This window comes from Callorhinchus milii, unplaced genomic scaffold (genome assembly GCF_018977255.1).
Source record: "Callorhinchus milii isolate IMCB2004 unplaced genomic scaffold, IMCB_Cmil_1.0 Scaffold2, whole genome shotgun sequence".
In the NCBI taxonomy this organism is placed as follows: domain Eukaryota; kingdom Metazoa; phylum Chordata; class Chondrichthyes; order Chimaeriformes; family Callorhinchidae; genus Callorhinchus; species Callorhinchus milii.
In genome coordinates, this window is record NW_024704743.1 from 7,339,175 (window position 1) to 7,411,263 (window position 72,089).

The 72,089-nt window shown below is 43.4% G+C and overlaps 2 protein-coding genes and 1 non-coding gene across 3 annotated transcripts; 2 read left to right on the forward strand and 1 right to left on the reverse strand.

Moving 5' to 3' along the window:
* Positions 1-9,689: 9,689 nt before the first annotated feature.
* Positions 9,690-23,613, reverse strand: map3k8 (mitogen-activated protein kinase kinase kinase 8). Its single transcript, XM_042332559.1, has 7 exons — positions 23,111-23,613; positions 22,362-22,532; positions 20,014-20,275; positions 19,811-19,917; positions 16,240-16,392; positions 14,024-14,270; positions 9,690-11,823 (listed from the first exon to the last, which is right to left on the reverse strand). The coding sequence occupies exons 1-7, from the start codon at positions 23,456-23,458 to the stop codon at positions 11,696-11,698; spliced, it is 1,416 nt and encodes a 471-aa protein (XP_042188493.1). The 5' UTR covers positions 23,459-23,613; the 3' UTR covers positions 9,690-11,695.
* A 5,551-nt stretch (positions 23,614-29,164) lies between these two features.
* Positions 29,165-54,193, forward strand: LOC103186419 (mitochondrial poly(A) polymerase). The gene is made up of 9 exons (XM_042332596.1): positions 29,165-29,327; positions 30,998-31,173; positions 34,439-34,672; positions 35,105-35,329; positions 46,638-46,849; positions 48,296-48,522; positions 49,871-49,963; positions 50,051-50,124; positions 53,279-54,193. Exons 1-9 carry the CDS (start codon positions 29,165-29,167, stop codon positions 53,600-53,602), a joined length of 1,728 nt encoding a protein of 575 aa, XP_042188530.1. The 3' UTR covers positions 53,603-54,193.
* Positions 46,281-46,352, forward strand: trnae-uuc. Its single transcript has one exon. It is a non-coding gene; the product is annotated as a tRNA-Glu (tRNA).
* Positions 54,194-72,089: the final 17,896 nt, after the last annotated feature.

Here is a 72,089-nt window from a genome sequence, read left to right on the forward strand (position 1 = left end):
CAATCATAGATGTACTTGCATGGATATTTATAAATATTAATAATGTTTACATTTGACGTAGCTCTTTGTTTGTCAGGAGGGGGTCGCAAAGCGCTTCACAGGATTTGTGAAAATGAGTATTGGGCATTTGTGGAGGGTCTGCCAGTCAGGACATCAGGAAGAACTCCCTTCTCTTTCCGAGCAGTGCCATACGATCTTCAATATCTACCTGAACAGACAGATGAGATCTTCGGTTAACATATCATCTGACGGACAGCATCTCCAACAATGAAGCAACAACAAATTACATTTATATAGCACCTTTCACACCCCTAATACTGCACTAGAGTGTCAGCATAGAATATATGGGTTCCGAGTCCTGACATCTGCCTTGAACCTACAATCTTCTGATTCAGAGGCAAAATTGCTGCCAGCTAAGCCATGCTGACACACAAATATACAGGCACGCACACTCATATAGTTACACACACACGCTGGCTCATGTTTATAAACACTAACTCACACTGCTGTACACATGCATATTCAATTATACAGAGATATAGAATTGATACACAGACACTCACATTCATACACAGAATGAAACATTTATATATACAAACTTACATTGATATACACGCACAATCATGAACATGCTTATTACACACAAGTATTTACACACAGATTCTCAAACACTTATATACACACACATATGCATACACGCTTTATACATAGTTTCATGCATACTTGTTCGTGTACTTACATTACATACCAAGAGATACATATGTACAGAAATTCATACACTTATACACACAAAAAATCTAATGATTTACAATTATTTACAACCGAGCCACCAAACTGGAAAAACAAACTATTCCATGAATGAAAACATTAGTCAGGATAACTGGACATTTATCTTATTGCAGCAACTCCACAAGAGACTATCTGGTCGTATATTCTTCTCTGCTCTGCTTCTAGCCTGTCTCAGTGACCATTTGGAGGCTATCAAAAACAACACAATTCTCACATTAGAACAATAATAATACTTGTATTTGATATAGTGCCTTATTACGTCTTTGGGAAGACATCTCAAAGCACTTGACAGGATTTTATTGTAAAGTGCATTTTGTAGATAAACACGGCAGTCAATTTGCGCATAGCAATGTCCCATAAACAGTCATGAAGTGAATGACCAAATTTATTTGGGCGTTTGTTGGTCAGGATACCAGGATACCAGGATAAGAATCCCTTCTCTTTTCAAACAGAATCATGGGATCTTTAACATCCACTTGTTTTGTCCAAAAAACAGCACCTCTGATAATGCAACGCTCCCTCTGCATTTGAGTATCAGCCTAGACTGTCAGCCTAGAATGAGGCAACATTCTCTGAAATATTATGGATTTAAAACAGAGACAATGAAATCTTGAGGGGGAAGGAGGCAGAAATAAAAAGTCCAGTTTGGGCTCAATATTCCACATGCAACTGGTGGTGAATGTGATGAATTATGAATTTTTGCTTGATGTGCTCTGGGGCAAAGAAGAAATATAGAGAATTTTTACGTTAACTTTCCCCTTCTGTTTTTCAAGCCTCTCCAACTCCTCTGTCGCAAGAGTCAGCACTGAACGTATTGCTCCATGTACAGCAGCTCGTATGCTATCTTGATCACTTAACCATTAGATACTAATGCAGCATTATGCTCTGCCTCACGTGTTAGATCAACCTTTGCTTCCCTTTTCCTGTAATCCACGGTGCAGAGCAGAACTGATCTTTTGAAACCCGACATGAATGATCTGAGTTAAAAGTCATTTGGATGAGACAATATTCTTTGCGTCATCGGTTACGTTCTATTTTTCTACCCAAACAACACTTTCAGTCCCAATGACAGTTTACACCAAAAACCCAAATCTTTTTGCAACCAGTCAGAGGCACGGAAGATAATTGAAAGGTTTGACACACTTCCACTGGTTAATTTAACAAACCCAGGACAGAGGGATAGGATCACAAGACCACAAGTTTAGCTTGAATGAAGAAGACTCTTCATCTCTCCATTCAGAACCCCATCCTTACTGAAATACGTTCGATCCTAACAGGTTTAGGTAACCTGAACTATAGTAATAAGTTTAATGTTGGCAAAAAACAAAAAATATGAATTGCTGCACTCACCTACAAAATAGGCCTCATTTCAAATCCAGTCACTTTTTCATTAGAATTATGCAATGCAGTACTGTTAGTGGAGTTTCCCCTTTATAAGACATCATCGCTCATCGCAACATTGCTAGGAAATATTTTGATATTATTCAGCAATTTTGGAGCAGAGAAAGAGAGAAGCGTACAGCACTGTGAAATCTTTGTCAGTTCAGCTGCGATTGATCATATTGAGGGGAAGGGAATTTCCATTTTTCTCCCTCTTTCCTCCCTTTCTTTCTTGCCACATAATGAACAGGTCTTCAATGGGAGAAAATAAAATTAATGGTATCTGTGCACGTTTGGTTTAAGTGTTAGCACAAAATAAGTTATCTTTATGTGGGCTTTTTCATCTAAGTTTATCTTTCAAATCTGCTTATCATTTAAGTTTTGTTATTATTCTGAATTTTTTTCCTTTTATTGTTCAGAATGTGTTATTACAGTCATGTCTGTAATATTCCTTGCACTGGGCAGGTATAGACTTTTTTAAAACATAAGGCTCAGTTGGTAGCACTCTAACCTATGAGAGTGTGTTCAACAAGCACTTTGGGCCTTTGAACTCACAGTGTTGCCTGCGCCACCCCGCGCAGGTCATCTCCTCCAACCTTCACTGCGAGGAGATGCTGGATTTCCTTGAATCCAAAATCAAGGGAATCCGCTCCGCGGTCACTGCCCCTCCAACTTCCACCCACACCCCACCCCTTCCCTCCCACACTCCGACTCCTACCCATCCTCCCCTACACACCTTCGAATCCATTTCCCCACCCTCTGTCACCAACCTCATCCGGTCCCTGAAATCCACCACCTGCTCCCTGGACCCCATCCCCAGTCCACTCCTTATCTCCCAGCTCCACCTCCTTGCCCCACTTCTCACAGACATCATCAACCTGTCCCTCTCCTCTGCTCTGTTCCCATTCCCCTAAAAATTGCCATCATCACTCCCACACTGAAAAAACCCTCCCTTGATGCGTCACAGCTATCAAGCTACCGGCCCATCTCCAACCTCCCCTTCCTGTCCAAGGTTCTTGAAAAAGTTGTTACCTCCCAGCTGCGCTCTTTCCTCTCCACCCATTCATTATTTGAACCCCTTCAGTCGGGTTTCCGTGCTGCCCATAGCACAGAAACCGCCCTGGTCAAGGTCACTCATGACATCCTGACCATCTGCGACCAGGGCTCCCTCTGCCTCCTCATCCTCCTCGACCTATTGGCCGAATTCGATACGTTCGACCACTCTATCCTCCTCCACCACTTGTCCTCCCACCTCAACCTTCAAGGCCCTGTCCTTGAGTGATTTAAGTCCTACCTCTCCCACCATCTTCAGTTTGTTTCCACAAACGGCTGTTCCTCCAGCCCCCACACTGTCTCGTGTAGTGTCCCTCAGGGCTCTGTCCTCGGTCCCCTCCTCTTCAACTTCGATATGCTCCCCCTTGGTGACATCATCCGCAGACATCGGGTTAACGTCCACATGTATGCGGATGACACCCAACTCTACCTTTCCTCCTCTACCCTCAACTCCACGACCACCGATGTCCTGACAGCTGCCTGTCTGACATCGAGTCCTGGATGAGAGACAACTTTCTTCAGCTCAACGTGCACAAAACTGAGGCCCTCCTGATTGGCTCACGTCAGCGCCTCCGCACCTCAGGCACTGACAGCATCAGCATCCAAGGCTGCACTCTCCACCTCTCACAGCCAGTCAGGAACCTCGGCGTTCTGTTCGACCCTGAGCTGTCCTTTCTTCCCCACATCCGCGCCACAACTGGCACCTCCTTCCACCACCTCCGTAACATCGCCAGACTACGGCACTACCTCACCCCTCACGCTGCTGAAACACTGGTCCACACCTTTATCACCTCAAGGCTGGACTATGGGAACTCTCTCCTCGCCGGCCTTCCCGGCACCTCCCTCCACGAGCTGCAGGTCATTCAGAACTCTACAGCTCGTGTACTGTCCCGCACCAGGCTTCGCGACCACATCACTCCCACCCTCGCTCGCCTCCACTGGCTTCCCATCCCCCAGAGGATCGAATTCAAAATCCTCATCCTCACCTACAAGGCCATTCACGGCCTCGCTCCCTCCTACCTCTCCGACCTACTATCCCGCTACTTACCTGCCCGTATCCTCCGTTCCTCTGACTCCGGTCTGCTCCACATCCCCCGCCCCAACCGCCCTACCATCGGTGGCCGGGCCTTCAGCCTCTCAGCCCCGAGGCTCTGGAACTCCATCCCCCAGTGCCTTCGCCTTGCCTCCTCCCTTTCCTCCTTCAAGGCCGGTCTCAAGACCTTTCTCTTCGACCATGGCTTCAGCTCCCCTCTCGACTCTCTGCCCTCTCCTCGCTCCCTCCCTTCCCTCACTTCCCTCACCTCACCCTGACCATTTCCCCCCTGCTCGGGTCCCGAACCAACTGTCCAGCGCCTTGGGACGTCCTCCCCACGTGAAAGGCGCTCTATAAATGAAATCTTGTTGTTGTTGTTGTTGCCTGACACTCCAGTGCAGTGCTGGGAACACACTGCATTGTTGTGGCCTTTTTCAGGTGGATGTTAAAGATCTCATGGCACTATTCGAAAAGCGAAAGGAGTTTCTCTCAGTGTCCTGGCCAACAATCCCTCAGATAAAACTGGTCATTCGCTCAATAGTGGGACATTGATGATCCAGGTCATTAATACACACAAGGAACAGTAAAGACCTCTGAGGCATTCTGTTTAGTATCTCTCCCCATTTTGACCTTGCTTCCCAAACAAAGATGCTCTGTTTCCTTCCCTTAAGTCAATTCCAAATCTAAGTCTGTATCTTGTCCTTGAAAGGAGACTTTCATGTGGTACTTTGTTGAATGCCTTTTGGAAGTCTCGATATACTACATCATATGGCTTCCCACAGTCAAATTGGGTTGCCACTTCCTCAGAAAAGTCTATGAGATTGGTCAAACAGGATCTACCTTTCTGAACCCATGTCCACTCTCAATTATTAGATTATTTTAAATAGGTAATCTTCCACTTCCTTTCTGATGATTGACTCCATAATGTTTCCTATTAATGAAGAAAGGATAATGGGACTATAATTACCAGATTTAATTTTGTCACCCTTCTTCTCTCTATGAGAGCAACACCTGCTTGCTTTCAATCCATTTGAACTACCACCATCCTAATTGATTCCCTCATAATGTCTGTCAGTGCTGCACAAATCTCCTGACTTGACTTCCTTAATACCCTTAAGCATATGTTAGTTTAGATCGTATCCATGTTTATATTAAAGACCTCAAACAATGTTATAACAGCAATATCAGTGTCTTGGAGCACTTAACAGTATATTGCTGTAATATTGCCTGAATATCTGAACAACCAGTTTATTACATTGTACAGTACAATGCGATGACATTACGAGATGTTAACTTTCTACAACTCAGCAAGATGTGGCATTTTGATACCTGCTGCTAAATTCTCAAACATCAGCAGAATATAGATCACAAACGTACAGATGGGTCTCAACAAATGAGACACAGTTAGTTATGGGAAGACATTACTAAGCGTCAGCATTACCTGCAGATTTCTATAACTTCTAGTCTTCAAGCTTCTAGTCTTGTAGGAAATTGTTGGGGAGATTCCATAAATAAATTTGATATACTGTAGCACTTATGATGTCAAAACAACCAACCACTTTACAGTAATTATTGTTAAGCGTAGTGACTGTATATTTTGTAGGGAAACAGGGCAGCCAATTTTTGCACAGCATTGCCCCACAAACAACGAGGAGGTGAATGACCTATTTATTATTGTTGGCCGGGACACAGGTAGAAACTAACTTCTCTGTTCAAATAGTCGCATGCGTTCTTTAGAGTTCACTTTAATAAGCAGATGGGACTTGATTTAATACTAATCCCACATTTGATATAGCACTTTATCACATCTTTAAAATATCTCAACCATCTCCACAGGATTTTTATTGGAAAGTATTGTGGCTGTGTATTTAAATCATGAAGTGAATGACTAATTTAATCTGGAAGATTTTTTACCAAAGCACCGGGAGAAAGCCTCCTCTCATTTTGAACAGTGCAACGGAAACTTTAATGTCCACCTGAACAGGCAGATGGGATCGTGGTTTAACATCTCAAAAGTCTCATCTTGAGGAACGGCACCTTCGACAATGCCATGCTCCTTCGACACTGCACTTGAATCACTGCGCTGTCTACACTGCGAGCTCAGAGTCACTGACATGGGCTTAACACACAATTGACCAAAAGGCAAAATTGCTAGCGACTGAGGCAAGCTGACACAGAATCAATCTTTATCTCCAAATCTGACTAATCTCTGATCTCCTTTGCAGATGGTCAACTATCCCAAGATCTTGTTCTCCACCACACATCATCACCACCACACACACCCTCAAGGACCCTCGATCCTCACCTCAAATACTAAAAGGAAAGAGGTCTTGGACTTTTTTGTTTAAAAGATAGACAGCTTCTCCTTGGCTACATCCTCTTCCTCCCCCATGTGCCCCCACATTTTCTGATATGGATCCTACCATTGCCCCCACCTTATACTCCTTTGCCTTGTTTCTCCCTGCTTCTTCTCAAACATCATCACCCATATGAAGTCCACTATCTGCTGCCTCAATCCCTTCCCCAACTCCTCTCCTCTGCTCCTTGCTGGCAGATACAGCTAACATGTCCCTCTCTTCAGGCACTGCTTCCTCCTCCTGAATACCGCTCTCATCACGCCTTTCCTCAAAGAAAACCACTCTTGATTCTTCTAAGTGTGCAAACTACCGGTCCATTTCAAACTTACCCTTCATTTCTGAAGTTCAGAATGTATTGTTGCCAGCCATCTTCACTCACACCTCCTCCATTTCCTATTTTAGACCTTCTGGTCCAGTTTGCATCACCCACAGCAGAGACAGCGCTCATCAAAATTGGAGTTGATATCCTCACTGTTTGCCGGGCTCCCTCTGCCTCACTGACTTCCTAGACCAGTTGCTTTCAACACACTCAATTATGCCATCCTCCTTAATCACATCTCCTTCCACATCCACCACAGTGGGCCACACTCTCCTGGTTTAAGTCCTACTTGACCCATTGCAATCATTATGTCTCCACAAATGGTTTCTCTTCCTGTCTCCACAAGGTCATTTGTGCCATACAGTCCTGTAGCTCAGTGGTTAGAGCACTCGCTTTGCAAGCGAGAGACCTGAGTTCAATTCCAGGCAGGGCGAAACCTTGGGCAAGTTTCCTTACTCCACACCCCTAATAATAATCCCTCCAAAACTAAAAACAATAATAAAAATTGGTCATTTTCAATCTACGACTGTTTGTGGGACATTGCTGTGCGCAATTGGCAGCCGCGTTCGCCTACAAATATACAGTCAATTCACTTTACAGTGTGTTCTGTGAAGCGCTTTGGGACGTCCTCCCGACGTGAAAAGCACTATATCAAATGCAAGATTATTATTATTATTATTATACCCCAAGGCTCAGCCTTGGCCTCCTCCTTTTCCTCATTTACATACTCCATCTCAGTGATGTCATCCACAGACATGGGGTCGACTTTCACAAAATATGCGGATGACACACAAATCTAGTTTTCCTCCTCCAGCTACAATCGTAGGACCACTGATGTTCTGTCATCTTGCTTGTCAGACATTAAGGCAGGATGAGCGCCAACTTTCTGCACCTGAATGTTGACAAGATGGAAGGCATCCTTCTTGACTCCTACCAGAGTCTTATCACCTGCAGGTCCAACTTTCTTAATCTCCCTGGCCTATCCCTTAGACTTACTGAACCTGTGCACGACTTACATTTGATCCCCACATCGCTGACCAGGACTGCTTTCTCCATATCCACCATATTACCCACCTCCGACATACCGCATCCCCAACGCAGCTGAAACTCTTATTCACCTCGATTTTTCCAACAGCCGCCTCGCTGGTCTCCCCAACTCCACCACCCAGAAAATCCAACTGATTCAGAACTCTACCAGAATACTTAGTACCTCCCTAACTCTCTAATCTGCTTGCTCCCTACTACAACAACAACAACAAATTACATTTGTCTAGCCCCTCTCACATCTGGAGGGCATCCCAAGGTGCTGGACAGTTGGGATCAGCACCCGAGCTGGTGGTTGGGATCAGGAGGGGTGGAGGGCGGAGAGGGTAGGGATAGTTGGGTGACCGAAGACATGGTCAAAGAGGAGGGTCTTGAGTCAGGCCTTGAAAGAGGCAAGGGAGGGGGCGAGCTGGATGACTGTGGGATGGTGTTCCAAAGGGTGGGGCAGAGTGGCTGAAGGCCCACTCACCAATGGTGGAGCAGGCAAGGTGGGGGATGTGAAGCAGGCTGGAGCCTACTGAGCCCAACTCTGGGCTGCAGAATTCTGGATGGAGCAGAGATTGGTAAGGGGTTAGGAGTCACAAAGGTAGAGAGGAGCAAAGCCGTGGAAGGCTTTGAAGATGAGGACCAGGATCTTGAACTGTATCCTCTAAGTGATGGGAGCCAGTGGAACCAGGTGAGGATAAAGGTGATAGCCTGGTGTGGGAGAGGTCATGGGCTGCAGAGTTCTGGATGATCTGCAGCCCGTGGAGGGAGGAGTTGGGGAGGCTGACTACCTGGCCCTTTTGTTCACCTGATTCCAGTCTTCTACACGTCCATCTTTCCCTCCGCTCCAACATTGGTGGCTGTGCTTTTGGCCACTATGGCCTGAAACTCTGGAACTCTCTACCTCCACCTTGTCCCCTCCTTGCCTGACTTCTGATCACACTTGAAGACCTTCCTCTTCTCCCATGCCTATGGTCACCGGTCCTTTCTACCTGGCTTCACATCAAGCTCTGCCATTGTTAAGCCCTCTGAGATGCTACCCCTCGTGAAGGGTGCTTTATGAATGCAAGTTGTTGTGTGCAAATTGATCACTGCGTTTGCTCACAAACAAATACACCTTACAGTAATAATAATATTCTTTGCATTTAATATTGTGACTTTCAAGTTGGGAGGATGCCTCAGAGCAATTCACAGGATTCACTGCAAAGTGAAATGACTGTTCATTTTGTAAGTGAGCACTGCAGTCCCAATTGCAGTGTCCCACAATCAGCCATGAAGTGACTGACCAATTTTATTTGGGGGATTGTTTGTCAGGAGAGTATATCCTGTGATGCACTTTAGAGAGTTGTGAAAAGCCATTATGGGCAATGTAAGTGTTACTAGCGATGGATTGGGAATCACAACCAAGCTTGGTTCTCTCTGTACCAAACAACAGTGCATTTTCCAAAGGGAGGGGAGTTATTGGGTACAGATCAAGTGAGAGAATGATACGTTGATCTTTCTGTGCACATTAATGGCCAGTTGCCCTTTCCCCTCTGATGGACTATGTGAGAAAAATTAACAGCACACACCAAGGACCCAACCTGGGACTTTCCTGGCCCATCTACCTCTAAACCACAGCAACCAGAATGCTCACCCATTAAGTTATTGCAGAAGCTCTCTCTGACCTATTTTGATGATTATCTTCACACCAGACCATACACAAAACCAACACTAATGAGCCAGAGAGTTATTTCCGCAATATGCAGTTTATTACATTGAAAATCTTTAACAATAAAAGAAGTACAGGAATCTCAAACGAGCAGTGACCACTGACAACAAACAGAGACGAACTGCAGCTTACACTAAATGGGGACGCTTCGATTTTGACTTTCTTTTTTAAAAAAAGTGTCCATATCCCATTCCCCAAGAAGAGGCCATTCAGGCAACTTTTCCTCAGGCTTCTGCTTTTTGGCTCGTTGCTTGGCCATGGGCAGGAGTGACCTGGAGAGTTCCACTTGCCAATGTTTCCAATTTCTTCAGAGGAGGATCCTGATTCCAGTCTTGCCTCCTGCCTGCCTCTATGCAGGATGAATGTCTGTGTAAAGTTGCTCCAGCATGATATAAAGTCTGAGATGTAGGTCAACGTACCACGCACTGGAGGGGTCCAAAGACTTTAAGCACTATTCTTTCCATTGATCTTCATGCCATCAGTAATCGCCCATTAGTACACCACGAACATGAATGATAAAGATACTCTTCGCTAAAATCATAAACAGTGCTCATTTTCACAATAAATTTAAACATCTGCCTGGACCATGGGAAACAGTCTAACACATAACTAGGAGAGGCGGTGAGAGGGGCCACACCCAATTAGAACCAAATATAAATTGCAGATATATGAAAATACATCTTTTGAGATATTGGATGGGTTGACCAGATGGAAAGATAAAATGCTTTCAGACTGGAATAGATATTCACTCTAAGGCACCCTGATTTGAATCCTGCAGCAACCCTCACCGTAACTTATGCCAACCAACTTGTCTAAGAGTTTAAAGAAATGTTACAAATCAGAGACATTGCGAATTACACCAACAAAATACAAAACACATGCTCCTTTGGTAGCACAGGGGGAAAAAAAGTTCCTTTTTCTTAATCCAGTGAAGTATTGCTACATTGTGTGACATGGTGTTACAGCCCGCTTGCTCACTGTTGTAATTATTTCTCTTATTTCTTCTCCTTCAATATCCTCTGCTGCTGAAGTCTGATTCCGTTTTCATTGTACTGAGATACCAATCCACAGGCTCTGGTCACCCTCTATGTGCCAAGAGGTGTGTGACCTCCCACAATGAGCATATTATCAGGCCATTTCACTTTGGTAGATCTCACTCTGCATCTAGACATGCAGAGCTTGCTGCTGGGCTCGCTATGTAATGGGAACCCTTGGATGATATTCCTCTCCCCAACACATTCCTGGGGTGGTGCAGAGGACAACTGTATCTACAAATGCTGTCTCGGCTGAGATCAATTAAATCAGTATATATTGGGATTCAAATCCCCAATTTTCTGGTTTGTACGGCAGAATACGGCTATACCTTTTACCAACTAGGCCATCAAGTGAGCTCATGCAATATAACAAATAGATCCCAGAAGAACAGTTGTACTATCTTAACTGTCCCATCCCATAGGGTGTACAAAGCTATCAGCTTACTGCCTTTACAGAGATAAAAGATTACTGTGAACTCAACTCACAGGACATGTCATGTACCATTTTTTCACTTGCACTGCATTTACTATGTGTACAATCTTGTTTCCATAGGAAAACTTTTTTTTGATAAGTCTATCTCATCAATTAGAACACATTTCCATGAAAGAAATACTATACATTAATAAACCAGTGATTATCACTGAAAGCAATGGGAGAGAAGCTCAGCTCAATATCTAAACTCTCAGATACGATATAGGAAGAGAAGTAACAATCGCTCATATGTATACACAGTGGTCAGGTTACACTCTTCAATTACTACTACAGCATTAATTGAAAATAAAACAAGTGAGAGCACAAGGGATCCCTAGCAGAATATGCAATAGTAGTGAGTCTGTGAACTATGTTTAATGCTACGATCATAGTGATCTAATGTTCATTATCCCTACAGTGACTCCTCCGATTACTGTGAGAGGTAACTGGCCTGACTGGTTCTGTATGGCACATTGCTTGGTCAGCTAACCAATTCATCTCTGTCAGGACTATCCTTGTCAACCATACTCGGATCCAGGAGGGCCCCTGATCAGTTTCAAATAGCCAGCCAAGGCGCCAAGGTCAATATAAAGAGAGTGCTTCCTTTTCGCTACCGTTGACTCTTCATTGCTGCATACAGATGTATCTGGAATTAACAAAAAAGCAACATTAATAAACATCAAGCTCTTTCTCCTTTATTTCCCTCTAAAATTAAAGATGGGTTATGGACCAGACTGATAAAGAGCATGGCTCAGTGTCTGCATTTGCTATCGTCGACAACAGTTGTTCAGATTTCTGTCCTAGATTTTTTCAATTCAATAATTTTGCAATGAGACATAGCAATATGAATCTCCAGCTCCTCTGATGACCCAATGATAATGTAGCAGTAGTTTGTTATTTTTGTGAGCAATGGGATTTATGAGGAATGGGAGAGGTATTCTCCCATTCCAGTCAACACAACCCGCCCCCAGGGGTTTGTTCTCAACTGGAGCACAGCAGATATTACGTGCATAGAGAGCAATGTTTAGCCCAGTACCCAGAGGGCTGGTGTGTCTGTTAACTCGAGCTCAGCTGGAAATCTGAAAGCATCTGGTGGAGGACATGATTTTGAAACAATTTCAGCCTTTGCCCTCAGGGCCAGGATGACATTGTGTTTACTAATGTAACTTTGCATGCCTTGGCTTTGTTCTCCACCTCCCCCATATGACACAGACAAGATGCAATGGAAGATTTGCTTTTGCTGATTTTAACTTGCTTATCCGTGCCCCTATCTCTAGACTACAGACAGTCTGGAGACTACACATCTCACCCACCCGACTCTGTGACCACCTCCAACCTTACAGACCCAGCCCCTCTCTTTGCTCAGCATTCACCCAGCCTGCTTCATCTCCACCACCCTACCTGACCCACTCTTGGTGGACAGGTTTACAGCCTATCTGCTCCCATTCTCTGGAACTCCATCCCAGACTCCATCCAGTTTGCTCCCTCCATCATCTCATTCAAGGTCCATCTCACGATGGCCTAGGTCTTTGACCACTGCTTATCGAGACCCTCAACTCCTATCCTTAACTTGGGTGCCCACCCAATATTGTTAAGTGTCTTGGGACTTCCTCTAGTTGAAAGGCACTGTATGAATTATAAATTTATATTATTGTATTGTAAAACCTCAACATACAGGATTATTGCTATCAAAGTGGCATTCTGCATTTTGCATTTTTGGTTTCACAAATACATAGTGCAATAGTGTTATTTGTATCAAGAGAATATAATATATAATAATAATGTTTGCACTTAATATAGCAGCTGATCACATTGTCAAGATGTTTTAAAGCCCATTTCACAAATAATAGTTTAAAGTTTTAAAGCCCTAGTTTTGTAAAGGGATGGGTGTACGGGCCTGAAGTCTAAGTCTGTTCTGTTCATTTATCTCTAATTGCTCTGGGATTATCCCAAGTATTTACAATCTCTTCTCGAGTATCAAAACTTTTTCTCCCTGATTGTGACCTTTGCACCTGGTTATCACCAGCAAGGCTGAGAGGCAATGAGCGGTAGAGGTGGAGGAACACATCAATTAGTTCCGGTTCATCCTTGTCATATAAATCACGTGGGTGTCCTGATGATATTACAGAAGCTACTCTGAGTCCACTGATATAGTCAACTGTATTTACAATGAGAATGTGCTATTAAGGATTATTATTATTATTATTTTTTTAACAGCAGTAAATTAAGACCAGTAGAGGCTCAAATCACTCTCTCACTGCCTTCCATGCCCTGCTCTATAATTTCTATATCCACTGACATGTTTTGCTATAATTTTAATAATCCTTGCATTTAATATAGTGCCTTATCACATTGTCATGATGTCTCAAAGCGCTTCAAAGGGTATACTGTAAACACTGGGAGAAACTTTGTTTTCTTTTCGAATTGTCCCATGGTATCTTTAATGTCCACCGAAGGATAAAAATTGTAAATTGCAACAACACGGTGAATGAAAACTAGCCAATGTATTAACCTTCTGGCCTGAGAAATTGGTCATTTGTAGCTGTCACTTTTGCTGGTGAGTTGGCTGCTGTGTTTGCCCACAAAAAAAGTCACTCTACTATACAGTATGTCTCCTGAAGTGCTTTGGGACATCCTCCTGACGTGAAAGGTGCTCTATCGAGTGCAAGGATTATTAGGATTTATTGAAGTAGCAATTTCCATCTAATCCTTCTCTGGTTGCTAAAGCCAACTTCATTATATAATAATAATATAATAAAATACATTTATAGAGCGCCTTTCACGTCGGGAGGACGACCCAAGGCGCTCATTTACTTTCTTTGGGAGAAGAGACTGAAACAACATACCACAGATCTGTTCGGGTAATTCCAGTTCATTTTTTCTGAAGACACGACTGATTTCAAAGAGAGCTGAGTCCAAGCTTTGGCACCGTGGCTGATCCTCGGGTGGGGGGCTCATCGCTGCATGTTTTAGCAATTCTGCTGCGGACCACCTTTGCTTAGGATTTCTTTCCATTGCAGCTTCAATAAACTGCCTCATCGCTGTACTGCAGTCCTCAGCCACGTCTTCCAATGGGGGAGCCTGTTTGTGGATCTACGGAGAAAAAGATTTAATTAAACGAAAGGTTCACTACAGTAATCCTGAGAAAGAAAGAAATCCTTGCATTTGATATAGCGCTTTTCACGTCTTCCTGACATCTCAAAGGCTTCACAAAATATACTGAAAAGTGAATTGACTGTATATTTGTGGGCGAAACACGGCAGCCAATTGCACACAGCAGTGTCCCTCAAACAGTCGTGGATTGAAGTGACCAATTTATTATTGTTTTTTTTTTCTTGAGGGATTATTATCAGGCGTGTGGAGTAAGGAAACTTGCCAAAGGTTTCGCCCTGCCTGGGAACTGAACCCAGGTCTCTCGCTTGTGAGGTGAGTGGGAGTGAAAATTAAAACATTTGATATAGCACCTTACATATTGGGAGGACGTCTGAAAGCATTTCACAGAATATACTGTAAAGTGTATGAATGTGTATTATGTAGGCGAACATGGCAGCCAATTTGTGTACAGCAATATCCCACAAACAGCTATGAATTGAATGACTCATTATATCTGTGGGATTGTTGGCCAGAACACCAGGAGAAACTTGCTTTGCTTTATGAATATATAAATGCAAATTGTTGTTGTTATTGTTGAACCCACTAACACAGCACAGACCGAAAGTTAAATCTGGGACCTTACTGACTGGAAGACTCAGTCTCAGTCCCAGCAGTGCCTTTATCAATTCAGCCATGTTGGGCAGTTGCTAACTGTTTCCTGTGTATTGATTTTGCCCCTTCTTTGGGCCCTTCATTACCCTGACTAACTTTCCATTCCCTAATCCGAAGTGCTGAGGCCAATATAATTAAACATTCTGAGACACCGCTCCATGTGAAGGGCGCTATATAAATGCACGTTGTTGTTGTGATATCTCTCCTTTTGTAATCTCCTACACTCCCCCAGCACTGTTCCAGATGAGACCAGGTAATCCCAGCCTGCATGGCGAGTTACTAAATGAACTTACTAAACAGTTAGGCAAGTAACCCAATTTGCATTCAATGATGAAATAGTTTCCTGAGAAGGATAAATTTCCAGAGCGTTACAACCCAATTTTTGCAAATGCCAATTGCGCACAGCAGTTGTCTCAGTCGTGGATTGAGTGACCACATTTTTTTTGAAAAGAGATATTACTCCCAGAAAGCGATCCGCCAATCGACTGACAACGGAGTTCCTGCTTACTGTTAGGTAAACAGAGACGTGTAGAGTGAGAAAACTTGCCTAAGGCTTCAAACCTGCCTGTGTTAGTCAGTGTTAATGCTAAAAGTAATGTGTCATTGTGGTTCCAAACCAATGGCCAAACAACCAAACAGTTGCTACAGTTTCAACCATGAGGGTTCAGTGAAGTGTTGGGCCGATTCCTTGTGTACTTTTAATGTTCTTTACACCTACTCTTTACGAATTTTAAGATAAATAGACATAAGAACAAAACTTCACTACACCTTTTGTTAATTCTAGTCCTGTACAATTTATACTTCAAAACAGCAAAGAGTCAATCAATTGCTAATCAGGTATGGCTGTCCAAGATGGACAAATATTATTTTCAATAAATATTTATTTAAATAAATATTTAATGTTTTAAACTAAATACAGAGCAAATTTGACCTCTGGGCTTATATAATAATATTAATACATTTATATAAAACTTATATTGTTCTATTATGTAATGTAAAACATGGAATGACACCACATATGGCTGTTACATTAATTGCAGGGACATGGGAATTAATAGTAATCCTTATATTTGGGAGAGCACCTTTCATATTGGGAGGACGTCCCAAAAGCTCTTCACAGGATATAATGTCAGTGTGTGTTTTGTGGGTGAATTAATCACTTAATGCACGACAAGCAATTTAATTATTGCGAGTTCGCCATGTGTGGACTCCACACTTTTTGGCTTGACCGGAAAGCTAGTTCACTCTGACTGATCCATTACTTCTTGTTTGTGTGTGTTGCTGTTGGTAAACTTACGATGTACAAGTAGGAAGGGTAGGCTGATCTCGGGTACCTCTTCACCCAGGGTGGATACCCAGTCTGCATGTGGATAATGGTGGAACCAAGACTATAGATGTCAGACTTTGTCGAATGACCTCTGCACGTAATAACCTCTGGGCTCATATAAAACTGCAAGAAAACAGAAGGACACAGGCAATGGATTAAATTATTCTCTCACAAGGTTTCTTTGCCATGGCAGAAAACAAACTGCATAAATATAATAAAGAGAAAGTATCCTATTTTAAAATAATTATTACTTTATAGAGGAGAAGTTCCTCTTTCTGCTAACAGTAGAGAATTTGATGATGTGTGGGTATAATGGGATACTCCGTTTAAAGTGGGTTTATTATCTTGTTATCATTATCTTGCGACATAGCTGTTAATATTTAGTAGCAAGAAGAATTTCATTTTCTAAATTGAGGGTCCACAATGCCATTTTATTCTAAGTAAATCCCACAGAATAACAGGATAGACCTAATCTGGAGAATTATTGGCAAGAACACAAGGAGAAATTCCCTTTTTTTAAATAAATAGTTTAAATAGTTTTCAAACAATGGGGAGTTTATTCACTTTGCAGAGTACAATAAACTGGTCTTAAGCTTGCTTATGTGAACTCAGTGTGACCTCTATTCCCATGAGGTAATGAATTACTCCTGGTTCTTACATGTATTTCCCCTACTGTTGGGACGTCTTACAAAAATACAGCCCTTGTTTACAGACGTCAATGTGTTATTTCTCAAACAAGTTTCCAGTTACTAAAATTGTTTGAGGTCTAACGTGATAAGAAAACCTGCTTTGCCTGTTTCATGGTTAGTAATAATAATAATCCTTGCGCTTGATACAGCGCCTGATCATATCTTCGAGACGTCTCAAAGGGCTTCACAGAATATACTATGAAGTATAGTGACTGTATATTTTGTGGGCGAATCACGGCAGACAAACCCGCACAGCAGTGTCCCACAAACAGTGACCACATTGAGTGACCACATTCTTATTATATTTATTTTTATACACACACATGCAGATAATACACGCATTCACCTCCTCTCCCTACACACACACACACACCCACACACAGACACACACACGCGCAGACATACACCCGCATACAGATGTACGTAGTCACATACTATATAAAAAAAGTATTATTGATTATACACACTCACACATACTATATATAACAATATACAGTACAGTCATTGTATTAAAGATGAATTATTCCCATTGAAGTTGTTTGACAAATTTTATTTTACTGTCTGTTGGCAAGAGCATGACGCAAGAGTCACACTCTATTTTTCTGGTACTGTACTTGCTCAGAATGTCGACGAGACACAAATGACTCCCAGCCATTTTTCCTACTCAAGCAAAAAAAAAGTTGACGACAGACACTTCTTCACGTGGACGGTATTTCTTTAAAATTGCACAGAGATTACAGGAATTTTAAACAATTGTGGGTAAATTCCTTCCTGATCTGCATGCAATTCACCGGATATGAGAGCAACAACAACTTGCATTTATATTGGGTCCTTCACATAGGGTAATGCTTTGGCAGTGCTTTACAGCGATAAGGTTGGACCCCGAGCAAGGAGGGAGGGAAAGGTGACCAAAGGCACATTCAAAGAGGTAGAATTTGAGCCGTGACAGTGTGGTAGAGGGAGGAAGTTCCAGAACCTCTCTTGAATGGTTTAACAAAGAGGAAGCTTTCTGGCAGAAGTACAAAATAAATTGAGGTCACTTCTGATTAATATATGGAATATGAGCTTCATAAGTACCGTAGCTTAGTTTTCAAATTCAGAGAGACTCTTCCCCAGGCTAGAAGGGTGTTCCTAACATAAGTGTTATTATGATATATAACTCAGAGTGTTGGGGTCATTTGAAAACCTTGTTTTTATCGTCATGAGTTGTTTGTGGGACATTGCTGTGCGCAAATTGGATGCTGCATTTTCCTACAAATACACAGTCACTGCACTTCACAGTAAATCCTGTGAAGTGTTTTGGGACATCCTCCCGATGTGAAATACCACATGCAAGTATTATTATTATTATTATTATGGGCATTATATAAATGCAAGTTGTTGTATAATTACTAGTGCTCGTGTCAACTAGGAGTCTACAGGTGAAATTCAGAATTTTCCTAAGTGATTTTAAAAAAAAATGTATAAAGCCATTTTATATTTACTCTCCTCTGCAAAATTCCCAGCTGGTATTCCCCAACTAACAGCCTGTAAATTAACCCCCACATCTTCAAATAATGCCATATTATAACCAACCACTAGGTTGCCCCAGAGAGTACCACATGTAACTTCAATTTCCCAGTCCTGCACTTCCACGGTAACTTAGAATCATACAATCATTAAGTTTGTTACCCTTTGTGCAAAGGAGTTTTGCTCGACCTCCCTTCCTACTCTTAAATTGCTCATTTTTATGTTTGTTTCCCTGATAATTGAACTCTTAGGATTATTTAGCAGAAGAATGTTATCATTTCCCTCAGTGATATTAAACATTTCAATCAGGTCCACTCAAATGATGCACTTTTTCAAGAATAACAGTCCAAATGTATTTAAGCTTTTCTCATGACTCATGACTTCACATGTTGTTCATTATAGCATCGTCCTCGTCCCTCACTATTAGCTGTTTGTCAATGTTAATTAATAATAATTATGTGTTAATTAGTAATAATGAATACATAATTAACATAAAAAATTGAGTAGCATTCACACAAAACATGGAGCAGATTCACACACACACAAAACCTAGAGAGGATCTCAAATCCTTAAGCAGATAAATTACAAAACACAGAATGCTTGTGTACAACTGCACCATGGAAACAATTCCATACACACACAGGCAGACACACGACACAAAAGGTTAGCCAGTGAGACAGGAGGCACAGTTACTTTGTTTTTAAAATCAGAAATCTTTTTTTTGATGAAGTGAAACTCTAGTTTTCCGATTGGGTATGGCATCTGAAGTGTCTCAGCACTGCTTTCATATTTGGCATTCGTATTAAAATAATACATGATGTACACAGCTGACTCATGACATTTGGAGATGCTTAGCAGCAAGTAACCAATGAAACCCACCAATAAGTGGAAGTTTGGTCAAAGCTGATTTGAAACAACAATCACTGTTAACACAAGCCCGGTATCATTCAAGTGAGTAAGAAATACATCATTTGTTTTCCCTTTTAGAGTGCACACATTAGTAATAATAATCCTTGCATTTGATATAGCGCTTTTCACGTCTTCTCGACGTCTCAAAGCGCTTCACAGAATATGCTGTAAAGTGAATTGACTGTACATTTGTGGGCGAAACGCAGCAACCAATTGCACACCGCAGTGTCCCACAAACAGTCGTGGATTGAAAATGACCAATTTTTTAAATTGTTTTGGAGGGATTATTATTAGGCGTGTGGAGTAAGGAAACTTGCCCGAGGTTTCTCCCTGCCTGGAATTGAACCCAGGTATCTCGCTTGCAAGCCGAGTGCTCTAACCACTGAGCTACAGGACTCCACAGTACAGTATAGCAAAGACATTGCAGTTCCTACCTCTGTGCCTCGAATATCTCTGGGAATGTAAATCTCTTCAGTCATCTGGACACTTAGACCGAAATCTACCAGCACAGCCTTGGTTGACATGAGAACTATGTTGCTTGCTGTGGGGAGATTTCCAAATCAGATACACAATTATTTCAAAATTCATTTTGCTGAACAAACAGCCATTCAGGAATCAAAATAGAAAAAAAACTTACGCTTGATGTCGTGGTGTATAACCTTCTTGGAATGCAGAAAGTCAAGTGCTTTGAGGACATGTTTGGTCAACCATATGATTTCAAATTCCTTCATGGGCCCGGAACTTTCCAGCTTTTCCAGGACCGAGCCTCCCTCTCCTGCCTCCATAAACAGGTGTATGGTTTCATTCCACAGCAAGGCACCATACAACTCTGCAATGTTCTCATGTCGGAAGCGAGCTTGAATCTGTATGTCAGCAGGCCTAAAGGATTCCATTGGAATCTAGGAATAAAAGTATATATTTATATATATATACACACACACACACACATTCTTGAATATGATAAAGCAACTTATCATCTCAAAACATCTCAAAGCTCTTGACGGGGTTTTGATGTACTGTAGAGTGTGTTGACTGCTTATTTTATAGACGTATATGCAGCCAATTAGTGCAGAGCAATGTCCCACAAACAGCCATGAAATGACTGATGAGTTTTATTTGGGGTGGGGGGATTGTTGGCCAGTGTAACAGGGTAAACAAGCTTTTTGTTTTGAGGAGTACCACCTGAACGGGCAGACGGGACCTCAGATTAACCTCTCATCTGAAGGACAGCACCTCTGACAAAGAAACACCCACCCCGCCACTTTGTTGATGTGTCTGATTTAGACCATGTGAGTTCAAGTCCAGAGGTGGGGCTTGGACCCATAACGTCTGACTCAGAGCTACAAGCAATGGCATCCCACGAAAGGAGCCATTTTCATACACAAGCATGTATCCTTGGATACGGATCCTCTCCTCGCTAAACAATCACAAGCATATCTTTTCAGCACAGGTCACTGGATGGCAATCAAACCATGACCAACAGTACTATATTCAGCTAACTCAGCACTGACCAGATATTGAACCCGTCACCTTACAGAGGTTTTAAGTGATTGTGATATTAGACCATTAGACCATCAAGAAGACGTGAAAAGTGCTATATCAAATGCAACAATTATTATTATTATTATTGTCTCCGAGGTTCACAATGCACAAACTTTTAGAAATTGTTTTAATTCCATTTTAATTTCTATCTTCCCGCTCTGAGATGCTATCGCTGTGTAGAAGGTGCTATATAACTGCAAGTTGTGGTTGTTCTAATTTGGGAGCTTGTTTTTCTGCAAAATCTTAAAAAAGGACCTGCAGAAAAATGGCTTAAAAATTAAAGGCTAATTTAAGAATTTTCTAAACTTCCACATGGTCTTACATTTTAAGACAATGATTTTAAGGCCTGCGAGCATGAGGGATTGCGAGCTTTTGATTTACATAGCATTCATCTGCTGAGTCATCATGGGAGTCCCCTCAAAACAGTAATGCAGAAATTCAAAGTATATTAAAGTAATTGCTGCAAAAGTAAAGTAATTAAATAATTCCTTCGCTCACTTGACTCGAGCTCAGGCCTACTGCACGTCCTCAATCCCTCCACTCCACCTTGCCTTCTGCAACTAAGCGCCGACTCTCTGGAATTCTCTGCCTCAATCCCTCCATCTTACCCCCTCTTTGCCTGTCTTGAGATCCACGTCTTTGACCGTGCTTACGGTCACCTCCCCTTTCTCCCCAGCTCGCCGTCAAACCATGCCATTGTTAAGCGCTTAGAGACCCTACCGCATGTGAAAGGCGCAATATAAATGCAAGTTGTTGTTGTTTCTCTCTGGCACCCTCCATATTTTTTTGAAGGGAGAGCGGGGGAGTACAACAACTTAAGGTTTCCTGATTAGTGTTCACTTGGCCATAATAATTCAACAGTCAAGATTGCGTGCAGTGACAGCTGGCATCCACATTTCACCCATAAATATGCAGTCAATTCACTTTACAGTCTATTCTGTGAAGTGCTTTGAGACGTCTAGAAGACGTGAAAAGTGCTACATCAAATGCAAGGATTATTATTATTAGTAGTAGTATTATCCCGGGTAAAGCTCACGTGAGGAATCGGTACGCAATAGTGTGGCTGTGACATGCTCTACACTTCCTGCAAGGCAATACGATTCCTATCACAAAAATGTTAATTGTAACTTTCTTTCAAGAATTTTAAAGTATTAGCAAATGCAATTACATTTAACTGCGACAACAAGGACCCCTCATGGTCCAAAATCAAAGGGAAAGGTGACCATTTTCTGGGTACTGCAAGAGTTAATGTTATTTAGGATTAATATTCTAGAATTCACCTTTGGTTTAGTACAGATCTTTCATGTTTAATCCCTATTGCTCATGTTTAGAACTTTACTGAAAACCAATTTCTACAGATGATACTTAGAAGTCTGTGTATTTCGATTAATGTCTTTTATGTATTCAAAAAAAAAGAAAAACAAAGTTTCTAAATGACTGTACCAATTTGCACGCCATTCTCTTTCTGGTTTCTCGGTCCTGGGCAAGATGACACTTTCCAAAAGCTCCTCGAGGAATGTAGTCAACACCAATGTCCCTGCGGGCAAATTTCCATGGAAACAAGAAGACTTCGGAATCAACCTGATAATGCCCATTTTTTATACAAATGTCTTTCTGCAAAGATAAAAGTAAAACACCAGAAGTTAGAAAAACTCTTCTCTCTCTTTTCACTCCCCCCCACCCCCCACCCCCAACCCTCATGTTAGTTTGAGGAACAAAGCTGCTTTGTGACTAAGAAAGAAACAAACATCTACAATTTACCAGCACTTCCTTAGTGTCAGAAAATAAGTTAATCGAGAGTAGATGATATTAAACCTCAATTTATAATTTATAATAATTTATAACAATTTATAATAACTGTTCTTATATCTGAACGATTCGATCAATATTAATGTACGGTCTATCTTTGTGTGTCAGGTAAAGTAGCTTTAAAACTATAATTTCTAAAACAGTTACACATGTACCTTTAAGAGAGCAGAAGTCACATAAGAGTACTAGAAACATTCTTGATTTATTTGCAGTCTACTGTTGGGTGGAATACAGAAATGTGTGTATTATTATTTTTGTAATTATTGACCACAGCCAATTCACTTTGCAGTATACTCTGTGAAGCGCTTTGAGACGTCTCGAAGGCCGTGATAAGGCGCTGTGTCAAATCCAAGGATTACGAGTAGTATCATCAGATTCCTCACCTTATTCAATATTATTCCTGCGTCGCGCTTCTTCAGGTGTTGGTGGTGACTCCGGGAAGTGTTCGACACCTGATTTGCGAAGCTGAGCAAATCCTTCACTGTCCCATATCTGACTGAGAGGAAGAGAGACTCATTGCCATCTCCTCCTTCCTCCTCCTCCTCCTCCTCCTCCTCCTGCTGCTGCTGCTGCTGCTGATGATGATCTCCCAGAGAGAGACGACTCTGGTGGTACAGTCCAGTCTCCTCCAGGGGATACAGCGAGTCCATCACATCTATCATGTGGTCCATGTGAGCCCACAGTGATTCCAAGCTCGAGGTCTCCAGCCGTCCAGTCAGCGCGTACTCCATACCTTTGACCTGTCCCCAAAATCAGAGGCGAGGGGGTGGGTTGTGGGGTCTGAGGGGATCACCGACACGGGACAGGGCTGAGCCACACCGAGCGGGTCTCACCCATCCCCTGAGAGCTGAAGCCACTGACCGGCCAGACTGTCAGCAGTCAGTGTCACACCGACACCGACACCGACACTCAGACACAGACAGAGCGCAGTGTGAGAGCCGCAGAGCCTCTCCGGAGGGCACTCACTCACTCACTCACTCACTGACTGCACGAACCAGATTTGGGTGCGAGTCGGGTTTCGGGGGCGGAGAGAGGGGAAGCGAAAGTAGGAGGAGCGGAACCCAAATAGAGCGGTTATATAGTTCACTGAGAGGGGGAACTACACTGCACTTACACTCCGCGGACACACGTCCCCGCAGTCCAGAGGCTGAAACCGGTCAGTGCCCCATCTCACACCCCTCACAGCTGCTCGGGGGCCGCCGCCCTGTGAGGTGCGGGTGAAGGCTCCCAAATACTTACTGATCTGTCAATATCGATCACTTGTGGTGGTGGTGGGGTGGGCGGTGAGGGGGGGTGGGGGGCTGGTGGTGGGGGGGGTGGGGGCTGGTGGTGGGGGGGGGAGGGGGGGTGGGGGGCTGGTGGTGGGGGGGGTGGGGGCTGGTGGTGGGGGGGGGGGAGGGGGGGTGGGGGGCTGGTGGTGGGGGGGGTGGGGGCTGGTGGTGGGGGGGGAGGGGGGGTGGGGGGCTGGTGGTGGGGGGGTGGGGGCTGGTGGTGGGGGGGGTGGGGGCTGGTGGTGGGGGGTGGGGGCTGGTGGTGGGGGGGAGGGGGGTGGGGGCTGGTGGTGGTGGGGGGGGTGAGGGCTGGTGGTGGGGGCTGGTGGTGGGGGGGTGGGGGCTGGTGGTGGGGGGGTGGGGGCTGGTGGTGGGGGGGGAGGGGGCTGGTGGTGGGGGCTGGTGGTGGGGGGAAGGGGGTGGGGGCTGGTGGTGGGGGGGAGGGGGCTGGTGGGGGGGGTGGGGGCTGGTGGTGGGGTGGGGGGTGGGGGCTGGTAGGGGGGTGGGGGGGGTGGGGGCTGGTGGTGGGGTGGGTGGGGCTGCTGGTGGGGGGGGGGGGGTGGGGGGTGGTGGGGGGGGGGGGCTGGTGGTGGGGGGGGAGGGGGGTGGGGGCTGGTGGTGGGGGGGGAGGGGGGGTGGGGGGCTGGTGGTGGGGATTTCATTTCACTTTGGGAGGTTTTTTTTAAACCCAAAAGGAGAATGCATTGTCCTGAGAAATACTGCCATTGAAAATTCTGTCTCTACACCACCCACAGACACACAGACAGACAGAGAGACACAGAGACAGACAACAACAACAACAACAACAAGATTTCATTTATAGAGCGCCTTTCACGTCAGGAGGACGTCCCAAGGCGCTGCACAGTTGGGTCATGACCCGAGCAGGGGGGAAATGGTCAGGGTGAGGGGAGGGAAGAGAGGGAGCGAGGAGGGGGAAATGGTCAGGGTGAGGGGAGGGAAGGGAGGGAGCGAGAAGGGGGAAGAGAGTCGAGAGGGGAGCTGAAGGCACGGTCAAAGAGAAAGGTCTTGAGACCGGCCTTGAAGGAGGAGAGGGAGGAAGCGGCGAAGGCACTGGGGGATAGAGTTCCAGAGCCTCGGGGCTGAGAGGCTGAAGGCCCGACCACCAATGGTAGGGCGATTGGGGCGGGGGATGTGGAGCAGACCGGAGCCAGAGGAACGGAGGGTACGGGCAGGTAAGTAGTGGAATAGTAGGTCAGACAGACAGACAGAGAGACACAGAGAGGCAAACAGGAGGATAAGCTGAAAGAGATTCTGGAGCCAGGCAGCTCTAACCCAAGCAGCTTAAGCCTGGCAGTTTTTACAGAGTGTGTGTGTGTGTGTAAAAAGAAATGCAAAGGAAAGTGTGGAGTCCTGTAGCTCAATGGTTAGGGCACTCGCTTTGCAAGTGAGAGACCTGAGTTCAATTCCAGGCAGAGGGCGAAACCTTGGGCAAGTTTCCTTACTCCACACAGAGCCTAATAATAATCCCTCCAAAACCAAAAACAATAATAAATTGGTTAATTTCAATCTACGACTGTTTGTGGGACATTGCTGTGCGCAATTGGCTGCCGCGTTCACCCACAAATATACTGTCAATTCACTTTACAGTGTGTTCTGTGAAGCGCTTTGGAACGTCCTCCCGACGTGAAAAGCGCTATATCAAATGCAAGGATTATTATTATTATAAGTGTGGACCAATGTACCTGGAAATGGTGATGAGTTCCCCCCCCCTCAAAAGGTGCTGCTTTTATAGGATTTATAGGATCAGGATTGCATCCGAATTGGGGCAGAACAACATCCAGGTCCAGAGCTTAATATCCCCCCCCCCAACCCCCTCTCAGTTTGTCTCACAAAAAAAAACTTGACACAAGAGAAGAGGAAGCAGCCCAAGTTTCACAATGCAAACAGGAAATGCGGTCAAACTGTGACCCCCCAACCCACCACCTCCACTCACTGCGACAATAAATACTAACCAACAAACATCACCAGTTTGATTCAGAAATAACCTGGCAATGGGGCGAGATTCTCACTTATTTTTACGCGCACGAGTATCGCATTTCACGCCCACCCTGAACAAAACCGATGCTCCAAACAAAAAAATGTTAAAAGAAAAGGCAAAGAAGCTGAAGACAAATAAAAGAAAATGAAAACAAGTCGCTGTGGGGGTGGAGGAGGGAGGTCGATCAGTGGACAAGGCTGACCCAGGCTGGGAAATTCCGATAGACTCACGTCAACACAAATGTGATGTGATCCACTGCAGAGACATTAACCAGTTCATTATTACTTTCATATAATTCTGGAATTAAGCCATTGACAGTATCTTTCTATTGATTTACTTGCCCCCTATTGCACTCAGTGCACCTGTGTGGGGGTAGCATCTCGGATAATTATAATGATAATACAATTAGGTAACAATTTAAAGTTTAGTTGTTGAAATGCAATATCAGCTAATGTGAAGCGTTATCTTTACACATTATTCATTCCTACAAATACATAACAAACACACATTACTGTAAATAGTGACATAGTGGTAATAGCCCATGTTAAACGAGAGGAACTGGATTCAATTCCCTCACAGGACGAAACCTTAGGCAAGTTTCCTTACTCCACGCACCTCTGTTTTCCCAGCAGTAAGTAGGAACCCGGATCATTTCCGGGGGTAATAATCTCTTTTAAAAAACATTTTTTTCTTTGTGGGACATTGCTGTGTGCAATTGGCTGCACATTTTGCCCACAAAATATACAGTCAATCCCCTTTACAATATATTTTCTGAAGCGCTTTGAGACGTCCCAACAACATGACAAGGAGCGATACCAAATGCAAGGATTATTATTAATGTCAGGTTTTTATTTTTGGTTTGTAGACATTGGTGGTATATTTACATGTTTTAAAAAAATTAGGAGATGCGAGAAAGCAGAAGAACTTTATCGCAATGTGGTCAAACGGCTGCAGTTGTCAAAAACGAATGCGGGAACCTTAGGAGTCGGTGTACCTTTAAGAGCTCTTTATCTCTTTCTTTGTCTCACCCTTCCCCCCCCCAGCAATTGCCAGTAAATGGCAGCCTGGTTTCTGCCATGGTTACTGATCCTTTATTTGGGCATGGGAGGCTTCCCCAAGCACGTCAACGTTACGCAGAGCTTTTTTCCCCTATGACCTCGTTTCTGAAATATCAGAAACTTGGACCTGTGCCATTTCCTTGTGTCATTTGTGTACGAGACCTGTACGTTAGATGGTTTCAAGCTTCCCCACGTGGACAAACACACATACACGCATAACCACTCACATTGTACTGGCTGGTTTACTTGGAAGCCACTCTGCCCACCCAAATCTACATAGGAAACAAGACAATCATATTCTCAGTAGATCAAGCTCTCGCTAGAGCTTGCTTTCTTGATCGGAGTTTCCCAGGAATGTGGGATGTTCAGATCTCATTCCTCACTCCTTGATTTTTTTATGCATGTGGGTGAATATTGAATTGATATACATATAAATTAGTCATTTCCTCCCCTTCCCCCTCCGCGCCCCCCCCACCCCAAAAATGTAATCTAGATCAAGAGTCCTGTAGTTGCCAGTTGTTCTGGTGGTTATTTCTCTGGAATAGGGTGCAGAAGAAGAGTGTGTGTGGGAGGGTGGGGGCGACGTATACTTCACTCTTCCAAAAAGAAATCAAAACTGAAATGTTTTGCATAATGTTGTTTCATTCTCAATGCATTCTCACCTCTGAGTCAGAAGGCTGTGAATTCATAGCCTAAGGTGAGACTCCAAGGCAAAGCTGCGGGGTTTGGGGGAGTGGTGGGGGATTGTGTTGTCAGAGAGACTATATTTCAGATGAGTTGATATATTGAGGTCCCGTCTGCCTGTTCGGGTGGGTTTTAGTTTTATTGTTAAAAATCCCATGGCACTGATCATAAAGTGAAGGGAGTTTCTCATACTTTTCTGGCCAAACAACTACCCAAATAAAATTACCATTTGTTTCATTGCTGTTTGTGGGACATTGCCCACCTCTGTCCGGATATATCAAATGCAAAGATTATTATTAAAACTCTTTTCTTCATCTACAGAATATTGTCTATCTCCCGCCATATCTCACCCCAAACAATAATAATAAGCCATTACATTATATGGTAATAATATTGCCATTATTATAAGTTTTTTTTAGAAAGCAGTGCTGGGGATGTGCTGCAATGTTGGTGGTGCTGTCCTTTGTCCCTGAGACGTTGAGTCCTGGTTGCCTGATCGGGAGGAAGTTAAATATCCCATGGCGTTATTCAAAAAGAGAAGGGAGTTTCTCCCGGTGTCCTGGCCAACAATCCCCCAGATATATAAAAAAAAGTCATTCACTTCATGGCTGTCTGTGGGACGTTGCTGCCCGTTCACTCACAATACAGTTGTTCCACTTTACAGTCTATCCTGTGAATCGCTTTGAGATGTGAAAGGCACTATATCAAGTGCAAGGATTATTATTGTTACCCTTGGAGGCCTTACCCAAGGAGCATACCCCCAGGCCAGTGTCCAAAGTTTGCACTCTATCGCCTAAGTCTGGGCTCTGAACAGGTTTGCCAGAAGTTAAAACACATTTATAGCCCAAAGTCAACGAAATACAAGCCAAAAAGTAGCCCGATAATACAAGTCATCTACTATGGGTAGCGGAGTGGCCGATTTAGGTTAGTGCTTCGGAAACTATGTCAGAAAAGGTCTTGAACTCCCAAATGTAAGCACCTGACGTTAACGTTACAGCGCACAGAGACGCAAAATTAATCCCCACCCAAGCCGTAGTTTTGCATCCGAATTGGGCATTAACCTGTCCAACCTGACAGCTTTGGCTCACTCACTCACTCACTCACTCACTCACTCACTCTGTCTCTCTCTCTCTCACTCTGTCTTTCTCACTCTCTCTCACTGTCTCACTCTGTCTCTCTCTCTCATTCTTTCTTTCTCTCTCACTCTGTCTCTCATTGTCTCTCTCACTCTGTCTGTATCTCATTCTCTCTCTGTCTTTCTCACTCTGTCTCTCATTCTCTCTCTGCCTTTCTCACTCTGTCTCTCTCTCTCATTCTTTCTTTCTCTCTCACTCTGTCTCTCATTGTCTTTCTCACTCTCTCTCACTCTGTCTGTCTCTCTCTCCCTCTCTCTCAGTCCGCCCGCGCAGGCGCAGTGCTGCAGACATGGCGTCCTGCATGTGGCTGCGGAGAGCCGGTACCGGGTCCGGGGCCGCGGGGCGGAGGCTGCGGCCGCTCCGCGCTCACAGCAGCAGCGGCAGAAGAAGCGGCGGCGGCGGCGCGGCTGAGGCGGCGCCGCCGCTGTTGGCAGTCAACGGCGAGACTGCAGGTAACACAGGCGTCAGCGGGAGGAGAGGAGCCGCTTCACCAGAGCCTGACCTGGGCCTCGGGCCTGGAGCTGGGCCTCGGGCTGGCCTGGGCCTGGGCCTCGGGCTGGCCTGACCTGGGCCTCGGGCTGGCCTGGGCCTGGGCCTCGGGCTGGCCTGGGCCTCGGGCTGGCCTGGGCCTGGGCCTCGGGCTGGCCTGGGCCTCGGGCTGGCCTGGGCCTGGGCCTCGGGCTGGCCTGGGCCTCGGGCTGGCCCCGGGCCTCGGGCTGGCCTGGACCTCGGGCTGGACTGGCCCTCGGGCTGGCCTGACCCAGGACCTCGGGCTGGCCTGGGCCTCGGGCTGGCCTGGGCCTCGGGCTGGCCCCAGGCCTCGGGCTGGCCTGGGCCTCGGGCTGGCCCCGGGCCTCGGGCTGGCCTGGGCCTCGGGCTGGCCTGGCCCTCGGGCTGGCCTGACCCAGGGCCTCGGGCTGGCCTGGGCTTCGGGCTGGCCCCGGGCCTCGGGCCGGCCTGACCCAGGGCCTCGGGCTGGCCTGGAGCTGCTCGGCCGCCACAGGGATCCTCCTGAACCTGAGGTGATATATTATTAAGGACAGGAGGGTCTGGGCCTTGAGTTGTGAAGAGGCTCCGGGACGTGTTTGCTCCCACAGACAGTCATGGGAATGTGTTGGCCGGGAGGGAGGCCGAGACCAGGGCCAACTGGGACTCACTAACAAAACTCCTTACAACAACAACAGTAACATCACGTGTGTAAAGCGCCTTTCACGTCGGGAGGACGTCTCAAGGCGTTGGACAGTCAGTGTTTCCTACCCGAGCTGGGGGTCGGGGTGGGGAAGGCGGAGGGCGGGGGCGAAGCAGGGAGATCAAAATCACGGTCAAAGAGGAAGGTCTTGAAGGTGACGAGGGAGGGGGCGAGACAGAGGGATTGCGGGATGGAGTTCCAGAAGGTGGGGGCAGAGCGGCTGAAGGCCAAAAGTGGGGCAAGTGAGGCGGGGGACATGAAGCAGGCCGGAGTCCGCTGAGCGGAGGGAGCGAGCAGGATGGTAGGGGGTTAGGAGGCCGCAGAGGTAGGGGGGAGCAAGACCATGGAGGGCTTTGAATGTGAGGACCAGGATCTTGAACTGTATCCTCTGTGTAACGGGAAGCCAGTAGAGGATTGGAGAGGACACGGGCTGCAGAGTTGTGGATGATCTGCAGCCTATGGAGGAAGGAGTTGGGGAGGCCAATAAGCAAGGAATTTGCATAGTTAAGCCTCGATGTAATGAAAGCATGTGTACATGTGTCAAGTTTTCGGCAGACTGCGGGTGTGAGACAGTGGTGGAGCCGAGCGATGTTGCGGAGGTGGGGGAAGGCAGAGCGGGTCATGGCGCAGTTGTGTGGTAGAAAACCTTAATACTGTAATGGAAAGAGAATGTGAACTGTGGAGGATGAGATAAATGAGCTGATAGGGTTTCATCTAAATATCTGTTGTGTGATCTTGTGAGGTACACATTGAGATGAACGAATATTCCAAAGAGGTTGATGATTTCTGTGCTGTTCAGAGAGGAGGGTGGGTGTGGATGGTGGCAGAGAGCGAGAGATACAAACTTATTCCATGAATGCATTTTTCACATTTTTTTTAATAATAACTACTTTAATTTCGAGTTCTTACAGGATGTATATGTACCTTTTTCAGGCACATTGGAAAGCACGGTTACAAAGAAGACATTTTCAGCCTTCCTAGCGGAAAGGCTTGAACAAGCAGAGCGCACTGTTTTGATTAGCTGCCCTCCTAATATCAACGAGAAGAAATTCTACAAATACTTATCGCATTATGGAACGATCAACAATTATTTCTTCTATGAAACTTTTGTAAGTGTTGCAGAGCAAAGATTGAAAACTAAGCATTTTACTGACAATCTCTGTATTGATTGAATTGAAACATGTTGCTCTGAGAGTGCCACCGAGTAATGATGGATTCCACAGGAAAGGATATAAATGCACAGATGAGCATTCAGGTAATCTCCTAAACTGTAAATTCATGTACATCAAGCAAGTCTAATGTAGAGTCATAAAAATGATAGTACAGAAGGAGGTCATTTACCCCATTGAGCAAAATTGGTGTCAGCTTGTGTAATGGAGCTCTAATTCCAATTCTCTTTCCCTTTTTATATTCTTCCTCCAATATTGTACCACCAACTACATTGTGCATTAATTAATATATCAGGAGATGTTTGCGCACGTTACATACAGTACTGTGTAAAACACTTGCAGTGTTACAAGGCTGACATCCCCTGTTATTAAGCGCCAGACTGCAGTCGGAAGGAAGTGTAGCCAAAAAGGGCAGGAGCCTGCAAACTAATGAAGCTATGCTTTTTACACGCTTTGCTCTCAGCTTGTGTGCGGGTGCGTGCCTGTGAGTTGACCGGCTCTGCTTGTGGAAGCACTGCTGTGGTCTTTCACTTGCTACTTTCAACAACACTGCGTTGTACTCTTGGAATATGGCGGATTGCTTTTCCAGGGATAATAATTCCTTCAAAAAAAATTATTCATAATGATGATTTGGTCACTCAGTCCAAGACTGTTTATGGGACACTGCTGTGTAAAATTGGCTGCTGCGTTTCACCCACAACATATACAGTCAATTCACTTTACAGTATATTCTGTGAAGCAATTCGAGACGTGATAAGGCGCTATGTCAAATGCAAGGATTATTATTACCTATTGCTTTTAAATCAAGCCTATACCTCACTGTTTGCAAAGTTTACAATTCTGTTTGTAGAAATTATGCATTTCAGGTCACTAGGACTTTAATTGTGTCACAGTTGTAAATTATTAACTTGTCATTGAAACAGAACGTTTTATGATGAACTATCATAACATTTTTGATAACGTGATTGTACTGTGGTCCCCATTTACTGTGGCCAGCTTTTGCACTAAAATGGCTGCCTTCTGGTTGTTTGGTTGCTGATGACATAGTTTCCTGCTTTGCTGCACACATGGCGGTGACCTGATGACCCAGATATTGGGCATTTTTCTTTTAGCGCGGGAACCGACCCACGAAACCAGCGAGTCGGCCGGCTGCAAACGTGCAATGTAGGATGTGCAGGATTTTATGCATCCCAAACACTATAATTAACATTATAACTACTGTTCGCGGAGTCAGATTGACTTTCATATACATCAGGTCTATTGCTTCAGGTTTTGCAGAGTGGGTAAATGAGGAGTTCTGGATGACACTGGTTACTAGTTATGAAATTATGAAAAGCTTAATATAGATTGAGATAAAGATTGTGTGTATAAGACTGAACATAGCAGATGGAATTGGTCAACTATGATCAGCCACTATTTTGCTCTTGTTTCTGATTTGATCACATATTTTATGATTAAGTCAAATGAAACAAGTTCTGTAACCAAGGAAACATACAGCAATGTCCTGGTTCAGTTTGGGTGTTGACCTGATTCAACTGGTAGCATTCTTGCCTAAGTCAGAAGGTTGTGGATTCGAGCCCCAAGACTGAACTTTGAGGTCATAGTCTTGGGAGGCTAACGCTCCAATGCAGTGCTGGATTGTCAGAGGTGTCATCCTTCAGATGAGATGTTATATCAAGGTCTCGTCTGCCTTTTCAGGTGGCTTCCATGGCATTTTTTGAGAAGAGAAGGGCTTTTCCCTGGTGTCATGACAAAATAATTTCCCAGATAAAATTAGTCTTTAATTTCAAGGGTGTTTGTGGAACATTGCATTATGCAAATTGGCTGCTGAGCTTCGCCTATAAATGCAGTCATTGAACTTTACAATAAAATCCTTTGAGGTGTTTTGAGATGTTTCAACAATGTGATATGGCTCTACATCAAATTCAAGGATGATTGCAAAGCATTGTTAGGAAATCTCTGAACCTTTCCATTAGCTTTCTAAATGATCTTTTCCCTTTACACCTGTCTGCTCGAAGGAACATATTTTGCAATGTAGAACTAACACCCGTAGTTTTATTTAGAGACTCATTGCATTTGACTTATTCGTAAACCATTTGCTAATTGTGTGTAGATTTTTCTTTGTAGAATTTATGTTTTTTTTGGTCAGCCAGGTATCTTGACACATGCAGAACCCGATCATCATTATTATCATCATTATTATTATCATTATCATCATTAGCAATATCTAAGCCAAACGGAGTTCTATCCCACTAAACACGGAAATTCTAGAATTTTATTAGAATGGAATACACACTGACTCCTTGGAGGGATGCGTTCTGCTTATATATTAGACGCAGGTCGGCAAGTCAAAGCTTGGGGTACTCCTAGAGTTTGTTGGAGTACTGCTGAAGTCTAACCAGCTAAAGCCACATAGCTTGCCATTGACAGTACTGTCTGACAAGTTTTCCCGTTCCTAGTCCAGCTAGGACCACTCTACCAGTTAGGGCTTTGGCATACAGGGTTAATGGGAGCGGAGTGGGAAGAGGCCCTGCCTCCAAGGACTGGTCTGCCAGGCTGGCTGGGCTGTTACCATCAGTGTCCTGGAGTATTGCAGCTCGGCTGGCTCAGGAACTGGACTACCAGACTGCCATAGAGAGATGGCTCAACTTTGACATTCCATTGCTAAACATAGCGCTTTGGAGTCAGTTCAGCTCCAAGAAGACCCTGCTTACCTCGCCCCCCCCCCCCCCCCACACCCAACCACCCCATGACTAGTTGGTCATTTGGCATCCGACAAGAGCAGGTTTGAGCCCTCACTCGGTGAATAGCAGGTACCAGGAACTTCCTGCAAGCTTCATGGTTTGGAAGTTATGCATTGTTGAGTGTGACTTCCATGAAAGGTAATTGACAAGCTGTGTTATACTTTGGTCATGCTACCCTGCTGAAAATATGGTGGAGCAAAAGACCTTTTTTTAAAAAAAAACTGGTAACAAATAAAATCCACAAAATGTAAGCAGCTCAAGTCGCAACACATCTTTCCCTTTATGTTTCTTTGGGCAAATGTCCTTGGAAATGCAAACTGTCTTTTTAAAGTAGATAATGCACCAAAACCATTTCTTAAACTTGTTTTTATCAGTTTGATTTCCTTTCTACAAAACTAATACCTGTTATTTGAATTGTTAATACGTGGTCATTTTTAACAGGACGTTCCTTTATTCCACAGGGTGCTTACGCAGTGGTAGAGTTTTCTGGGACGGAAGATATAGCAGCACTCAAAGAGTCTACCTGTATCCCTCGTCTTCAGCATGAATGTGCTGTTCCCTTCAAGTCCAGGCTTTTCAACTTAAGAAAAAACAATGTTGGTGAGCTCTCTACTGCACAATCTTCTGTGCAGTGCCTGAAGCTGTCTGCCATTCCCCACAGTGAACTTTTACGGAAGATTTCAGGCGCTGAGACTGTAAGTTTGCACGGCATGGATAAAATAGAGTTTGTATTCAAGGACAAGTACTTGAGGAAAAATAATGAATGATACAGGGAAAGATGCGGGTAATGGGATCAGAGTACATACTGTAGCCCATTGAGAGAGCAAACAACAGAGCAGACACAAAGGGCAAATGTCTTTGTCCAGTAAATGTTCCATGATTCAAGAATCATTTGGGTTTATTTGATCCTTAGAGAAACTAATGTAACCTCCCCAAGCTCCGGCTCCCAGTCAGTTGTGTGAAGCACAACTTTGAGATATCATCCTGACATTAAAAGTACTAAATAAATATAAATTATTTACGTTGAAATATGCATTGTATTGATATTAATGTTGAGTTGATTTCAGTGAATTTCAAAAAATGGTTTTAGTTCTAAACAAGTTGTTAATTTAATTTTTTTACTTCAGATCGATCAACAGTTGCACACAGTGTGTGAAGAGTACCAGCTTACCGAAGAAAATACGCGTCTGCGTTTTCTCGTGTGCTCCTTAGTGAAGGACATTGCAGCCGCCTACTTTCCAGAATGTTCAATTAAACCATTTGGGTCATCAGTAAATAACTTTGGGAAGATGGGCTGTGACCTGGACATGTTTTTGGATCTAGATGGCATTTCTGGAAGAAATAATGTAAAGGTAAGAGCTATCAGTTCATTACTTGAATTGAAAAGACATTGTGTTCTGTCCAATAGGTAACTGTTCAATTAATTCTGTTTATAATCATTCAAGAGTGAACACCTTTTTAGGATCAGTGTAAGGCTTGTGTGATGATAGTGATGAAATAACTGTTCCATGACTTTTCTGCATCTTCACTACATAGAATTACATACAATGTTACAGCACAGGTCATTCAACCCAACAAATCCTATTGGTCTTTATACATCATCAGCCTTCACCCCTCCTAATCTCCTCTTCGATAGCCCCTCTTATTTCCTTCTCCCTTGTGTATGCCTCCTATGCCCCTATCTCACCCTAATGCTTTGGAAATCTTCATTCACAGCTTTGTCACCTACGGGCTTGACTTCTCAAGTGCCCTCTTCCACGTAATACCCCACTGCCTGCATCCTTACCTGCACAAAATCTTTTATGTCTGTGACGCTCATCCTTGCCAGGCTTCACTGTCTCACAGTTGATCTACTTCAAGAAGCTCAACCTGTAAATCCCTTCATGACCCCGCACTTGCATACCTCTGTGATTTTCTCCAGCCTTATTCATTCTGCTTGCTCCCCTCTGCTTGGTAAACTCAGACCTGTTGTACATTTCTCCGCCCGCCTTGGCAATATTCCTTCCCTCACACCTTCCATCTCACTCCCTCTATCTTCAACAGCTGCCTAAAAACTTACCTTCTTCTCCCTCCTGCTCGTTGTCTGGCATCATCTCTCTAAAGCACTCTTGAGTCATTACTCTGCGTGAGTCCCGCTACTTAAAAGCAATTTGCTGTAGTACAAAAGTGTTCATCCTGCTGATTTTCTGCAGATAGGAGAGTTTCCAATCTTCTCAGTGAGATTGACGTAGAGCATTATATAATAATAATTCTTCCATTTGATATAGCGCCTTATCACATCTTTGAAACAAGTCAAAGCACTTCATAGAATATACTGTAAAATGAATTAACTATGTTTTGTGGGCAAAATATGGCAGCCAATTGCAAAATATGGCAGCAGTGTCCCACAAACAGCCATGGATTGAGTGATCAAATTTAAAAAAAATTATTTTGAAGCAATCATTACCCCTGAAAAAACGACCGGCTTTTGGTATTACAAATTATTCTGCTAGACTTTTCATCATGGAACAGTTGTAATATTAAACGCTCATAGCAGATCTCTAGATAACGAACAGAGACTTAGCTGACGTCCCCCCCTCCGCCCTCCCATCACCACACTCATCTTTGACTCGAGGCACTGAGACCATTTGTAGCACCCTATTGCTTTATAGCTGTAATTCGATAACTCTAGTCAGACTGAAGAGCACACGTCAGACATTTGTAGTCTGTATGATTCAGATCTGGAAGTGGTTTTACTGAGTCACGAGGGCAGATCTGTAAATGTGTAAATAGGTGCTTTAAATAATAATAATAATCCTTGCATTTGATATAGCGCTTTTCACGTCTTCTAGACGTCCAAAAGCGCTTCACAGAATATACTGTAAAGTGAATTGACCGTATATTTGTGGGCGAACGCGGCAGCCAATTGCGCACAGCAATGTCCCACAAACAGTCATGGATTGAAAATGACCAATTTATTATTGTTTTGTTTTTTGGAGGGATTATTATTAGGCGTGTGGAGTAAGGAAACTTGCCCAAGGTTTCGCCCTGCCTGGAATTGAACTCAGTTCTCTCACTTGCAAAGCGAGTGCTCTAACCACTGAGCTGTTGCTTTCCAGTAAATGGATTCCTGTACATTTACATTGACCGGCTAGCCTCTGCCTCTGCTTTTTGTGAGATAGATGTGAGTCAGTTACACTCTTCCCCAATGATCTCAATAACCTGAGCTCCCAATCCCAATGGGATTATATTTTAAATTCCTGTTGTGCATCATCATGATGGAAATTTAAGGAACATCATGAAGACGTGGAGTCCTGTAGCTCAGTTGTTAGAGCACTCGCTTTGCAAGCGAGAGACCTGAGTTCAATTCCAGGCAGAGGGCGAAACCTTGGGCAAGTTTCCTTACTCCACACAGAGCCTAATAATAATCCCTCCAAAAAAACTAAACAATAATAAATTGGTCATTTTTAATCTACAACTGTTTGTGGGACATTGCTGTGCGCAATTGGCTGCCGTGTTCGCCCACAAATATACAGTCAATTCACTTCACAGTGTGTTATGTGAAGCGCTTTGGGACGTCCTCCCGACATGAAAAGCGCTATATCAAATGCAAGGATTATTATTATTATTATTAAGACAAGCACAACAATATTTCAGCCAAAAATTGATAATGTGGTTTGGAAAAGTACTGTGCATCATATAAATGCAAGGTGGCATAGTGTTTGAAACTCTATCGCAGCATTAAATATGTGCAAGTATCTGATGTAAACTGAACTATACATACCATAACCGTCTGTGACAATCATAGCAAAATGTAAATGCCTTGGTGGAGGTAATAGTAGAAGTAATTCAGCAAGTTAAAGCTTCAACAACTTGTGCTTGTTTATAGCGCCTTTTCACCTTTATAGCACATTATGACATAATTAAGACATCATAAAGGTCCCAGGTTTGATTCTTGACCTCTTTGTGTTAGCGAGCCGTAGCCAGTATGTCACAAGGTGCTACACAAAGCGTCTGGTGCTTTATCGGTAGTTTTTAGACTGGACAGTTCTGACAAATAGATAACAGCGGAACTATTCTTTACGAGCTTCTAAGAATGTCATTTTAAAATCTGAAAACAGATTAAGTTACTCGCTGTGATTTATTGTAGTGGATTTAATCTATTCAAATGTATTGCAAAGATACTGGGGTATTCCCTGTTCTGGATAGATAATACCATTTCTGGGCTCTATAAAACTAGGTATTTGAGGTTTCCTTTCGGAAAGAACTGAGACATAAACACATTTGTTCCAGTGAAATGGCATAAATGAGATATTCAGAATGTAACCTTTGTACAGTTATACCTGTCTTGAACCTCACGGGGGGCTGAGCCAAAGTGACCTTTTGTATAAATAAGAGTGGCCTCTGAGTAAGGGTTTGTTTGTTTGTGTGTGTGTGTAATCAGTCCGGGCTGTTCCGAGTGGTTGTTAACAAGGGGTGGTTGCTGAATGGAGGTGGTTTTTTGAACAGATTTGAGTATTATTATTACTTACATTATTAGGATTAATCTGGTTGTTTGCGAATTACAACTGCACAATATTGCAGGTTCATTCTTTGTAACTAAGTAGGAAAGTTGGGGTAACGCATCATTTTTCCAAATGTAGCTTGTAGAAAGGAGAGTTTTATAATAAACCTTTCATTTGTATTTCTGCATAGTGACTATATTTATAGGCAAATGTGGGAGCTAATTTGCTCACAGCAGTGACCCACAAACTGCCATGAAGTGAATGATTGTTCTTTTTTTAAAATGGGGACTTGTTGGCTCGGACACCAGGAGAAACTCCCTTCTCTTTTTGAAAAATGCCATTGATTCTTTAATGTACACCTGAAAAGGCAGGCGAGATCAATTTAAAATCTCATCTGAAGGAGGGCACTTCCTCCAGTCCACTCCCTGGCATTGCACTGGAGTGTCAACTTAGCCCATAAATTCAAAGCTCTGATGTGGATCTTGAGCACACAACCTTCTGACTTGGAGGAGAGAGTGCTTCCGACTGAGCTGGGCTGACTTATTGTCTGTGCTCTCCTTTGGCTGAGACGTTGAATCAAAATCTTATGTGCTTGTTCTGGTGATTCGGGTGGATGTTGAAGATTCTATGGCTATTTCAAAGAAGAGTAGAGAACTCTCTTAGTATCCTAGACAATATTCCTCTTTCATCTAAATTAACAAAAACAAAGAGTCTGTCTTTCATTTCTTGGCAACATAAGCTGCCACATTTACCTACAGTTCCGCGAGGCACTTTAAAATATTTCAATATGATAAATTGCTTCATCAAATGAAGTACTGTATCAATTGTATGTTTAATTTTATCCAGTTATGCTTTGAGTTTAGAAGCAAGTAAAAATTGAATGTTTGGCTTTTGAAATATCTGTGGTATCTTGGTCTCTTGTAGACTCACTCAGTTGGTAGCACTCTCACCTCTGAGACCACCACCTGCTCCCTGGATCCCATCCCCACCCTTCTCCTTAAATCCCAGCTCCACCTCCTTGCCCCACTATGCACCGACATAATAATAATAATCCTTGCATTTGATATAGAGCGTCCCACAAACAGTCATGGATTAAAAATGACCAATTTATTATTGTTTTGGAGGGATTATTATTAGGCGTGTGGAGTAAGGAAACTTGCCCAAGGTTTCGTCCTGCCTGGAATTGAACCCAGGTGTCTCGCTTGCAAGGCGAATGCTCTAACCACTGAGCTACAGTACTCCACATCAACTTCTACATCAGCTTCTCCTCTAGCCCCCGCACCGTCTCGTGCAGTGTTCCTCAGGGCTCTGTCCTCGGTCCCCTCCTCTTCATCCTCCACATGCTCCCCCTTGATGACATCATCAACCTTTCCCTGTCATCTGGCACTGTTCCTTCCCCCCTCAAAACAGCCATCATCACTCCCACCTTGAAGAAACCTTCCCTTGACCCATCACAGCTATCCAGCTACCGGCCCATCTCATACCTCCCTTTCCTATTCAAGGTCCTTGAGAGAGCCGTTGCCTCCCAGTGTCGCTCTTTCCTCTCCTCCCACTCCCTCCATGGACCCTTCCAATCGGGTTTCCGTGCTGCCCCCACAGCACGGACACTGCTCCAGTTAAGGTTACAAATGACATCCCGACCAGGGCTCCCTCTGTCTCCTCATCCTCCTCGACCCCTCCGCCGCCTTTGACATAGGAGATGTCAATCTTCAGATAAGATCTCATAGCACTAGTTGCAAAGAGAAGGGATTTTCTCCCGGGATCCTGGCCAGGAAATCCCTCCAGCAAAATTGGTTATTTACTTCATGGGACATTGCTACATGGAACTAAACTGCCGCGTTCAACCACAAAACACACACAGTTACTGCATTTTACAGTATATCTTGTGAAGCTCTTTGGACATCCTTCTGACATGAAAGACGGTAAGCCATACATAGGTTTATTAGTATTAATAAGAAAACTTACATACTAATTTCTCAATTTTCCTTGCATTTTGCTCTGATTCAGGCCATGATCAGTTCTCAAATGGAGCATTATTTGTCCTATGGTCCCAAGAATTTAGTTCAAAAGGAAATCTGCTTTTTACATCTATCCTATAAAGTGTCTTGTGCATACATTAAGTTGTTCTGGTTTATATCCACAGTTAAATGGTTGCATTCTCATCAGTCGGTACATTGCATTTAACCTGCGTCTTAGGGCACACTTTGTTGAGGGATATTTCCATGTGATCTGGACTGTACAATTCAGGTTGCTGCCTGTCAGAAAGAATAGCCTCTTTCTATGCTGGAAGCATTCAATGAGATATGAATTTATGATCTATAGATGACAGAATATGAAGGCCAGACTAGAATTTCACCTGCCCCCTAGTGGAGGTTGAAGTTATTGTGCAATCTCAGCACATTATCCATCCTGTTCAAGATGAAAACTTGGGAGATGCATGCTTTATTTTAATATTCTCCTTTCTCCTCTCAAGGAAGTTGATTCGTACTGCAGTATGATTTCACATGGCTATTCTGGTATGATGCTGGATAATAATATCAATCCTTGCATTTAGCATAGTGTCATTCATGTCAGGAAGATGTCCCAAAGCGCTTCACAGGATACTACTGTGAGGTGCAGTTTCTTTGAGCTTTGTGGGCAGGCTATTCACCTGTAAGAGGTAACACAGCTCATCCTGACCCTGTCCTCACATGATGTGCACCACAGATGCACCAGCCATGAACTGTGATCACAAGATTTGTTTGTTTGAAGAAGGCTCTTCAGCCCGTCTGATCTCATCCCTCCAAAATGCCAGCCCCCCATCCCCCCATCACGGTATCAAGCTGTTTTTTCAATGAGTCCAATGTCCTGGCCTCAACCACCCTTCCTGTCAACCTGTTCCAGTCATTAATTACCCTTTGAGTGAAGAAAAACTTTTTTATATCTGTCCTGAAATTATTCTTTAACTTTAAACCTATGTCCTCTTGCTCTACAGTCTTGGTGTATCCTAAAGTATTCTTTGGGTTTCCTTTTTCAATCCCATTTAGAACTAATAGCCACAGCTATTAGGCCCCCTTTGAGTCATCTCTCTACTAAAAAGCCCTAGCTCGTTAGTCTTTTCATAGAATAGAATCATAGGATTGTATAGCACAAAAAGAGCTGAGCCTTATAAATTAATATCTGTGGTAAACATGCAGTAAGATAATAATATAGTCCTTATGCTAGCTGTTTATGGACAACATCTGCACTATCTCTTGTATTGGAATAGCCTAATGCCAGCATTCCCAGTATACCCATGGTTTGTATTATCATCAAACTGTGTGTGAGAGATAAAAAGGAGACAGCTGGAAATCGGAAATGAGCTGAATCGCTGGAAATATATCAGAGGTTACAAGAAAATATTTTTTGAGTTTCTCACAATTTTGCTTATCGACTTCTTCTTGCAGATATGTTTTATTTTTGCTACCGCCTGAACAATATTCCTGCATTGGATAAAAATACCTCATCTCTTCAAAAAAGTGAAAGGAGTTTCTACCAGCATCCTGGCCAACAATACTCCAGATAAATTAGTTATTCACCTCACAACATTTTGTGGGACCTTGCTGTTTGTAAATGGCTGCTGCACATACTGACATAAACATACTTGACAGTAATTCTACTCGTCACCTCCATTTCACCATCATTGGCCCTGCTTTCAGCCACTACACCCTGGAGTTCTGTAACTCTCTGCCTCAATCCCTATTAAACACTCCAAGATGCTACCAAACACGAAGGATACTATATAAATATAAGTTGCTATTGTAAATATTCCAAAGTGAAAACTAATAATTGTTGCATTTGATGTAGCACCTTATTACATAGATTTTTGCTGTGAATTGTAGTGAATGAGTGTTTGTCAGCGAACATCACAGCCAATTTGCACACATCATTATCTCACAAATATCCATGAAGTGAACAGCCAATTTGTGTTAGGGTGATTGTTGGCCAGAACACTGGGAGAAATTTCCTTTACTTTTTGAATAATGCCATGGGATCTTTATTGTCCACCTCAACTCCGTTTAATGTCTTATCCAAAGGACAGCAACTCCAACTGCCATCCCCCATCTCCACAATATTGCCTGACTCCACCACTGCCTCCTCACCCCTCAGGGCGCCGAAACCCTCATACATGCATTCGTCACCTCAAGGCTCGACTACGGAAACGCCCTCCTTGTCGGCCTCCCCAACTCTTCCCTCCACAAGCTGCAGATCATTCAGAACTCTGCAGCTCACGTATTCTTGCGCACCAAGCTCCGTGATCCCATCACTCCCACCCTCGCCCAGCTCCACTGGCTCCCCATCCCTCAGCGGATAGAATTCAAAATCCTCGTCCTCACTTCCAAGGGCCTCCAAGGCCTTGCCCCCTCCTACCTCTCTGCTGACCCCCTGTCAACCTTTTTGTTCCTTCCACTCAGCAGGCTCCAGCCTGCTCCAGGACTCCCGCTCGACCCGCCCTACCATCGGAGGCCAGGCTTTTAGCCTCTCTGCCCTCACTCTTTGGAACTCCCATCACACAATCCCTTCACCTCGCTCCCTTTCTTGACTCCTTCAAGGCACGATTCAAGACCCTCCTTTTTGACTGTGCCTTCAGCCGCCTCCTACCCCCTCTGCCCTCCCTTATCCCAACCATGCCCACCCCCCACCTTGGGTATTGATCGCTGACTGTTCAGTGCCTTGGGATGTCCTCCCGACGCGAAAGACACTTTACAAATGTCATTTTGTTGTGGTTCTTTTTGCGACCCTTCTGTGCGCAATTGGCTGCCATGTTTCGTCTACAAAATCTAAAGTCAATTCACTTTACAGTATATTCTGTGAACCGCTTTGAGACATCTTGAAGACGTGATAAGGCGCTATATCAAATGCAAGAGTTATTATTAAATGCAAAGAGCCATAGGTGGGAGGTATTCTGAAATGCACTGATTTTATCTGCTTTGAGTTACTTTGAATTCATTTTGTTGGAACATTATAAAGTGAGAGAGAAGAGCAAAGAATGGCCGATTTGCATATAATTAAACATACCATTCTAATGTATGAAATAAAAACAAGAATGCTGGCTTCCACAGCAGGTCCGCTGGAAGCCAAGAGGTCTTGTGGCAAGTTATGGCTAAAGTGTTCAACCCATTTAATGTAACTGGTTAACTTGCCTTGGATTACAGCATGCATTTCAGAGTTATAGCGTGAGTAATGTAGTTTTCATTTACACTAGCAATGAAACATGCAATGAAAGTGGAGTTTCATCAACATTTGGAAGAATGATTGTGTGTCAGGGAAATCCCCAAAAACTGCACACAGGGTCTTGCACAATCCGCCCCCTACCTTTCTGCTGCATAGGCACCAGTTATGGTTTCATGTTTTTCTGCACCTTGTGGTTTCTGACTCAGAAATCTGTGTACAATGGCTTTGCAACACACGTGGCAGCTGTTTTGTAAACTGTATACGCCTGTGGTTTTCTCCCTCAGTCGCCTGTGCATACCCGATAATTTACGGTGACATGTTCCAACTCACTGCCAGAAATGTGCATAGTATACACACTGAGTTTATGTTTTAAAAATCATGCAATGGAAAGTAGTAAAATTATGGCATTGTGCTTCACTGTTTGGTACTTTTGCAAATGCTGGGAATTCCCTATCTTCATAGATCTGTTAAGGCTTGAGCCAAATTACTGCAAAAGGAGCCATTTATACGGAACTGCTTTGAGGAAATACCCGTGGCAGTTGCTGATTGCGTTGCAGACCACTGTGGCCTGAAATGCACAGGATGTGCATTGTATTTAGGAGATGTAAAGGAAAAGGCTGTAACATATTTGTTGCATTCGATAGAAGATACAGAGTTCAGGTGAATTCAATAACGCAAATTCGAGGTTGCATTATATGCTTACAAAGTTTTACTGATATTACAGATGCTCACACAAGTAAATAAATCTGTTGCATGCATTCTGTAAATAATCTTGATTGTGTAAATGGAGTCTTCTGAAATCTATCAAGTCACCATTTTGAAATTGGGTAGGAGGGTAACAGTCCAACTTTGCAAGAAGATTCATTTAAGAATAAGAATGCTAACACAGTAAAATGTATGTTGGGCCTTGGACGGTGGCTAAGTAATGGCTTGAAATATGCCTACTAAAAGAACTTTATTCAACAACTTCAACAATAACTTATTATAATAATAATCCATGCATTTGGTATAGCACATTTCACGTTGGGAGGACGTCCCAAAGAGCTTCATAGGATTTACTGTGAAGTAGCGTGACTGTATTTGTAGGGGAATGTGGCAGCCACACAACATACATGACCTCGGTTTAACATCTTATCTGAAAGATGGCACCTCTGACAATGCAACTGTTAAAGATTTGATTGAAAACTTAGCGGCTTAAGGGTTAATGAACTATCCAAGGAGTAAAGAAATCGAGCAGTTTAATGCTGTCTCAGCACATCTTAAACACATTGGCATGGTGCAGACAAAATTATTGTACCACTTCATGATGAACTGACCTTTGTCAAATGTTAAAGAATTTTATACCATGCCAAAAAATGGTGAAATATCACAACCCTCTTTAACCTTTAAATATTTTGAAGATTTTTGTTACAATTCCTGGGTGGTCATCTCAGCATTTAGCTATTTTGGATTCCAGGCCTGCTATCTTGAGTTTGTAGGAATACCTGAAGTCTACCGGCAGACAGTCCATTTGAGGTATAATGAGTGGCTAACTATGTAAAGCACTGGGGCCTGAAATCTCTCATGTTCTTAGGTTTACAACCATTATCTTAATATTTAAAGTTGTGTGGAATTTTTTTTCACATATCTTTTTGGAACTGAAAAATTAGTTTCTGAATGTAAGACTTTTTTTCTTAAATTCCTCACAATTTTAAATTTCCAGAGTTAAATTTAAGGTGTTAACATAGGCAAAATCTAAAGTCTTAAATCGAAGATGAGGATTGAGGTCTCTAAATTTTTATTTTACAAACAGTCAATAATAGCCCTCATTCTGCAGAATTACTGGATTTAGTTGAATTCTGTATCATAATAATAATATTACTAATAATAAGAATCCTTGCATTTGGTATAGTGCCTTATTATATTGTTGACATCTCAAAGCTCTTCAGAGGATGTCACTTTAGAGTGTGGTGTCTGTGTTGTAGGGGAATTTAAGCACAGCTAATTTAAGCGCAGCAATGCCCCACAAATAGCCATTTATGAACAATCTTATTTGGGGTATTTCAGCACTTTGAGATGTCCTCCGGCAATGACATGTTATATAAACTGCATGAATTATTATTATTATTAGGACAAACTGGGTCGCACACCTGATGCTCAATTTAATGGAATCTTAATTTTCAATATTCAAAAGAGGCAATCGCAAAGTATCATTACAAAAAGCTACCAATGTGTGTGTGTGTGTGTGTGTGTTGGGCGTGTGGGTCTGGATAAGGTCTCTTTGTATTTGGCAACCTGCAAATTACTGTCATTTCTTAGGCTGACTGAGGAACTCAAATGAGTGCTTTCCTAACTTTCTGTCTCGCAAGTAGAACATGTCGGACCCCTTTATAAGCACATTTTCCTTCTCTGTTTGTACCTCCTTATATTGTTCCTGCTCATGTCTTCCACTTGTATCTCCTTTCCCTTTTTGACATGTAGTTTTATATCTGCCAACACATCCCAGAAATTGCTCAACTGCTCATCCTTCCTCCATAAGCTTGGACAGCAACTTTGTAGTGCTTCACTTCCGTCTAGTTTTCACCTGAAGTCCACAATCCCAAATGCTGTGAACAAATGAGTTTAGGAAGTGCATTAGAAAGTGTGGAGTCCTGTAGCTCAGTGGTTAGAGCACTTGCTTTTCAAGCGAGAGACCTGGGTTCGATTCCCAGCAGGGTGAAACCTTGGGCAAGTTTCCTTACTCCACACGCCTGATAATAATCTCTCAAAAAAAATAATAAATTGGTCATTTCAATCCACGACTGTTTGTGGGACACTGCTGTGCGCAATTGGCTGCTGCGTTTCGCCCACAAATATACAGTCAATTCACTTTACAGTCTTCTGTGAAGCACTTTGAGACGTTTAGAAGATGTGAGAAGCGCTATATCAAATGCAAGGATCATTAAGCTTATTACCAGCATTTGACATGAAGCCACAGAATTCTTTATTAGTTTTTCTCATTTAGCCGACAGGTGCCTTCTCCGTAGAATACCACACAAAAAGAGTGGCATCAGAGCGGGTGGCAACACAAAGCATCCTTTCAGTCATCGGGGAATGCATTGACCAATTTGCACCAGGATGTGTAGGAATACAGAAGATCCTGAATGCCCGATGCCCTTTGGTGCGGTTTTCCCATCAGCCTTCGGGATTTCAGTGTGACCTAACGGCCAACAATAGGTAAGGAAGTGCCTGTTGCTACCAAACAGAGAAGATGGAGGAGATTTAGCCACAGAGATTTACTTTTAAAATCACTGACCAAAGCTATCTGATAGGAATCAATGAAGTGGACGCAGATAAAGCTGTTGAGTGAAACCAAGATGAGGGGGGATAAAATAAGATAGCTAGTAGCAAATCTAAAAGAGAGTTTAGGAGGAACTTCTTCACATAGATGGTGGTGAGAAGGCACGTCTCAAAACCCTCATCATCGACCGTGCCTTTGGCCACTTTCCCTGCCCTCCACCCTCCCTTACCCCAACCCCCACCCCCTGCTCGGGACCAAATCCCTGGCAGTCCATGGCCTCCTGACATGAAAGGAGCTATACAAATGTAATTTCATATTGTGTAGTGAGATTGTAGAATTTACCACCACAAGCTGCAGGAGCAGCAATGAATTTAAGAGGAAACTTGATTCATGCCTGAAGCAGAGGGAATAAAGATGTGTGGGAAAGGTGGGAGCTCATGTTCAGTAAAAACAATGGTACAAATTAATTGTCCTTGAGGGAGCCGACACAAACATAATGCGTTGAATGGCCTTTGTTCCGTAAAGTTTTATGGAATGGCATGTTTCTGCCGTATTAGTCTATGTAACTATGTCTTATGTTGGAAGATGTGTCCGAGCTGTGGACAGGAAGATAATGGCAATGCTCTCTCGTATTTCATGCTAAGATGCGTTGTCCACCAGGAAGCTCACAGGGAGTTCCTGGTATCCACCTAGTGCGGGCTCTAACCCGCGCTTGTCAGATATCAATCAACCAGTTAGATATGCTCGGGGTGGGGGGGGGTGAGAAGGAGGAGGAGGAAGTAAGTGGGGTCTCCTTGAAGCTGAACTTGCTCCAAAGTGATATGTTTAGCAATGGAATGTCGGAATTCAGCCAACTCTCTGTGGAGGTCTCTATTCCGGTTCCTGAGCCAGGTGAGTCCACAGTATTCTGGGGCACTGGTGATGACAGCACAGCCAGCTTGGGTCATCGGCAGGACCTGGAAGGGCAGATCAGTCACTGGAGATAGGAAATCCTCCCACTTAGCTCCTGTTAACACCCCAAGACATAGCCCTAACAGGCAGCGTGTTCCTAGCTGAAGCAGTGGGAAAGCTTGCCAGTAACTCTTCATGGCCGGCAACGCAGAATATGATGCAACAGTCAATAAAATTCTTAGAAAGCTTTCAAAAGGATCTAGACAGATATCTAAAAGGAGTAAATTACTAGTGAATGGGGAATGGGCAGGTAAATGGGATAGATATTTAAAAGATCCAGCACAGACTCAAAGGGCTGAATGGCCTCCTCCTGTGCTATAAATTTCCATGGTTCTAAAGTATGCCAGTGGCCTTTTAAAAGGGATTTACGTTTAACTATACCCATTCATCTGTATGTAAAATTCCGAACTAATCTTTCCCTTTTGTTTTAGAATTGCTATGAGAAGCACTGAACTCCTTTACATATATGCTGATATCGACCCTCGGGTACGAGCCCTGGTGTTCAGCATTCGCTGCTGGGCCCGTGTCCATGGCATCACCAGCAGTATTCCTGGAGCCTGGATCACTAACTTCTCTTTGACCATGATGGTTCTATTCTTCCTGCAGAGGAGGAAGTCCCCAATCATACAGACACTGGACCAGCTCAGAGACCTGGCAGGTAACTCGGGCCAGGAGATCCATTTGTCCTATGTTTCAACTCACGTTGCTGGTTGTTAGTCTGATGCTCAATACTGTATCATAATCTGATGGAGAGATGTCTCGCTTTTCTCTAGGAGAGAGCATTTATATAGGTCCCCTGCATGCATGTAGTGTCACAGAGCACTGAATACCTATGTGGGGGAGATTCTTTGGGCTGGATTAATCCTTTAATTACTGGGTCATGAAAATGCTTCAGTCCTAATATACTATCCAAGGGCTGGACGGCTTTAGACCCACCCTACACCCAAAAGTCACTTTGAAGGGTGAGCTCAATCGTGCTACCTGTCACCAGTATATTGTAAAGCTTGGTTCTGTGGTGAGATAACCAGTCTCAGCAGAGCCAGCAGTGGGGATGCTACAAGTGGCCTCATTTTTCTGTGTTTGGCAAACAGATGAGGGAATCAGGGGAGTAGATCTGAAACACTAAACCTAAAATTGTATCAAAACACAAAATACTGCAGATGCTGGAATCAAACAAAAACAAAGAGAGCTGGAAAAAATCAGCAGGTCAGGCAGCATCTATGGAGAAAGGAAAGTGAGTTGTGACGAAGGGTCGTGGACCCGAAACGTTGACTCACTTTCCTTTCTCCATAGATGCTGCCTGACCTGCTGAGTTTTCCCAGCTCTCTCTGTTTTTATTTAAATTGTATCTGTTTCATTCATGTTTTGAAATGTTTTCGGTCCACCTGCTATCTCTTGCAGCGAAAGGAAGTATCACTGCTTTGTTTTGAGAGCCTGGCCATTCTGCATGGATAAAATGATATTCACTAATCAGGGAGGCTTTTGTTTCATTTTGGAACAAAACTGTATGCCAAACTAATTGAATTGTAGTTTCACTGCCATTATTCTAAAGCTGGTCGAGTACCAGGAAATATTGCAGTTCATTCTAAAGGGGTTATCGTGCACTTGCATGGTTTAATCCACATGTGTCTACAGAGTGTTACTGTCTTGTTTTATTAGTACAAGATAAGCACTTTGGTGCGGGTGAATATGCCTATAATGAGGCCAGATAGAGCGCGGAGGAACAGCACATGTTCAATATTACCTCCAGTATGGCACTGCTCTTAAAAAGTCTTAAAGTGACAGGCCTCTCATCTCACTCCCCTCCCCCCCCCCCCCCTCCATTTATGTGATGGTCTATTTATTTTAATGTGGAGAATGATCCATGCTCAATAAATAAGAGAGATTGTATGCACATTTCCACTCCTCTTCCACACACTCCCTTCTATGCTAATGCAATGGCGTTCCTTTTGGGACAAACAAGCAAAGGATATTGAGTTTTTAATGAAACCGGCTGTTCTTTTCAGGACCAAAAGATAAACTTGCCATAGGAGGTCATGACTGCACCTTTGTAACTGATGTCAGCAAACTAAAGCCATCCCAAAATAGAGAGACTCTGGGTGAGTAAAGCGATGTGGAATTCATCATAAACATGAATTCAATTTGGTTTGCAAATTAAATAACTTCAGTTTTGGCCTTCTTTACAGAGCAACTCCTCCAAGAATTCTTTGAATATTATGGTAGTTTTCCTTTTAAAGGAATGTCCATCAATATAAGAAAGGTTAGTATGCTGCAATGTTTGGGTGGGATTTCTCTTCATTTTTAACATATTTGCTGTTTGTTTTTATGTTGATTCAAGCAATGGATCTCCTGACACTGTTGTGCAACTCTTCAAGAAATCTCCCCTCATCATACGGAACTTCACAGCGGTTTTAACAGATTCAAAGTCAGCTGTTGAACTGTGCGAACGAGAGGTGAATTAGAATGAAGATACCCAAGGCACCTTAGAGCTATACGGTTGTCAAAGACCGTTAAATACAATGAAACTCCCTTATATAGCGCACATTGAATTATAATGTGGGTGCCCTGTGGAATTTATTCACTGCATCTGCACACAGCTGCTGCTCTTGAGCTAAAATAGCAACCTTTTAGGTCATTAGATTGCCATCAATGTCACTTTTTTGCTGCATGAATGATTGGATCGCATCCTTCCAGAGTACCCATCTTTGTCTGCCCATCATAGCTGTAAGCTTTTTTTCAAAGGGGTCATCATGGAATACATGAGTTTCCTCCAACTTACTATGTGTAGTATCTTTAGCTTTCCATGCTAAACCAAAGGCAATTTGGTTTGCAAATTAAATGACTTTAGTTTTGGCATTCCTTGCAGACTGACCTCTGGGTAATGAGGTCGTTGCTGACGTCACTTCCGCTTCACAACCACTATGTTGTACCACTGACCCCACTGTTATTACAACGCATTTCTAAACATGGTCGTGGTGTCATTTTCAGCCAGTAGGAATGTGAAGGAGTAGCTCCATTGTGGTAACCATGTGCACTTATTCTGTTGTCAAACTCCTAGGTGAAAATCCTCACCAAAAATAGTTGGATCAGTCATCAAGAAGTTGCTGAAGGGAGGGAGGCTTGAGGCCTGAGATTCTCATGGTCATAGCTTTAACACCATTGCCTTAAAATTCTAAGAATGTGCAGAATTTTGAAATTGTGATTGAATCATAATTTGGAAGCCAGTTTTCTGCTGTTCTTTTTAAGACTGAATTTAAGAATTTCCCAAAATTTTGCGGAGACCATTGTAGCTTTTAAGAGGGAAGTAAACAAGACATATGAAAAAGAAGAGCTTGAAGGAGTATGGGGATAAAGCGGGGTGGTGGGATTGAGTTGATGGCCTTGTTCTCAACCGGTGTAGACTCGATGGGCTGGAGTTGTCCATTTCTATGTTTCTATCAAATTTTAAGGCTCTCATCTTACAGCTGAAGACCATGAGGCTTTTCTTTCTCAGGCTCTGAGAGGTTGTCGCAGAATGGGCTTATTACTCAGCATCTTTTTCAGACAAGTGGGAGTTATAGTTCTCAGAAATCCTCTCTGGCCTCAGAGACCAGGCGTTTGTGTGGACGGCATGAGTCACCCTAGACGTGACGAGCCAAACAGCCTCCTTCCATGCAGTAAATTTCTATGCTTCTATGAGAAATATGAAAGAGTTGGAAGAAAAGGCTAGGAAAATGGGACTAAATAGATAGCTCTTTCAGAGAGTCAGCACTGTTAGCCGAATGGCCTTCTGTGCTGTACATTTCTGTAATTCTATACTTGTTCGCCTGCCAGAAGCTGGGTTCAGAGCAGACTTGTTGGCAGCCTGGGAGCAGGGTCTCTGTCTGATGAAGGCCAGGATTTGAACAGACACAAAGAAGGGAAGATCAAGGTGGTGGTTGGCCCTATTTGATGTAATCTACTTCCCAGCAGCTTTTACAATCCTCTAAATATTATAAAACAAATTATTTTAAATATTGAATATTTGCAGCTCAAACACAATAGAGCTGTTCATATCAGCCTGTCCACCAGGTAAATCAGAAATGTCATCCGGTAGGGAAGTTCAGAACTGTCATTCAAGCGTTGTTTACTTGCATACAGTGACTTGTCTTACTGCAGGAGGAAGGGTTACAGAGATTTGTTATCAAAATTACTTCAGGAAAATTTTCCATGAGTTTGACTAAGATTTCATGTGGCAAACCCTCCTCTCAAGTGTGTCATCTGCATGTGCCTTACAAAGTTGTTTTGGGTATTGCCGCTACATCACTGCTAAGCAATTTGGAGTGACCTCTGGGTTCATGAGATGACATTATAAAAGTTGGATGAAACTGCCAAAAGCCTACATTTTGAAATTCACACATGCTTATTATTCCAACCATATGTAACAACAATATTCCAATGAATAATTCCAAATTTAGATAAGATTTTTATATTTTATCTCAGAAATAAATAGCTTTCTATTGGTCTTGTTCACCTTTTAAATATATACAAATGTTTTTAAAAGTAAGCAAAATTCTGTGAATAAAAAAGTTTTGTGTAATGATAATAAATAATAATCCTTGCATTTGATATAGCGCTTTTCATGTCTTCTAGCCATATCAAAGCGCTTCACAGAATATGCTGTAAAGTGAATTGACTGTATGTATATTTGTGAGTGAAACGCGGCAGCCAATTGCCTACAGCAGTGTCCCACAAAGAGTCGTGGATTGAAGTTATTTTTGTTTTTTTCTTGAGGGATTATTATTATCAGGCGTGTGGCAAAAGGAAACTTGCCCAAGGTTTCGCCCTGCCGGGAATCGAACCCAGGTCTCTCGCTTGCGAAGCTAGTGCTCTAACCACAGAGCTACAGGACTCCAAACTTACTTGTGTAAACTTATCTGTGTAACTTATGACTAGAGTACTAGAGTCTAGAACACATTGGGCTGGTAAAGGTTTAGAAACCTAAAAGATAAATGAAACTCACAGTTGATATGTGTCTAGAATAAGACAAAACTTCACAAAATGAGTTATTTGGAAATTTAATGGCTGTTTTGTGGGGAGTAACTGCACCTATATGGACTTCTGTTCTATGGAAGATCATTTCAGTGTTTGTTTTGTCCTCTCTGTTTATTCCTGCGCTATAGTTGGTCATATGAGGCTATATATTTCTAGTGTACAAAAGGTAGCCTTCAGGACACTGGTGATATTAGAAGAAAGCGCTATCCAAAAGAGCATGTAGCAAACCGGGCAGCACTTTAGCATTACCAGTTTAAGCCACAAAATGCACACAATCACACCACTTTGAATGTATCGTGTGAAGAGACATCTTGTTGATGTGATATGGCACCATATCAGATGCAATGTTTTTGACACTCCTAATATTTCATAATGCTGAAAATATTTTTTTCACTTTGCAGGGAAGAGAGCAGAACAAGCCTGAAGTGAGTCCTTTGCATATTCAGAATCCATTTGAGCAGAGTTTAAATGTGAGCAAGAATGTGAATCAAACACAGCTGGACAAGTTTGTGAAAGCAGCTAGAGAAAGTGCCTGGATATTACAGCAGGAAGGAATGAACCACTCCACCACAAAGAGTGAACACTGGGGCCTGGCAACTTTGCTTATTCCTTCCACACAAGTGTCTGAAGGCAAGGGTAGAAAGAAAAGGCGAGAACCAGCTAGTGAACGGATCAAACATTTGTTGGAATCGTTAAAGAGGACAAACAGACAAGTAAAAATGTAAATAGGCCAAACAATGGTCGAAGGGACTTCTGTACTGTCGCACGTTAGAGACTCCCAATAAGGAACAAAATTATGTGACTCCAAGTCTGAACATCGTTCGGCCACAGTAAAACACCAGTATATTGGAAACCTCAGATCTTGATTAATATAACCAGGTGCCAGAAAGACATCAGTGAACTGTTTTGAAATATTTAACCTATTCACTTGTGCTTTTCTGTACGTTTTAATTTAGTCTTTAACCAGTAACACTTTAAATGTGTGTGTCTTGTCAAAGTGAAAACCAATTTCAAATCTTATCTGAATTTTTTTAAAAATGGGGTTGTGTGCATTCTCTATTGTGTGCAGTACACTATTTGATCAATACCATGTTTTAACTGAGTAGCAATTGACATGGACAGCATTATTACTGATGAGGACCGTTAAATGGTAGTGACCTGGAACTGAATAGTTGGCCGAAACTATAGAGACCATCCATTTCTGCTTTACTTATCTAAAATTATACATTTCATATGTTTGCCCAGACTATTTTTAAAAGAACCGAAGAAGAATTACTTGCAGATGCTGGAAATCTGAAATTAAAACTGAAAACATGTTTCTGATGAAGAGTCACTCCTGAAATGTTCACTGAATGACTTGCTGAGCATTTTCTGGGTTTATTTTTAAGACTTCTGAGAAGGTTTTATGTTTTGATTATTAGTACAGCAGATACATGATACAGCAGATACATAATAATAATAATAATCCTTGCATTTGATATAGCGCTTTTCACGTCGGGAGGACGTCCCAAAGCGCTTCACAGAACACATGAAATTAAAAGCAGTAGAGTATTGATCAGTAAACATTTGCACCCTTCTTAAGCATTTTGAGTCCTTTGCAAGTGTTTCCCATGTGGACTTTTGCTCATGAAGACAATTTATGGTTGTGCAAAATGAGCATCTTGTTCAGAGTGACCTTTGGAACCTCTATTTGGGTGTGGAATTCGGGTAAAAAGCCAATTGTGTTTTTAAAATGATCTTAAACCTTCCCTCAAAACAACCAACACAAACTGCTTTGTTTGACTATATAACACAAAGGCTAGTTTACTCAGCGCTGTGCAGCTGAGCTGAATTCAAACAGTACAACTTCCTCATCCAGATCAGTTTCTGAAAATGAATTGTGTCTTTTTGTTTATTTCGTATTGTAGAAGGGAAAGAAAACCACAGTCAAATACTGTACATCATTTGCAAAAGCAATCATATGAAAATTAAGTAAGTATGTCCTACATGCAGTAATAGGCATCTTTAGAAGTGCAGCTGGACTGGACAATTAGGGTGTATGAAGTATGAAGTATGTTAATAATAACCTTTGCATTGTCTTTTCAAGTGAACGTTAAAGATCTCATTGCACGCTTTGAAGAGAGAAGGGACTTGGAGTCCTGGCCAACAATCCCACACACACAATTGGGCATTCACTTCAAATGAGCACCTTGTTCAGAGTGGCTGTTTATGGGATATTGCTGGATGCACATTCACTGCTGCATTTGCCTACATAAATACACTGTATAATGAATCCCGTGAAGCTCTTTGAGATGGTCTTCCAAGTGCCAGGTGCAAGAATTATTATTTATTTGATATAAGGCCCATAACTTATTGAAACTGCACTCTATCTATTTCACCTCTAGACATCCTTACTGCAATGGGGCATCCAAAAACTGAATATATCCCCTAACTGCCTAGACTAGTAAAGAATTCCTGACATGGGGCTTGTAAAGCAGTCTGGAATGTGAAATTGACTCAAATTATATTAAATACCCCCAGAGATTTCTACAAATATTCTGTAGAAATTACCAATATTTTCTGCAGATTTCCACTCACCCAAGTCATGCAACTGGTATTTGAAGCAGAAATGATGAGTTCTGGGGTTTCTGCAGTTCTCCAATTGAGGGAGAACTAGCCCAAACAGGAAACCGCACATCATACAGCATATCAAGTCTGCAACTCCCTACTTCAAGTACTGTATTGCCAAACGTTCCCTTCTAAATCCCTTCAGTGCAAATCCCTGGTATGGTGCCATTAGTATTAAATCCCTGGCAGAATCCACTATGAAGATTTTGAGAACCTTTTCCACAGCCCTTTACCTTAAAATCATTCCAGACAGTGGGGGCAGAATGGCTGAAAGTCGATGGTGGAGTGGAAAGCGTGGGAGACATGAAGCCAGGCTGGTGGGCATGGGGCGAAGGGAGTGGTGAGGTTGATGAAGGTTAGAGAGGTAGGGTGGAGAGAAACTACGGAGATTTAAAGATGACGTTCCAGCAGTATCACTAACCAATTCCTGAGAAACCTGAAGTCAAAATCATTCAATGACAGATCACTAGAAAAAAACAAATATGAGGTAATTCTCCAGAAATTTTACTTCTGCCTCAAGGCTTCTCTCCTTTACACTCCTGTCCCAGCCTCTTCACTAAGAAGGGTCTAGCTGTTTGAACGAGTTTTGGGACGTCCTCCCGACATGAAAGGCGCTATACAAATGTAATGTTCAGCGTCAATTTTACCCAGAGTCAAGGAAGATCGATCAATCGAAAAATTCATTTGTGATTTCAAATTGGAGATTCTATACTTTAATTTTTTTTAATGTATGAGAGTTTTCCTGGTATGTGAGGTTAGAAGCTGAATAGGATAGGATCATGGACCTTGTAAAGGTATACGATAAGACAGGATAAACCTGGGTTTCTAGCCCATGTTTATCCTGAATTGTTTACGGATCACCCAATAAAACAGAATCTGCTTGTTTATAAGGCATCGATTTGGAACATAGTGTTAAAGTTTGAGTTTTTAATGAGTTTAAAGTTTGAATTTTACAATTTCATTCCCCAACAAATTCAGTTCAAGATCCTCGTTCTTATCTTCAGATCCCTCCATGATCTCGCCCCAGCCTATCGCTGTGCCACACCGACTCAGCCATCCCCTTCGCTCAGAGATTAATTTTTCTTCAGCCGCGTCCTGACAGCGGAAACCCATCAACATGCCTAAGAGTAACCAAACTGGAGTCCTTCCAACTCGATCCCTCCCTCATTGAAGGCACATGTAAAAATATTATTTGACTGGGCCATTGGTCATCTTTCTCCACTATCACACCGCCCCCCCCCACCACCCATCACTTAAATGGGGATCATAAGAAACTTACCTAGATGTGTCTGCAAATGACACACATTCACAATCATTTAAAAACAGGGTTGTGCTGCAGAAACGTGAGAAAGATACACCATTTATTTGGGGATTGTCATGTCCACAGTTTCCTCTTCTGACCTGCGATAAAATATTTCAGCCAAGACAAAACACATCTGCAGCTTCTGGACTCAATCTAGTGCAAATTCACTAAAACCAGTAGACCACACACGAGTGGCTCAGTCCATGTCAGAAGTGATTTTGTGCATCATGGAGATGTACCCAGGCTGTCAGTCCTCGACTAGAGATCGCCTGGAGCAGCAGCAGAATGTTGCTCACACTTCAGGCAGACCCAATGTTAGGCCAGGAACATGAGACAGTGCAGCTGCAATCAGTGAAATTCTGTGTCAATCCAAAATGTCTATGGAACTGTCTCCTGACTATGTCCCAGGAAATATCACCACCTGACTCTTTCTGGTTTCCATAATTGAAGAACAGAGTTAACCATCACCCTGTGAATCAAGGCTAGATGTCCATCACACCACAGAAAGCCTAGAGGTGTGTTCTCTCAGCAAGAAAATTGTCCTGCATTGTCTTCAGCTGAACTATATTTTGAAGATGGCGTTCTGTAAGTTTCGTTTAAGAGCTACAGAAAATCAGCTTTAAAATTGAGTTAAAAATACCGAATTCATTCAATTTCCGAATTCTGGAATTCCAAAAAGCTATGTAAAATGAGTATATCTACAAGTATTTTGATCTTCAAAAAAAAACAATAAATTGGCTACTCAACCACGGCTGTTTGTGGGACACCTCTGTGCACAATTGGCTGCCGCGTTCGCCCACAAATATACAGTCAATTCACTTTACAATGTGTTCTGTGAAGCGCTTTGGGACGTCCTCCCGACGTGAAAAGCGCTATATCAAATGCAAGGATTATTATTATTATTATTATTACTCAACCACGGCTGTTTGTGGGACACCTCTGTGCACAATTGGCTGCCGCGTTACACCCACAAAATATACTGTCAATTCACTTAACAGTATATTCTGTGAAGCGCTTTGAGACATCTTGAAGACGTGATAAGGCGCTATATCAAATGCAAGGATTATTATTATCTAAACTCAGGGCAATTTCTCCCTGTGTGTGCTTTCAATGGGAAGGCTCTGGGCTCTCAAGGGTTAAGAGAAAAAACAAACTCCAGGGTATATAGGAAAAGCCTAAAACACCAGATAGAGAAAGGCACTTAAAATGTTCGTGCGTAAATTGAAAACAAAGAATAGCAGAAGACAAAGACAGACTGTACCGGGAATCAACAGAATTCCTGTCAATTACCACACAGGGATGCAGAATAGCATTTGAAACAACATCCCCTGTGAATCCTCAATCCAAAGCAAAGAAACTTAAAGATAATGGGGTCCCCAAAAGCACTGCAACAGGAGCCAACATACAGCAAAACATAGGCTCTCATGAAGGGGAAAACAATAGATTCCAAACCAGACACGAGAAAAACGGAGATTAAAAGGGGAGCATTGCCACAGAACAAGAAATCGGAAATTTCTTTTCTGTTTGCTTGCAAAGGCACAATGTGACGACATAACTCGTCTGAGAATGCATCATGACAATGCACCTCCCTGACAAAAGCGACGCACGGTTCTTCTGGCTCTTCTCCCTCCCTCCCCAGTTAGTTACTGCTGATCAAAGACTTCTTCGCAAAGACACTTTAAATAAGACAGGAAAGCAGATATTTCAATAGGGACGGCCAGGAAGAAATTTGCATCATTTAATTAACGCTGTTTCGGTTTTATGACTAAGTTTCAATGTGGGATGAGGCGAATCACTGAAAAGAAACATAACAGATGCACGTAAACATAATAAAGGTCAGTGTCTGTTCAACAACAAGGGACGGTGAATGTGTGAAGTAAAGACAATATGCAACTAGTGAGTGATGGATCCAGGCAAAGGTTTCCTCAGGATAAACAGCAATCGAGAAGTGGTTCAGTTGAGAGGGGGAGAGCTTCAGAGTGAGAGGGTGGCTTCCGTAATGAAGGGTGCGGTTTCAGCTGTGACAGGTGTGGCTTTAATGAGGGAGCGGCTTTAGCTGTGAAGGGTGCGGCTTTAGCTGTGAAGGGTGCGGCTTTAGCTCCGAAGGGAGCGGCTTTAGCTCCGAAGGGAGCGGCTTTAGCTCCGAAGGGAGCGGCTTTAGCTCCGAAGGGTGCGGCTTTAGCTCCGAAGGGTGCGGCTTTAGCTCCGAAGGGTGCGGCTTTAGCTCCGAAGGGTGCGGCTTTAGCTGTGAAGGGTGTGGCTTCAGAGTGAGGAAATGATGTCATTGCAGAGCGTGGTTTGCACCATGAGGGAATGACATGGAGAGTGGCTGTAATAGTGAGGGGCGATCCTTCAATAGTCCGAGGAGTGGCCTTTGTAACGAGGGATGTGGCTTCATTATCGAGGGAAGTGAGGGGTCGAGGTCCATAGTGCAGAACGTTACCAAGGTCAAAGGTAAGAGAGGGGATGACGTGAATTGGCAGTGGTGGTTATTGAAATGCCAAACTGGAGTTTACAAAACTATAAATTGTCTAAGAAATGAGAATTCCTGAGATATTTATTGGAATGGATCACACTCTCTCCCTGAGTGATGCATCTTGCTTTCCTAATTCTGGAGCGTATTAGGCACAGGTTGGCAAGAGTCGAGGCTTGGGGACACTGTTGTGTGCGTTGGGGTTACTGCTGAGCTTAACCGGTTAAAACCACCTACCTTTCCTTTGAAAGCACTGTCTGGCAAGATTTCCTGCTGCTTGTCCAGCTAGGGCTTTGAATGGCAGGATTAACAACAACTTGCACTTATATGGCGTCCTTCATGTGGGCAATGTGTCGGATCACTTAACAGTGATGGAGCCTGACTCTGAGCCGGTGGGAGGGTGACAGTAAACACAGTCAAAGAGGAAGGTCTTCAGTCGTGTCTAAAAGGAGGGGGCGAGGCGGAGGGATTGAGGGAGAGAGTTTCATGCTTCAGGGAGCAGCGGCTGAAAGTGCCGCTGCCGATGGTGGAGCAGAGGGGACGAAGCACAGGCAGGAGGCCAGCGCCAGCTGAGCCGAGGCAGCAGGTAGGGGTGTGGGGAGAAAGCAGGTCATAAAGGTAGGGAGGTGCCAAGGCATGAAGGATTTGAAAGGATCTTGAAATTCATCCGGTCAGGAAGTTTGAGCTCATCCAGGCCTTGATTCTAACAGGAGCTGAGTGGGAAGAGTCCCGGGTCCATCTGCCGAGCCATCGAGCAAAAGGAAAGAGGAGTCAAAGAGATACAGAAGTTTACAATGTAATTTACATTTTGCTTTGAGATGTCCTCCCGATGTGAAAGATGCTGCATCAAATTTAAGGATTGTTATTGTTAGTGATAAAAACAAATTATTTCAGGAATCTCCGCAGTCCCACTGAGAAACCTCCCCGACAGTGCTTATGGCCACCTCCCCCTTCCCCCAGAGGCAGAGGTAGGTATCCAATATTGCACTGAGTGTCAATCAGACTAGTATTTGACATATTTAAGAGGAAACAATGTGGGAGAAGCAATAGAGGTGTATAGAAGAGGGGAACGCACCTACCTTTCCCTTCTCTCCGTTGCTTTGTGTCTGAGCCCATCCTTTGTAAAGTGTTCCAAGATATTATCCTATGTGAACGATGCAATATAAATGCAAGCTCTTGTTGACGACAAGGAGGGGTGGGGGGGTTGTGTGACAAATAAACACCACTAGGACTAATTGGGCTGAATGGCCTGTTTCTATGCCATATCAAAGGATGTAACCCTCTTTGTAAATCAACCGGATTTCCAGGGGCTGGGAGACTATCACCTATTCAATGGATTTGGGTTGTGAGTGGTGTGGGAAGACCAAGGGGGAAACAAAATATATGGGAAGAACAGTGTATAAATAAAATGAGTCTCTCTCACTCCCAAAATCGGGCAATTAATTCTGCCCTCTAAAATGCAATCCAAATTATATTTATATAGTGCCTTCAAGTCAGGAGAATGTCCCAAGGTAGTTAACAATCCCGTCTTGGCACCCAAGTCGGGCTAGGAGCCAATGTGGGGGGACGGTGGGGAGAAGAGAAAAGATGACCGAACTTATGGTCAAAGAGGAAGGTCTTGAGATGGACCTTGAATGAGGTGACGGAGGGAGTGTAGTGTAAACAGGGAGGAATCCTAGCACCAGGCTTCTGCACCGCTGTCTCTTCTTGAACTTTAGGGAAAATAACAAAGGAATTTAATGTCATATCTAAATTCAGTCACAAGGTGGAGCTAGAACAGTGTGCAACTCCGAGGCAAGTTATGGTAATTCAGACAGCATTACCTGATGATCAGAATTGGATACACCACTTCCCTTCTGTGATGCATTTCAGTGCTCTGGATGTTGCACACTGTACTCCCCTGCCTTGGTGCAGACGGTTTGATTTTGGAGTCCCATAACGAGAGGACCCTGATTTGATTCCCAGGTGGGGCGAAACCTTAAGCATGGTTCCTTACTCAGCATGCCTGTTTATTTAGCAGTAAGTAGGAATCCGGTTGTTAGTTGATAGGTGGATCTCTTTCCGGGGTAATAATCACTCCAAAAATAATTTTAAATTTGGTCACTCAATCTACGACTGTTTGTGGGTCACTGCTGTGCGCATATGACTGCTGAGTTTCACCCACAAAATATACGGTCAATCCACTTTACAATATATTCTGTGAAGTGCTTTGAGATGTCTCATTGATGCAATAAGGTGCTATATCAAATGCAAGGATTATTATTATATTTTACACCTGCCTATCATATCACATCACGTAACTGTGTTCTTGTTGCCTGCCTCGTGATCCCTTGTAAGTTTCTCCCTGGGTCCTGGTCAGTAAATCCCCTGATAAAATGGGTCATTCACTTCATGGCTATTGTGGGACATTGCTCTGCACAGATTGTCCATAGCGTTTGCTTACAAATACACTTTACAGTAAATCCTAGGAAGCACTTTGAGACATATTGATGTGATAAACACAATATCAAAGGCAGGAATTATTATTGTAATCAATCTTTCCAGACAGCAACAAGTAACAGTAACTATCCCTGTGACTCCCAAGTAATGTAATTTTCCACTCAATCATATAATTTTAGCCTGACTATTTTTCTCTTTCCCTGGGTTAATTCAAAGACTTTCCCGTTAGTTATTCATGCCCCATTAATTTTCAAGATATATCTGCAGCACATTAATGTACATCAATACAGGTCAAACAGTCAGAACAAAACAATATCATGTTATTGAGGAGTGGGGGTCCCACGAGATTGGGATGAGGAGTCGGGGACTAGTGGGAAAATTTGTGAGCATCGCAAAATATCTGACAGGTTTGGAGTGCTCAGAAATGTTTGAGGTTGATAGCAGACGCCAGAATGAAAGTGCTTTATTCCCTGCACTGTCATTCATTGTACTTGAAGAAGCATTCCTCAGGGAAGCAGAGGAGTTAATGGTGTAAAAAAATGCCTTGTGATGTAAACTACGCTTTCTGCAGGAAAATTTCTGTACAACACGTTAACAAGTGTGGTCTCAGTTCTGAGATCATCATCATCAGGTTTGAGCTGAGGTCTAGAGTCAGTGTCACATTCCGACAAGGAATTCGTAAAACAAAATCCATTTTATGTTGTGAGCTTTGAAGAGCCTGTAATAAAATAATCCTTTTTTTGTCAGACGAGTTTCTGATACATGCAGAAAAATATCACCATGGTTAAGAGTTTTCAAACCAGGCTGTGAGTTCCATGCATCCCACCTACACATTGAAATTCCTGTGTTTGAAATAGAACGTGCAGTATCTCCCCAGAGGGATGCATCCTGCTTACCTAATTCCAGTACTAGGCGCATGTTGGCATGAGCCAAGGCTTAGGGAACCAGAATTTGCATTGTAAAAGTAACTTGATTTCAGAATTTGAATGTAACCTCTGTTTCCTGTGGAGTGTATTTGGTCAATCTCAGCCCCATTACATGTAAGTGAAAGACCATTGCCCTTGAATTAAAATTGGCAGTTTAACACAGGGACACTGGTGGGGGAGTCGGAAAATATCAGTGATCTAGTTGGGTTTGAGACTGAGATCCATTGTTGGGAGGGATGGAAACTAACTGAGCTAAGCCTGTTCTGGGAATGTTTAATTATAGTGTCAGATAGGAATGTTTCTCAGTATTTTGACAAGCAACAATTCACCGATAAAAGTATTTCCTATCCATTTAAGTTACTACGAGCTGTCAATTGGTTCAGTTAGTAGCACTGTTGCCTTTGGATCATGAAGTTGAGGGCTCAAGCCCTATGTCAGGACTTGGAGCTCACTTTCTAGGCTGTCACATCAACACAGTCCTGGGTATTGTCAAACGTGTCGTTCTTTGGGTGAGACATGTAAAGCAAGGTCCTGCCTGCCTGTTCATGTGGATATTAAAGACATCACAGCACTTATTCCAAAAGAGAAGGGAGATTCTCTTGGTGTTCTAGAAAATAATCCACCAGATGAATTGATCTTCTGCTTTGACCTGGGCTCTCTCTGCATTATTGTTCTCCTTGATCTCTCTGCTGCCCTTGACACTGTTGACCACTCCATCCTTCTCTGCTCCCTCTCCTCTCTGCTCTACCTTCACGTTTTTTCCTGGTTTCACTCCTATCTACCCCACTTTACCGCAGCACAAGGCTTCTTGTCTAACTCCCACACAGTCACATGTGGCATTCCTCAGGTCTCTATCCTAGGTCCTCTTCTCTTCACCATCTATATGCTCGCACTCGGTGACATCATCTGCAGACATGGGGCTCACTTCCATATATATGCGGGTGATATCCAACTCTATCCGTCTGCTCCATCCACAACTCCAGGACCACTGTTGTTCTACCAGATTGCCTAACTTACATCAAGTCCTGGATGAGCTCTAACTTTGTTGAGTTATATGTGGACAAGATAGAGGCTCTCCTGCTTGCCTCCTGTCCCGTCAAGCTGCATAGATTCACACTCCACCTCATGGAGCCAGTGCAAAACCTCGGTATCTTGATCGACTCCCAACTGCCTTTGAAACCACATATCAGTGTTAATACCGGCTTAGTTTTCCTGCTCCCACCACAACCTCTTCCCTCGGGCTGCCAAGACTCTCATTCATGATTGTATCATATTCAGACTTGATTAATCCCTTTCATTTCCTTCAATAATTCTTTCAAAAAAAATTGGTCACTTCAATCCACTGCTGTGCACAATTGGCTGCTGTGTTTCGCACATAAAATATACAGTCAATTCACTTTACAGTATATTCTGTGAAGCGCTTTGAGACATCTCGAAGATGTGATAAGGCGTTATATCAAATACAAGGATTATAATATTAGCACCATTCACGTCAGGAAAACATCTCAAAGCACTTTCACCGGATTGACTGTAAAATGGAGTGCCTGTTTCTTTGTGGGCGAACGTGGCAACCAATTTCCACATAGCAACGTCCCACACGCAACCATGAAGTGAAAGACCAATTTTAATGGATGATTTCACGGAGTGTAAAACCAGGTCACAGAGCAGCTGTGTAAAAAAACAAGACCTGAGCCAAGTCTTTCAACTAATGAACTGGATCCAGAAAAAAAGAATGAGCCAAACGTAACTGTAATTACAACATGACTCACTTCCATCAGAAAGTTCCAGGAATTGTTTTGTGCTATTGTGTAAATCACAAGACTGTTTCCTTGGTCTAATGTTGAAAAAAGTCACTTGAGAAAGCGGTAAAATAATTTGCGGATAATCTTGTAAAAGTATATATTTTCACTTCAGTTTTTGTTAAAAGTAAGCAATTACCAGTTGGTTACCTATTTGCTTTAGCACTCAATCTCTCACCCCTCTCCCTCTCTCTCTGTGTAAGACTTGCCAAAACCTTCTGCTTAGATGGTGCTTATGGCCACCTTCCCCTCCCCCTCTCCCTTGCTCAGTGTCCAACTCTGTCCCTGTAACGCACTCCAAGACTTTACTCTATGTGACAGACACTATATAAATTGAAGTTGTTGTTGTTGTTATTTAAGTATTGTGTAACTAACAGTTAATAGTTCTCCATTGATTCACACACAGGTTATCAGTTTCCCAAATTTCCAGCATGTTCGGTGGTTGGTACAATCCTCAGCCTCACAATCCCGAGACAAGTCAGGAAAACATTTGCTCTTATCACGTTCATGCCACATACAGACAGACAGACATGTACACACACAGCTATGTTCCACCCAGAGTGACTGTACAGGAGTGGAAAAGGCCGTCTAACTATGTTACAAATGAAAAAGAATAAACATTTAAATCATAAATAATCCTACAATTCTCTGAAGGGATATAAAAGTGTTCAAGAAGCCAAAGCACAGAGTGAATTATGTAGAATTTACACAGAATTATAAAGAATCTACAGCATCGAAACAGGCCATTCAGCCCATTAGTCATTGCTGATGTTTATACTCTACATGAGCCTCCACCCATCTTAATCCCCCGCCTTACACCCCCACTCCCATACACGTCTAATTCCTGCTCTCTGATTCATACACTATATTAGTGCAAGTTATTGTTTTTGAATTCTTTCAAATCCCTAAATTTACTTTGTCACCAAATAGTTATTGAATTCTTTCTTGAATTTACTGACATAATCTGCCTCCGTCGCCTCCCTGGTTTGTTTGTTCCTAAGGACCACTTGGGTCATTTTATTATTCACAAAATAAATCCCCAGGCAATTTCATTTTGGAGGTGGAGGTATTATGCCTTTTATAATTGGGAGAAAAGCATTGAAAAAAATACTAACACTAAAAAACTTCAAATTTGGTGAAAATCTGAATTTATTTTGGAGTACCCTGAAACCAACAAGGCTGGCTCTGTCCAAGCTCATGGAAAGCCACTTAAAATAAATAATAAACCGTGCGTTTGATATAGAGCCTCATTACAGCATCAAAATGTCTCAAAGCGCTTCACATTTTTACTGTGAAGTGTAGTGCCTCTGCATTTGTAGGGAAAATGCATCCAATATGCACACAGCAATGGCCCACACACAGCCGTGAAGTGAGTGATCAATTTTGTCAAGGGGGATTGTTGACCACGAGACCAGGAGAAACTCGCTTCCTTTTTCAAATGGTGACAAAGGATCTTTAATGTTCACTTGAAATGGCAGATGGGACCTGGATTTAATGTCTCTTTTAAAGAATGGCACCTCAAAAAATGCAGGACGGCCCCCCACCAAGAACCGGAGAGTCAGACTCAAAGGCCCTGACTTGGGGCGTGAACCCGCAGACCTTCTGAGAGTGAACCGAGCCAGGCTGACGTCATTCCCCAATCCCCATGAGAAATTGGTTCCGACAAGCACATGTGGAACCAGTGGTCTAGTGCAGGGCACAGCACCAACAACACAACAACAACAAGATTACATTTATATAGCGCCTTTCACATCAGGAGGACGTCCAGCGACTCTTGAGCTGTATGGATCTCTCTAAAGCTCTTTACAGTGGATTGTCACATATCTGCTCTTGATCCAGATGTGTAATAGTGGAAATGAGATGTTGGCAAGAAAAAAATGACTTGAGCAAATGCTGACGAGGATCCCAGGATATGCAATGTACATGTGTAATGTGACTTGTGAACCAATAATGGGGAGTTACATGTACAGTACAGAGAGAGAGAAAGAGCCTTTTGGCTGCTGAAGGCCAGACTCCCTATTTGAGAAAGGTCCGAGGTTCCACATCCAGCGTGGGCTGGCTGGAGGCCCGCGGGCCACAGCCGGCCCAGCGAGACCATTTCCAACATTCCAGCAATCTGTCAAGAAAGAAAGTGGGTCTTATACCAACCGTATCCTTAGCAGCTTAGTCCTGCCATTGCAGATAGTGACCCCTGCAGCTGATTGAGAGAAAGAGGGATTGAGAGAGGGATTGAGAGAGGGAGAAAAGAGAATGGAGAGGAGGGACAGAGAGGGGGAGGGGGAAATTCTCTTTCCTTCTCTCCCCTTTCCTCTCACTCTCTCACAAACACACACTCTCAATTTCTCTCACTCTACTTCTCATACTTCTTTCTTCCCTCTCACACTCCACCTCTGCCCTCTCAACCACTCTTCCCCCCTCTCCTCTCTCACACCCTCTCACAATTACTCGCTCTCACTCCCCTCTCTCCCACACACTCTCTATCCCCTCTCAAACTCACTCTCAGTCTCCCTCTCTCAATCACCCCCTCTCTGTTTCTCTCCCCTTCTCTCTCACGTTCACTCCCTCCCCCCTCACACTCTCTCTCCCTCCCCCATTCAGCCGCACAGGTCACTATCTGCAATGACAGGACTAAGTTGCTAAGGACACAGTTGGTAAGAGACGCACTTGCCTTCCTGATAGACTGCAACAAAGGCCGGTATTATTTCCACTCTCTGCACTGCATCATCCCAACTGCCAGCTCCTGCCGCTGCCCCTAGGAGGACATTCACCAAGGAGGGAGGGAGCAGAAGTTGGAATGTTGGAAATGGTCTTGGGGCGGTATAAAATCGTCGACCAGGCCGGATGTGGCCTGCGATGTTGGACTACGATGCCTTAGACAAACATATCTGTTTAACACTATTTACAGAATCTTATTTCTACATCGTTTCTACATCATCTTCCATCCCCACAGTCAAACTACAGGTAGTTCAGTGACGCTGTACATGACAAGGTCATGCTTCCTTGCTTCCTCCCTTTCCTCCTTCAAGGCCGGTCTCAAGACCTTTCTCTTTGACCGTGCCTTCAGCTCCCCTCTCGACTCTCTACTCCCTCCTCGCTCCCTCCCTTCCCTCCCCCTGACCATTTCCCCCTTGCTCGGGTCCTGACCCAACTGTACAGCGCCTTGGGACGTCCTCCCGACGTGAAAGGCGCTCAATAAATGGAATCTTGTTGTTGTTGTCAGCCAGGGTATGAATAAGGAGCTCGCTTTTGGTGAAATGGAGACTGGTACCTGCTCACCAACAATGTTCAGTCACTATACAGAGCTTACAATAGTACTAAGATACTCATTTAAACGTTTGGAGCAAATGACGATAAGTTTAAATGAGAGATGGAGGTAAATGGGTTCTGCTTCCAAAGTCACCAGATAGTCTGCCCCACTCCTCACACTGACCGAATTGGAATAAATATTTTTGATCAGATAAACGTAGTCAGAGTTAAACAATGGTGGTCCTCCCAATGTGAAAGGAGCTTTACTAATGTAATTTTTGTTTGTTTATTGTTTGTCTTCAACTGACTTCTGTAATCACCTCCATTCATTTATTTACAGTCCGATTTGTATTCTACTCAGACTTCATCACAGCAGATTGATTCATGTTGTACAGTATGGACTTTTGTCCTGGAATTTGGGTAGTTTGAGATTTTACATTTAGTAGGTGAAGTAGAGTCTTTGATCTCCACCCACAGTCACAGAGTTACTACACATTATACAAAATCTGGCAGTAGTTTTGAGATGATTCAACACACTCAACTTTTTATATTTAATGCAAGAATTATTATTTTAAGACTGTCAGAATGTAGATGCAAGTAAGTGCGGCTGCAGTTAAATAGAGTCCTGGGGTAGAGCAGATGCATAGAATTATAGTTTGAGTTTTGATGTTTCTTTTTTTGATAATAACATTTTAAAATCATCCCAGGTTGATCTGTTCAATACTGAACCTTGGCTCAGAAAGTTTTAGATTTGAATCGCTGTGGGCTCACTCAGTCCTTCACCCTTTCTTTCAACCTTCTTAAAGTGAGAATCAAATGAGTGTCCTGAGCAGAGGGAGGTTTCCTGGGGGTTGAACTAGTTCTAAAGATTTACAGAGCCAGACAGTTCCACAGTAAAGACGCATCGGTGAGTCTTGGCAGAACAGATACGCCCTTGAGTCTGCTGGTCATAACTCTAACAGGGTGGTCCTGGGACCTGTACCAGAAAAGTTACCAATCTTTGTGCAAGTTCCATAGGAATAGTCCAGTGCATTTATATAACACATCGTATTTATATAGCCCCTTTCACAGCGGGAGGATATCCCGAGTTGCTGGTAGTATATATAGAAGCATCTTATCCTTCATAGCTTTGGTTTGGAACATTCGTCTTTTACAATTTGTGCATTATATTGCAAATTAAATACACGTTTAAACCACTGGACAGAGCTAAATAGTAGACTGAACGCTTCAGTGTATATCATGATGAGGCAGTGTTTAGTCCAAATCAGCAAAGTAAAGATTATAGACTTTTGAATCTGTCCACATTAACAGCACATTAACAGCAAACCTTAAACGTAAGTGAAAGTCAGTCAAGCACTGATATGTAACGTCTTCCCATATCAAAGGACCCATGCTGAATTTGAGTGTTGATCCTAGTTATAACAAACTGTTAGCTTATTGTAAACTGTCTGTAATCATACTCGCCAACTCCTCAACAAAACTGTGGAGGCCTTGTAGACAGAATGGGGGTGGGGGGAATGACGCCTAACATGTTACGACTGATCAGTCAGTGCCGAAAAGCAGAGCCTTCCATTGGCCTCACACACTGAGACGCTGTCAGACAGCCACCAAACTACTTGTTTATAATTAAGAATACTGGAATCCTCAGAGCACTTAGACTCACAGACACTTCATCATTTTGGAATCCTTATTTGGATCCTTATTTGGATCCTGCTCATGTCTGTCATTGTTCGAGACAAACTCCAGTGAACCTGATTTAGAACCTCGTCCTCATCCATACTGAGATGATAATAATAATAATTCTTGTGTTTGGTCTGATCAAACTGTATGTTTTTTTCAGCACTATAGCTTTGTCACTGTCAATGTAGTTATCTCAACCAAATAACAACAACAACTTGAATTTGTATAGCAACATGGGATCGTGTCTCAACAATGTTTTATCCGAAAACTGCCATCTCCGACAGTGCAATGCTCCCCCAGTACTGCATTGGGATTACACCATGGACAATGAGCTCAAAACCCTCAAAATGCTTCCCAGTTATTTGCTTTCAAGTGTAGTGACTGTATCAACAAACATTTTGCACAAGCAAGATCTCACTAGCAGTTATGAGGTGAATGATTAATTTCAAAGGAGGATTATTACCCAAAATAAACTTTCTTCTTTTTTCAAATAGTGTCATGGGATGTTTAACAACAATAACAAATATTTGCATTTATATATCCTTCACATGAATAGCTACTTGTAGTTTAATGTCTACAATAACAGCAATTTACATTTGTATAATCTTTTTAAAGCAGGGAGGATGTTTTAAAGTTTTAAAGTATTTCACAGAACTGAAGATAAATTTGCATTCATGTCAGATAACATCTCAGAGCTCTTCACAAGAACATACTTTGGACCCTGAGCAAGCGAGAAGAGGGAGTGACCATGACCAGGGTCAAAGACATATGTTTTAAGCAATCAGACCAACATATTCAGTTTAAGAACTCCTCCAAAGATTGGTACCTCCAACATGCAGCACTCCTCCAGTACTGGAGTGCTACCCTTGGTTATGAGCTCAAAATCCCAATTGATGTACTTGAACCCATTACCTTCAGCCCTCAAAGCACGAGAGCTACTAATTGAATCAAACTGACATGTGATTTGCCAAAGGAGTTTTAAATACCAATTCCTGTAGGGAACCGGATGCATCTGACTGGGATTCTATTCTGACTTCTGGATTGTGGCTAATGTAGGCTCCTGGTGCTTATAATCAGACAATCAGCATCTAAAAAGAGTTCCAGCTATTTATAATAATAATATGAATCCCTTGCATTTGATAAAGTACGTTTCATGGTGGGATGACAGCAACAACAACAACAAAATTACATTTGTAAAGCACTTTTCACGTCGGGAGGATGCCCCAGGGTGCTGGACAGACAGAGTTACATACCTGAGCTGGGGGTTAGGGTGGAGGGCAAGGGGGGAAGCAGGGTGATCGAAACCACAGATGAATAGGAGGGGCTTGAGGTGGGTTTTGAAGGTGGGGAGGGAGGGTATGAGATGGAAGGACTGCGGAATGGAGTTCCAGAGGGTGGGCGCAGAGTGGCGGAAGGCCAGCCCGCCGATAGTGGGCCAAGCAAGGCGGTGGACATGAAGCAGGCCGGAGCCCGCTGAGTGGAGGGAGTGGACAGGGTGCTAGGGGGTTAGGAGGTTGCAAAGTTACAGGGGAGCAAGACCGTGGAGGGCTTTGAAGTTGAGGACCAGGATCTTGAACTGTATCCTCCATGTAATGGGAAGCCAGTGGAGTCAGGTGAGGATGGGGTTGATAAGATCATGGAGCCTAGTGGGGGAGAGGATGCAGAGTTCTGGATGATCTGCAGCCTATGGAGGGAGGAGTTGGGGAGGCCGACAAGCAATGAGTTTGCATAGTCAAGCCTCGATGTAATGAAAGCGTGTATGAGGGTTTCGGCAGCCTGTGGTGTGAGACAGTGTCGGAGCCGGGCGAAGTTGCGGAGATGGGGGAAGGTAGAGCGGGTCATGGCACAGGTGTGGGGTAGAAAGGATAGTTGAGGGTCAAACAAGACACCAAGGTCCAACAGGCATTCTGTCAAGACAGCAGTGGTCCTGGAATCAAGAGTTGAGGCAGAGAGGCACAGTTGGGTGTCATCCGCATACATCTGCGGGTGATGTCACCAAGAAAGAACATATATATCTTGAGGAGGGGACCAAGGACAGAGCCCTGAGGAACGCCACAGAGCCGGTGCGGGGGTTAGAGGAGAAGCTGTTTGTGGAAATGAAGTGCAGGCATTGTGAGAGGTACGATCTGAACCAGCCAAGGACACAGCCGTGAAGGTTGAGGTGAGAAGAGAGGTGGTGGATGAGGATAGAGTGGTCGACAGTGTTGAAAGCAGCAGAGAGGTCAAGGAGAACAAGGAGGCAGAGGGAACCCTAGTCGCAGCTGGACAGAATCTCATTTGTCACTTTGACCAGGGCTGTTTTTGTGCTGTGGGTGCCATGGAAACACGATTGGAGGGGTTCGAGAAGGGAGTGGTGGGAGAGGAAGGAACGAAACTGAAAAGCAACAACTCGTTCCAGGGCCTTGGAGAGGAAAGGAAGGTTGGAGATGGGGCAGTAGTTTGGGAGTAGAGAAGGGTCCAGGGCGGGTTTTTTAAGGATAGGAGTGATGACAGCAGTTTTTAATGGGGTGGGAACAGTACCAGAAGACAGGAACAGGTTTATGATGTCAGTGATTAGAGGAGCAAGGAAGTGGAGCTGGGAGGTAAGGAGAGGGGTAGGGATGGGGTTGAAAGAGCAGGTGGTAGGTTTCATGAAGGTTATGGTGGTGATGAGAGAGGAGGGGGAGACAGGTTCAAAGGCGCGGAGGGAGGGATGGGTAGGGGCCAGGGAGGGAGAAGGAGATGGGGAGGGGGTAGCAG

Coding starts and splice junctions, on each gene's coding strand:
- map3k8 (XM_042332559.1), bottom strand. CDS start 23,458: ATGGAGTACGCGCTGACTGGACGGCTGGAGACCTCGAGCTTGGAATCA. Junction 22,533..23,110: donor CAGGAATAATATTGAATAAG/GTGAGGAATCTG, acceptor TTATCTTTGCAG/AAAGACATTTGTATAAAAAA. Junction 19,918..20,013: donor TATACACCACGACATCAAGC/GTAAGTTTTTTT, acceptor ATCTCCCCACAG/CAAGCAACATAGTTCTCATG.
- LOC103186419 (XM_042332596.1), top strand. CDS start 29,165: ATGGCGTCCTGCATGTGGCTGCGGAGAGCCGGTACCGGGTCCGGGGCC. Junction 29,328..30,997: donor AGTCAACGGCGAGACTGCAG/GTAACACAGGCG, acceptor TACCTTTTTCAG/GCACATTGGAAAGCACGGTT. Junction 50,125..53,278: donor TGTCCATCAATATAAGAAAG/GTTAGTATGCTG, acceptor TTCACTTTGCAG/GGAAGAGAGCAGAACAAGCC.